The 62,188-nt window shown below is 54.4% G+C and overlaps 2 protein-coding genes and 2 pseudogenes across 5 annotated transcripts; 2 read left to right on the top strand and 2 right to left on the bottom strand.

Annotated features, from left to right (window-relative positions):
- Positions 1–4,538: 4,538 nt before the first annotated feature.
- LOC119098991 (polypeptide N-acetylgalactosaminyltransferase 11-like) lies at positions 4,539–16,542 on the top strand (the record flags this gene model as incomplete). The annotated part of the gene is made up of 6 exons (XM_037222038.1): positions 4,539–4,619; positions 5,557–5,732; positions 6,174–6,374; positions 10,847–10,964; positions 15,625–15,810; positions 16,459–16,542. Coding segments are annotated over 6 exons (846 nt in total), but the record flags the coding sequence as incomplete, so codon positions are not given.
- Positions 16,543–23,459: 6,917 nt separating this feature from the next.
- On the bottom strand, positions 23,460–24,933 carry LOC119098989 (zinc transporter ZIP1-like; annotated as a pseudogene).
- A 7,401-nt stretch (positions 24,934–32,334) lies between these two features.
- On the top strand, positions 32,335–41,679 carry LOC119098986 (gamma-soluble NSF attachment protein-like; annotated as a pseudogene).
- A 3,904-nt stretch (positions 41,680–45,583) lies between these two features.
- Positions 45,584–55,818, bottom strand: LOC119098725 (solute carrier family 35 member C2). 4 transcript variants are annotated; one of them, XM_037221736.1, is made up of 7 exons: positions 55,762–55,818; positions 54,450–54,586; positions 53,407–53,694; positions 50,799–50,917; positions 48,086–48,219; positions 47,172–47,347; positions 45,584–46,391 (listed from the first exon to the last, which is right to left on the bottom strand). In XM_037221736.1, the coding sequence occupies exons 2-7, from the start codon at positions 54,567–54,569 to the stop codon at positions 46,152–46,154; spliced, it is 1,077 nt and encodes a 358-aa protein (XP_037077631.1). In that variant the 5' UTR covers positions 54,570–54,586; positions 55,762–55,818; the 3' UTR covers positions 45,584–46,151. The 4 variants fall into 4 exon arrangements, with proteins under 4 accessions (XP_037077631.1, XP_037077630.1, XP_037077632.1 ...); XM_037221735.1 differs by having other exon boundaries at positions 55,756–55,817; XM_037221737.1 differs by lacking the exon at positions 55,762–55,818 and adding an exon at positions 55,405–55,443.
- Positions 55,819–62,188: the final 6,370 nt, after the last annotated feature.

The raw sequence follows: 62,188 nt of genomic DNA, 5'->3' as shown, positions 1-62,188 counted from the left end.
CATTCAATATTTTTATCCCTTCTCGTTGGCTCTTCACTTTCACTGGCAACTGTCTTGGTGGCCTGAAAATCCAAGATGTCCAATTTTGTTGCGTTTTGTGTTTACGAAGATGCATCTGTTTTGGTCGACTATGGGGCCCTTCGAGGTTCAAGGGGGGGGGGGACGTGGCCCCGTGGCCACCCCTCTGGATCCGTCCGTGCTGCAGGCTAGAGTACGTGGGGATAAATCATTGGTGAGTGGGGTACACCATCTTTCTGCCGGGGATGCTGCAGGATGCAAGCCCATTCCAGCAATAATCTTGTAGCTCTGGTGCAAACCAACGCCAGTTACCTGTTAAAATGCTTTATTGAATGTGGTAGGCCGAAGAAATCTGGTTTATGGTGATATTTATGTTTAAACCAGACAGCAAAGGGTAACGTTGTCACGTCGCCGGAACGCTGGTGCCATCTGATTTAGTCCCATGTTGACGTCACAGTGCCGCTACACGGTAATGTGGGCAGAAGCAAGGCTACGGCAAAAGTAACGGCAGCGCGGCACCCGGCGCGGTGTGAGTTGCGTTGGCGGCGAAAGCCCGATGAATAAAGTTGGGGAAGGTTGGTTGCAATGTGGGTTGCGTAAAATATTGGTTGCAATCATTAAGGGCTTTTGTTGTTATGAAGAACATATTCCTGGTTTGAACATTGTACACATTGGTGTGACAGCAAATGATTTGTCATTGTTGTGACATAACCAAAGCTATGTAATAATTGTAACCCAGTAACTGAACTAAACTCAGTATTGACGACATTACATCGGGTAGAACAACTGGCCAGCATAGAAGTGTCAGTTTTTTATGGTCTTAGAAGGTCTTGGTCATTATGGTCTTAGAAGGGTTCTCCCAGTGTTGGTTTGGTAACTTATAGTGGGGCATTTATGGAGGGAAGGGAATTCTTAAGTCACCTCTTGGCCTCAACAATATTCACTTGGATTGCTTCCCTGGGCCAGTATATCATTGATGTCTAAGACTCAAGGCAAAAAGAAATTGTGTGGTTGTTCATTCTTTCCCTGTGTTGGTATTATGTCTAGTATGAAACATACCTCTCCAGCTTGTTTTTCGAGATTGGGTGCAAAATAGCTGAGCAGTTGATGTGCGTGAACCTATATCAACCACAGTTGTTTGAGAAATACAACCTTTTAATTTTACTCTTAGTCAAACCTAATGGCCTTGATAATTGCATTGGTTTTCCTCATCTTTTTTATACTTTCATGCTCATGCTTTCAAGTTCTTTGGATTGTCTTAAATATATATAAACTCTTCTCCTTAAAAGCTTAACTTGTCTCCTCCTTTTGTTTCACTGTTGATCTGAGTTCACATGCAGGGAGCATAAGCAGTAATCTTTGCAGAACCTTGCCAACAATTAAGATGGCTAGGAAAGATGCAGTGAAAACCATTACCATGAGCAATAAAACTAAGAAAGTTTTTGGCAAAATGATGTGAAGGCAAGGAAAAAGAAATGGAACAGCTTAACCATTTACCTCATTTTTATCCATGCAACATCCAAGCATTCCAAAGATGGTGCAAGGGGAACTGGCAGGTTCCATCTGGAAGCTGTTTCCAAGCTTTTGATGGACTGGTCTCAGTTGTGCTTGCATTCTGGCACTTGAAACTTTATTTGAGCATCACAAAGCTCAGAAAAGTAATACTGTGTTGACAACTTTTGGACAGAGTTAAGAGGCAAAATTATGTTACAAGTCACCATGTTTGTCATGCCCACAGATGCCAGGAAAATCAAGATGTGGGACCAAGTCTAAAAGTAAGCATTCACCCCATTGTTTATGGGTTGTTCTGCAGGTTCAGGTCTCAGCAAACAGATGGAGGAATCCCAGAATACAGGCTGCCATGGATGCATCATCTGTCTGCTGCATAACAAGCTCTTGGAATTTAAGAAGACAGAACACATTATTGCCATCAGCTTACTGAATGCATGATAAAAACGATTACAGGGTGCAGAAACACCCTCAAGACAGGCACACCCTAAACAACTGCCATTGCCTAGGATGTGTCTGCGCCTGTCCCATTTGTTTTGCATTGCCCAGGGTCCAAACGGCGGGTCATTAAACAGTGAAATTTGAACATGACGCACGGGCGCACAAGACCGTTTTCCACGGGTAGATCGCCAGCCGCTGCGAACCGGGATCGGGCATAGATGTGGCGACAAGACCGGTGCAGGCCCGCTGGTCTTGCACCGGCCGCCCGGAATGTGACGGACGACAAAGCCGACGAGCAGCCGTTCGAAACTGTGTAGGTAGATCATTGGACGAGAGCATCGAGCGGTGTGAGACGTGCTGTCACTTGTCAGGTGCACAGAAGCGGCCAAGATGAAGTTGGCTTGTTTTGATGGTTTTCACGTTGTATACCTCAGCTCGGCAGCCAGAGCGGTCAGAAACGCAAATACAGTTCAAAACGTCGGCCAACGGACCAGCTGCAATTCACGTGCCTAATACGAGTTTGTTGGACGCACGGCTATGCCAGTATTCGTTGGGCGAACAGGGGGTGTCGACATTTTTAAAAAACGGTGCCGAATACGGCACGCTGTTAAATCACCGCGTGCATCAATTCATTGTCTGTACTGATTGTGCCATGCCGCCGATCGATTGCCCCGTCTCCGGCGCCGGCGGCGGCCAAAACGACGAGAGAACCCATGCGCGGATGCTGCAGGCGCTCGCCAACCGCCATTCTTTCCTGCATTAATTCACTTTTTGTGGCGAGAGAGGTGAGCCATAGTGACGATCAAATGCATTGCCAGAATGCCTTGCTTTGAGAAATGCTAGAGAAGCCACACGTATCGAGTAAATAATAATTGACACGGGTACGATAAAGGGCCCACGAAATGCATATATTTTCACGTAAACTCACGGCTACGGCCAAACGGCACTCCCACTGGCCTCTGGGGGTGTTTTTGGGGTAGTAAAGTGTCTGACAACACAGAAACACTGCAGCTGCATCGACACAGTGGCAGGGGCGAAATTAGGGAGATCTGGCATTTGCAGTGGTAGCAAGTGGATTTTCTCGCACTTTGGAGTGCACGTCAACGCTCCAACCGCAGTGGAAATCTGGAGACCAGGGTTTGAACGTCCCTGACAGCCAACACATCACACCAGGTGCCCGTCAGGCGTCCCAGCAGTCAGAGTTCGGGTCGGCCAGGGAATCCCATGAGCGGTGTTGCAATAATGCAAACGCAAATCGTCCATAGACGCTCCGTCGCTTAGCCAAGCAAGCCTGCAAGCTCGTTTTGTTCTAAGTGTAGTAAGTTGGCAGTTGTGTTTTTTGTTGTCTAAATTCCAGAATAGCTTGCTATGTCACAGACTATGCATCCGAGGTAATATGTGTCCTGGGATTCCTCCACCTGTTTGGCGGGACATTTAAATGCTTATGGTGGTTCCATGATATGCAATGATTGTAAGTCATGCTAAGTCCAAAATGAGAGTTAACCATTGCTTCCATTTGTACAACCCTTCTGTTGCTTCTATCATATTACTACGATCATATCACTATACTGATTAACGACTTCTGAGAAGTTCTTTTCGTACGTCATGGCCAACTCACAGTTTTCCATGGTCACACAGTTGTTACTCACGATGAACTTTTATCTATGAATGACACATGGGTCACCTATAATGACGCATGTAACAGCCACCTCCTTTTCTTGGTGCCAGGCAGATGTGGATTATACTTGTCTTCACATTCTCGCCGATGTGGAGGTATTCGACAAATCTATTGAAAAACTCACTGATCCGAACTTTCAAATTCATCGTAAATCCACCCAAGCCATGCCTTCGCACGTATTTCAAAATGCTCTTGTGTGCCACGATCAACTAACTGCTGCAGAGGTCCGGTCCAGCTGGCCTTGGCGACGGCCTTTCCTGCTGGCTGCGGCCGCCGCCGCCGCCGCAGCCGTGCTGTACGCGCTGCTGCGGCGGCCGGCCGACCTGACTTCCCGCAGCTGGCGCTGATCGAGCCGGGCGCCGGCGACGCCGGCCGGCCCGTGCTGCTCTCGGCCGACGAGCAGCGCCGCGCCGACCGGCTCTTCCAGCAAGAGGGCTTCAACGTGGTGGCCAGCGACAAGGTGCCGTACGTGCGGCGCCTGCCCGACGTTCGGCCCGCTCTGTGAGTGCTCAGCCGACCGCCAGGTGGTGTCCGCTCGCCAGGGGTCTGTGTGTGGGTCCCTCGCGGGTTTGGCCTGAGTTCTCCGTGTTTCACGGGACATCTCTCGCCGCAGAACGCTCCCACGCAGTATGCAAGCATTTGGTCCAAACATGTCAATAAGAAGACTTAGCATGATGTAGAAGTGTTGACAGACCATGTTTTCTTCACATTCTTCGGCTAAGCGGGTTAACTATACCCGTGCGACATGCGTCCTATGGCCCGTGTCCTGGCGTGACATCTGGTGACCCCGCGATCCTGCCGCCGGCCCGCCGGGACCAGGTGCCGTAATCGAGCGTTCGACACTGACCTGCCCAACGCCAGCGTCGTCATCACTTCCACAACGAGGCGTGGTCGGCTCTGCCTGCGCACCGTCCACTCGGTGCTGGCCCGCACGCCCGAGCACCTGATGCACGAGGTTCTCCTGGTGGACGACGCCAGCACTAAAGGTTGGACTGCGTGCCGTGAATGGTGGCGCCGTGGCGGCGGAGACGGCGGGCGATCAACGGTTATGCGTGTTTACTTGTGGCTTGGGAAGAAGTCTAGCTTTTGGCTTCGTACTCTGAGGTTTGCAGTGTGAGGAAGGTGGTTGTTTTGCATCTGGGTCTATGGGGTGGTATCCTCAATGCTGTTTTCCTATTCCAATTCCATGTTTGTTTCAGTCGAGGCCTGCCCTGTCATGAAGTCTGCACTGCCCAGCCACCCCAATTTGTATTTATAATATTTGCGATGCCTTCTGGAGGAACCCTTTGCATCTGACGTCATTTTGGGATCCTGTAAGGGATATGTGCGATAATATGGCAGCAAGCCGGGATTCTCTCATCATGGGGCGAAGGCTGATGCTGGATCCCAGCTATATTTTCTAGAATGACGGAAACCCCCAGTGAATAACGTCGCGAAATTGAACATGTATTTTTTTTGCTGTTTTCTTTTTGTGCCACCTTGAAATGATCATTGGCTGTGGAAAGGGAAAAGAGGTCATTGGCCTAGCCTCCCATGGGCTTGCATTACACCAGATTGATAATTTTGATACTTTTTCACTGAACCACTCAAAACACAAAATTGACATGTGGTGCTTTACAGCAATGGCTATTGCTAATGCTATTATGCCTATTGCAGCATGTAGCAGTATTGGTGTGACAATGCATGTTGTGCCTCTTTGGACTGAAAAGGGCTGTGATCTGCTTTGCGAACTCGTAAGTTTTGTATCATTGATTTGTTATCGCCACAGTTGATCTGACACCAGGTTGTCCACTGTCTGTTTTGTTTCATTGCCACCCGGCTCCATTTGGAGCCGGGTGGCAGAGCTAGGGTAGATGACTCACCTGCAGGCACGCACCCGTAACCCTCGCTCGCGCCGCGCCTGCCGACAGCGGAGCTGGGCGTCCAGCTGGAACGCTACGTGGCACAGCGGCTTGCCAACCAAGGTGCGGCTTCTGCGCCTGCACGAGCGTCAGGGCCTGATCAAGGGCCGCCACTGGGGCGCCGAGCGCGCCGGCGGCCAGGTGCTCATCTTCCTGGACTCGCATGTGGAGCCCGGCCAGCAATGGTGAGCCGCCGCCGACGCTGGCCAGCGGCCGTCTCGGAGCGGTCCTGAGTAAGCGCGCCGGCAGACGGTGACGTTTGTGGTGTTGCCGTAAACGGAGAACTTGTTTTCTGATGGCTGTGCTGCATTTGTATGCTAGGTTTACTGGTAGCTATAAACCCAATTATGGTGTATGCAAGGTGTGTTTGTTGATATTGTTTGTATCCGCTTTTTGCGTTTCCTGTTCAACTGAGCTGTGAACGGGCAGCGTTACTGTGCGGCAGTTGCTCTCTAGCAAGTGGGTTTACTGTCGCAGCATGTGTTTGCACGTGCCGCATTGCCTACTCATGTCATGAGATCAGGGGATGATGGCCAAGGCGTGATGACCAACACCCCTTGCGAGCCCCGCGCTGCTGGACGACAGTGGGCCGCCACTGCTCTGACGACGCCGGTCCCCGCCGCCAGGGTGGAGCCGCTGCTGCAGCGCATCAAGGAGGAGCCGCGCGCGCTCGTGTGCCCGGCGATCGACAACATCCGGGACAAGGACTTGGCGTACGAGAGGGCGGAGCGCGTGGCCGGCGGGTTCGCCTGGTCCGGCCACTTCGAATGGATCGACGCAGGCGACGCCGACGGCCGGCCGCCAGCTGACGAGGCGGCGCCGGTCAGGTCAGAGCCGGGGGCGCCGGGGGCGAACAGGACACTGCCAGGGGACAGAGGGGTGGCAAGGTCGTGCGTACTGATGAGAGGGTACATAACGGCCAGAGCGTACGATGGGAGGTCAGGTCGTGAAAAAGGGACGCACTGGTGGGTCAAGTTACGGTGGCTGGACGACAGATTATGGTGACATTTAAACGTTGGATATACAGATAGGGTAGAGGTGATTTAGGCCGCAGTTCTGGTAAAACAAAAGCAACAAAACTATCTGGTTGTCGTGTGGAATTCCGACATTTTCGGACTGCAGATCCCTAGTTGGACGCTGTTCTCGTACGAAAATGAGTCGTGGTGAACTCTTGCTGTGGTGACACGAAAGGAGACCGGACGGCCGCAGGACGAGTCTTCATCCCTGCCCTGCTGGGCGGGAAGGAGTGAACAATTCAGGATAGTTCATTGCGCGCCAGTGATCAGTACTTAGCGCGAGGTTTGGTGTTCTTTGTTCGAAATCCCGTTCCACGCGTCTGTCGGAGGAGTCGATCATGCAATAACTTTGCTGCCATCTACGACCTGGTAGTTTTGGCATGTTTTTTTTCTTTTATTTTGCTCCGAATGGCGTGGAGCGATGTACCATAAACGCATGTCGATCTTTCTAAAAATATCGTGTGTAACTATCATAACGTCGCAGGGGGGCCAGTATGCAGTCGCCCCGGCGGTTGTTGACCTGAACGTTTCCGGCGCGGTGAGATTTCACGCGTCAGGTGGTCGCCGAACCCCGGCCGACGCTGACACGCAGAACCGCCATCGTGCACAGCTGCAGCTGCTCCCGACGGCGACCTTTGTCGCCGGGGCGCTCCTCACTCTCCTAAGGCTATTGTCTCGTCTAGTTCGCGGTCCCGCGCAGATGGCCGCGGAAAGTGCGGCACGTCGCCACTGGGTCCTGTCGGCCTCCGGGCTCCCAGTCTCGGCCCGCGCTGCTCGTGTCCCTGCTTCTCTCGGCTCCGAGCTCCAGTCTCGGCCCGCGCTGCTCGTGTCCCTGCTTCTCTCGGCTCCGAGCTCCCGGCTTCCAAGTGTCGTCCCGCGCTGCTCGCGTCCCTCCTCCTCTCGGCTCCGAGCTCCCGGCTTCCAAGTGTCGGCCCGCGCTGCTCGTGGCCCCCCTCCTCTCGGCTCCGAGCTCCCGGCTTCTCAGTGTCGGCCCGCGCTGCTCGCGCCCCTCCTCTCGGCTCCGAGCTCCCGGCTTCTCAGTGTCGGCCGGCGCTGCTCGCGCCCCTCCTACTCTCGGCTCCGGGCTCCCGTCGCAGGCTGACCTTCCCGTCGGCCGGCGCGGGCGCCGGGCGCGCCGTCACGTGACCTTCTGCCGCCGCTGACGAGCGCCGCTGACATTCGGCTGACGGACACGCCCCCGGCCGAAGCTGTCGACGACGCGCAGCGGCGGACCGGTCGACTGCTGCCGCGGGCGGCGCTGGTGCTTGGCCGCTCCGCCCTGCGCTAGCTCGGCTCAGCTCAGCTGTCTGTCAGCTCGGCGGTTGGCTGGAGCGGATCGGACTCACGCGCTGTGTGGAACGGATCCCGGGTCTTCTGCTGCCAGCAGTGGGCGCAGTTCTCACCCACCGCGTGCGCTGGTGCCGAGCCGGAGTAGACAGGACTCTTGCCGCTGCTGGGAATGGATCGGGCGCGCTGTCTTTAGTGACGCTGGTCGGCTGCTCCACTGGGTGTGTGCCTGCCCGTGACCGTGACCAGGGCTCGCGAGGTGCGGACTGCTCTGAGCGGGTTTCATCTGCCGGTCCTCTCCGCTGCCGCCTGACGGGCGTGCGTCTCCGTGCCCCACAATGGGCCTCCTCTCGGCTAAGGTGGGCGCCTTTCTTGTGCTGCTGCTGTCCTCGCTGCTGATGGCCTGATCCCGTTCAAGCTGGCCTCCTGCCTGAAGCGCAGATCGGGTGGCAAGAACCCGCGCTTCGCTGGCGCTATCGTGCCCTGCAGTGTCTCGGAGGCGGCGTTTCTGCTGGCCACCGTGTTCGCGCACATGCTGCCCGAGGGTCGGGAGGCCGTGGGAGAAGGCGCTGGGCAAGCTGGAGTTCCCGCTGGCCGAGGTGCTCGTATGTTGCGGCCTGTTCAGTATCTACCTGCTGGAGGAGCTGGGTATGCTGTGCGCGCGCCGTGATCCGTCGGCTGAGTACAGCACGATGGACGGTGCTGAGGAGGAGGAGGAGGAGACGGCTGAAGACGAGGAGCGGGGTGACCGGGTGCTGTACGACGCGCGCCAGGGCAGCGCCCTGCTGGAGAAGCCGAGCGCGAGTACGGCGCTGTGACGGGGTCGCGCCGCCGTCGCCGACGCTGCCCGCCGCCGCCCGAGTCGCCGCCCAACCTCGGCAGCTTCCGCGTGCTGATCGTGGCCGTGGCGCTGTCGGTGCACTCTGTGTTCGAGGGCATGGCCATCGGGCTCGAGGCCACGGAGGCCAGCACCTGGCTGCTCACCGCCGCCATCGCCACCCACAAGTCCATCATCGCCTTCTGCCTGGGCGAGCAGCTGGCCGCGTCCGTGTCGAGCACGCAGCGGGCGCTGGCCACACTGGCGGCTTTCGTGCTGGCCTCGCCCACGGGGATCGTGCTGGGCACGCTGGTGACCTCTTCCAGCGGCGGCCACATGGCGCTGACGGCTGTGCTGCAGGCGCTGGCCGCCGGCACCATCCTCTACGTGGTCATCTTCGAAATCATTGGTGGCGAACGCGCCAAACCGGGTAGCGGACTAGCCAAGTTGGCCGCTATCCTGGCGGGCTTCAGCTTCATGTTGCTGATGGTGACTGTGGTGCAGGAGCCGGAGGAGGCGCCCATGGCGGACCCGCAGCGCTAGGGGGCGTCGCGCGCGCGTGGAGGAGGGAGATACGGCGGTGGTCTCCGCGCTGACGGCGGCGCGTTGCGTCTCGATGGCCGCCGGGGATACGTCAAGGCGGCGCACGAAACTGCTGCAGCTTGAACATTCGCGTACTGCGGTATAGCAATATGCGATGTCTGGGTATCCCGCTAAAGCGTGACATTTGGGTGGGAGTGAAGTTGGCCGGCGAGTCTCGTCTCGCTTTAGTTTGTGAATCTGGTAATCCGGCCGGGTGTTATAGTATCGCAGTTGTGATGTTGGACTGGTGAAACGCGCGTTGTACACCCAGGTGGATCTTATTTTACCAGTCGTGTCGTGTCCCGGCGTCCGAGTTGAACCGTCGCTGAAGTAAGCACCGGTAAACTTAGGAAACGAATCCCGTGTCGAAATATGGGGAGTTGGCCTCAGTCGACTTCTGATTGTTAGGGCACTTGGTTTGGGGTGACGGCTAGATGAGTGGGTGAGGTTGCCAACTTCGATGGAATGGTTGTCTTAATTGCTGTGTGCCAATGCAAAATACATTGAGGGCACAGTCCATTCACGGACCATCTTCATCATCCTTGCATTATTCAGCCGTGGCTCACCCTGAGCACACCTATCACGAAGTTCGCAGTCAAAACAGGCTGGGGCAGCGTTGCCGAGGAGATCGGGTGACCGGCCCCACTGCCCCCGTCCCGGCTGGCGCTCGTGACGCTCAGTGCTGGCCGCGAGCGGCTGGCCCGGTGAAAGAGTGGGGCCGCTCGCAGGTGGGAGCCCGGTACCAAAGGTCACCGGCTGCATGTCGGGCGAGTGGGGGCCACAAAAGTGACGTGTCGCGTGACGGGCTAGGGGAGGTGCTGTCGTCTGAACACGCCTAATGTCCGCGCGTGTGGATATTCGAAGCGAACTGAGAGCAGTTGCTCCTTTACTACACTTGAGTGTTGCTACACACTTTACTTTACTACACTGTGGGTGGTTTTCCTTTGGCAGTTGGGTGGGGTGGGGAGGGGGAGGGGGCTCCAGCCCTATCTGAGAGGAAAATGGGTCGGGGAGGTTGGCATATTTGGGGGAAAGGTTTGGCCTTCCTCCTAACTCACCCTCCACCTCCCAGCTTTCTGTGGAAGTTTACTCCTTGTGCTAGCGTATCAGGGCTCGCCAGTCCCTAATGGTATGAACGTTGGATAGGGGCTCGATGTTCATTCAGCAATGGTGGCTGTTCATGTCGCATTAGGGTCTTTTTTTCTTTTGCATGGCACAAAACGATTTATATCGACGGGATATTCGTCTGGAACTGCGTGATGGCTTGCATTGCATTGTCTTGCAACCGCAAACATCCTTGATTCCCACCAGACCCTTAACGTTTGAGTGAAAACCGCCTGAAAGAAACCCCTGCTGCTGCTGCGGTGTTTGTCATAGTATCACTGCGTTTTTTCGAGTGTCTTGTACGGAACCTAGTTGTTTAGCTGCGCAGATCTCCGGCGCACGCTGTGCGAGCGCGGCCCTGCTCTCGTGTCCGTGCCGCGCGGCCGGCTGGTGCCGGCGCGGCGAGCGTGACAACCATCACATGGCGTGCGGTGCGTGGCTAGTCGTTGCCGGCGCCCGCCACGCCCCTGACGCGGCGCGCCGTGCCCCGCAGGTCGCCAGTGATGTCCGGATGCCTGTACGCCATGAGCCGCCAGTACTTCTGGCAGCTGGGCGGCTACGACACCGGCATGGACGTTTACGGCGGCGAGAACCTCGAGCTCTCGTTCAGGGTCAGTACGGCGCGGCGGCAGGGTGTTCGGGCGCGCTCACGCCGGCGGCTGCAACTGTGCCATTATTGTTGCAACCGCTGGTCGTGACTTGTTTCCAGCGTTGCCGAAGACTGACGAGTGTTTGCTTATCATCTCAAGATGCCGAGAATCTGAATTCAAGAATTTGATGACCTCAAATTGAAAACCGATGCTGAGAGCCTGAAACCCCTCATGTGGCTAATAATAAGTGCCCCCTGCAAATGAAAAGATAGATAACTAAGTTGTTCAGTGCATTAGCGAGGAACATAATTCACATAAATAAGACAGTAGTATTATCATTATTCCTCAGACAAAAACCAGGGCACACATACACGCACGGCACGCGCACGCATACACGCACGCATACAGGCACACACACAGGCACACACACAGGCACACACACAGGCACACACACAGGCACACACACAGGCACACACCACACACACACAGCACACACAGCACACACAACACACACACCACACACACACACACAACACACACACACACACACACACACACACACACACACACACACCACACACACACACACACACACACACACACACACACACACACACACACACACACCACACCACACACACACACACACACACACACACACACCACACAACACACACACACACACAACACACACACACACCACACACACACACACACACACACCACACCACACACACAACACACACACACACACACACACACACACACACACACCCACACACACACCACACACACACACCACACCACACACACACACACACACACACACACCACACACACACACACACACACACACCACATGCACGCACCGCGTGGGGCTCCGGGACAAGGCTTCCTAATGGGCTTCCCGGTTGTAGGGCCGGGGGAGGACAGATGAACCCGCTCAGTAGCCTATTGCGACTCGTAAAACTACTTGTACTGTCTCCCAGTCTTGAAGAAAATAAAACCCGATTTTTTCACAGTGATTTTGGGGTCTTGGTGAGCTAAAGACAATCCCATTTTTCGTGCTACGGACGACACTTGGGGTCACACCACGTTGACCAGCATTTGGCATATGATGCTCGCTGACTATTTTAAGCGTTTCCTTGTAAGGCAGGCATTTTTGTTGATGAGGCAGATTTTAGTCATTAAAAGCAGCACAGTCGCTGTTACAATTTGTCCCGTTTGTTACTAGTTACCACTACCCAGACGTCTGATAATTATGGGTATCTATTTATTAAAAATTCGTTGAGTGGTTTTTTCATGGGCTCTGTAGGCAGCCCACATCAGAAACATTAGTTTATCAGTCTTCATCTCCATCAGTCTTTTAAGCAGGGGCTTAAATGTTGGGCCAAAAGGTCCACACCGGCCCCGTCCCTTGACACGCGGGTCGGTTGGGGGGGGGGGGGGGGCAGTTCACCAGGTTGATTTTCCAGGTTGATCACCAGGTTTTCCAGGATGATTGCCGAGCCGCGCGGCATGGCGGCACCAATCGTTACATAACTGTTGGCACTTTGAGAGTGATTCTTGCGTATCAAAGAAGTAGATGTACCTGGTAAGGTCCTTGGCTTGTGGCAGGTCAAACTCAGCCCACTACTGCCAGCGAAGACAATTTGTAGGGAATCGTGCAATCTGATACGACAACGAGTGTCGGAGGAAGCCACGCATTTTTGAGATTGAAACAACAATTGCATGCAGGATTACAAAAAAAATCACTGACCTGTGGCCAGGTATGAAGGCCAGACCGAGGTCAGAACTGGTTTTTTGTTACTCGATAGTGTGCTGGGTAGGGTAGTCCCTGGTGCTTATTTTGAACTGAATGTGACAGGGACCGCGTCGAACGTCTTACATGTACTTATTTAAGGTCAGAAAAGGTCACTGATATAAATTGGACCCAGGTCAACATTTTTTTCGGCGGGTACATTGTGCGGCGCAACCCTTTGAAGCTCATTTCAATGCCAAAATTAAAACACTGGTGAACTTGCTTGGTCACCAACGTTAAATAAACACCAGTGACCTTTTGCTTAGAATATTTGTCTTTGTTCACGGTGGTTGCACGAGGAGGTTTGGGGGCATTTTGGACACCGATATCTGGAATTTGACCCGAAGGTCACGACCTAAGAACCTTAATTTCGATCCATTTAAATTCACATGCAGGTTACCCCACCCTGGGACATGTGTTTCTAGCCCTCTTGTAGTGTTGAGATCACAAATGAGCGTTGAATTCACCCTATCCATGCGCGATGCGGTAACTGGCTGGACAGCGCAACGGCGGCTGAATCGGAAGGGACCAGTGACGTCATTGGCCTTTTCTGAGATGCACAGATTCCTCTAGTAGGTTCGTGACAACGCCGAACTCCCCCACGTCAAATTTGCCCCAGTTACTGTCCCGTAGGCCACATTTGTTTTCCACTGTCATGGTGTATGGTGATCATCTAGGGGCTCAGAAGTGGCATATCTCCTGTTCACCAAGAGGTTGCCGTGAGGTTAATCATGTGATCATTACCTCCATTCTTCATCGCCCTGTCGTAGTCAAAAGTAACCTCTACTAGATGATAAGTGATTCCGGGGGTCTTTGGTTATCAAGTCAATGTTTATTGTCGACGGAATTCCTAGTTTCATGATCTGAATGTCTATTGCTCGCGCACGAAACAAGGTGTCGTCGCCGTTTGGATATGCATTTCAGTACACACCGTGCGCCATAATATGCCGCAGGGAAAAAGTGACCTGCTTTGCGCATTTGTTTTTACCATGCAGATAAAAAAACAACATGGACCGTACTGTGTTGTAGCCACCTATTGGTTTCTTAGTGTACTAATAGTTCTGTTAATGCAGTAGTGCCACCTAGTGGTGGCTTATGTAACCTGAAGCGTTGGGTGGGAGATCACGTACGCTATGTTGAGCTGGGGCTTTAATGGACGGTGAAGGCAATGTGGTTTACCATCGGAAAGCCAGATGCATGTCATAAGTATGCCAGACATGTGACTGGTGTGTGACGTGCACTGTCAAGGGACGCCGTGACGTGTTTATAATTCTTGCAAGCCGGAGAACCGGGTGTGGTCAGTTTGGCGACTTCCTTCCCATGCAGCATCTGGCTCCTCATTTGTGATATCTCGGTGACGCACCAGTGTTGAACGTCTGATGAAATGTGATAAATGCAACGTTGCGTTATTGATGTTGCGCAAAACGAGCAAAAGCTGCTAGTCAGTACTCAACGTGGCTGTTTTCATTGATCCACTCGGTGAGCAAATGAGGACGAAGATAGTCGGCGCTGCCGCGCATGCCCTGCAGTCAACTTGGCTATATTGGACCTGTTGCATCTCTCCCTGCATGTGATCAGGGTGACGGATGCCGGGCAGGTGGTCATGGGAGCCAAAAGCTTAAAAGAAACCAAAAACATTCCATTTCGCGACCATTTCGCCAACGCACACTATACGGAAGTCGTCCGCGCAAACTCGCTCAGAATATACGTGCCGCAGATATGTGAAATTATTGCTGAATTGAAAATCGCAGAATCACATGAGAAATGGGAAACCGATACTGAACACCACGACTTCCTCCCTGAGCCCTTTGAAGGCTCTCCCATATGACACCGTCTGGTAATGTAATTCGTCTCCAATTAAGTTGCTCGATGTAAATGCCCTAAGAACAGTGTGTAATACGTTAAAAAGAATATGCTGCACGACGTTTGTGATTTCGACCGAATGTTTACTTTATGTGGGCGTACTGATGGAAGCCCACGGCTGTAATATATGTGCGTTTTTTCTGGATCAATACAATGTGTTATGGACAAGTTATTATTAAAATTATTATTGTTCCCCTCCACACATCAACGTGTTGTTCATCTAATTAGCATTGCCTTATATTTATTGCCGGGCAGAACGAAGCACAGTGCATAGACTGAAGTTTTAAGTTAAAAATGTATTAAATGCACCATGCAATCAAATTCTTAGTTTGCTTTAAACATTTGGCAGCCAGTAATTGAACTTAGCGTGGCGTTGATGCTACGATGGCAAACACGCTTCGATTTTTGAATGATTAGGACATCCGACCCTCTTATCGTCTCTCCTTGCTTTATCCTAAATCATCGCGACGCCCCGTCCATCCGCCAATACGGGGCAGGCTGCACTCGTCGGCCAAGCGTGGGCCAAGGGGCCCCCTACCGCGCGCCCAGCGCACGCTCTGAAGTGTCCCTGCGTGTACTAAAGCTCGGCAGTTGCCCCCCCCCCCCTCCCCCCAAAGCTATGCAGTCCTGCCCCACCGTTATCCAGTCTCCTTAATCCTATAGCCCTGAAGTGATTATTTCTGGCCGAAATGGCTCTAAGCCAAGCAGCTGAATGATGAGAAACAAATGAGGATTAGGCGGTCAAAGTGGGATCTGGTGAAACAGCCTTACCTGTAAGTGACGTTTGGAATGTACAACGTGCAGTCTATGGGGAACGTTTGAGGGAACAAAAATAATTTTGGGAAATTGTGCCGATATGTCCCCCACCCCTCGTGGGTATGTCAGGTGGAGTAGTATTGTACGACGCCATGTTGGCACCTGTGCTGCGCCCACCGATCGGACGCGGCGAACATGTGCGGACTGGCGGTAGGGCGGAATGTGGTGTGTTGACAGTCTGCGCTCCGCTGTCGCCGACAGACGTGGCAGTGCGGCGGTGTGGTGGAGACGCTGCCGTGCTCGCGCGTCGGCCACATCTTCCGTGACTTCCATCCGTACACGTTCCCCTGGAGCGCCAACCCGCTGGCGGCCAACATGGCGCGGATCGCGGCCGTCTGGATGGACGAGTACAGCCGCTACTTCCACCTCCACTACCGGCACACGCACGTGAGGCACCGGGCTCGTTGCCAGTGGGATCGGTAGCGGCCGCGGTAATGGTGTGAGGGTGATTGGCTTGGTGGCTCAGTGAGACTGCATGCGGTGGAAACTGTGCCTGCCCGAAAGTGCTGGTCTGCGTCGACCTGTATGGGTTTTGACGCACGATGATTTGGCTTGGCATGCCTGTAATGTTGAAGTCTTCGTTGTGTGCGCTGGCATTGCTCCGCGCTGACATGTTCGCCGCGGGCCGTTTTCTCCTGCGCCGTGGTTCGCTGACCTGCCGTGACCTCTGTTGACCGGTGACAGCCTCCGGAGGCCGTGTTCTCCCTGCGCCGCGCTTCGCTGACCTGCCGTGAGCTCTGTTGACCGGTGACAGCCCCCGGAAACCGTGTCTCCCTGCGCCGCGGCTCGCTGACCTGCCGTGACCTCTGTTGACCGGTTGCAGCCCCTGGAGGCCGTGTTCTCTTTGCGCCGCGGTTCGCTGACCTGCCGTGACCTCTGTTGACTGGTGGCAGCCTCTGGAGGCCGTGTTCTCCCTGCGCCGCGGCTCGCTGACCTGCCGTGACCTCTGTTGACCGGTGGTAGCCTCCGGAGGCCGTGTTCTCCCCCGCGCCGCGGTTTGCTGACCTGCCGTGACCTCTGTTGACTTTTTGGCAGCCCCCGGAGGCCGGTGACGTCACGTCACGTCTCGAGCTGCGGCGTCGGCTCGGCTGCCGCTCGTTCCGTTGGTACCTGGACAACCGTCTACCCCAACAAGATGCGCCTGGACGAGGACGTGCTCGCCAGCGGCCAGCTACGCTCGCGCGACCGTGCTGAGCTCTGCGTCGACACCCTGGTCATTGAGGACCTGGTGTACCTGGGGCTCAACACCTGCACCGAGCCGCCAGTCTCCGGCCAGGTGCGGCTCCGGCGCCTGGGGGCAGCTATGAAAATGTTCCGTACTAGCCATTGTTATCTGTCTCTGCTGTACCATGTATTTTCGGTTTGATGTCATGTGTCGAGAAAGTTAGACCCGTGCGCCATTGCGCCGCCCTCATCGGGCCTCGGCGGTGCCGCGCCGCAGTACCTGGCGCACAGCTGGGGAGGGGGGGGGGGGGCGAGGTTCGCCGCGAGGACCTGTGCGCCGCCCTCACCGGGCCTCGGCGGTGCCGCGCCGCAGTACCTGGCGCAACAGCTTGGGGAGGGGGGGGGGGCGAGGTTCGCCGCGAGGACCTGTGCGCCGCCCTCATCGGGCCTCGGCGGTGCCGCGCCGCAGTACCTGGCGCACAGCTGGGGAGGGGGGGGGGGGGCGAGGGTTCGCCGCGAGGACCTGTGCGCCGCCCTCACCGGGCCTCGCCGTGCCCTGCTGCAGTACCTGCGCACAGCTGGGGAGGGGGGGGGGCGGAGGTTCGCCGCGAGGACCTGTGCGCCGCCCTCACCGGGCCTCGGCCGTGCCCTGCTGCAGTACCTGGCGCACAGCTGGGGAGGGGGGGGGGCGAGGTTCGCCGCGAGGACCTGGTGCGCCGCCCTCACCGGGCCTCGGCCGTGCCCTGCTGCAGTACCTGGCGCACAGCTGGGGAGGGGGGGGGGGGCGAGGTTCGCCGCGAGGACCTGTGCGCCGCCCTCACCGGGCCTCGGCCGTGCCCTGCTGCAGTACCTGGCGCACAGCTGGGGAGGGGGGGGGGGGGGCGAGGTTCGCCGCGAGGACCTGTGCGCCGCCCTCACCGGGGCCTCGGCCGTGCCCTGCTGCAGTACCTGGCGCACAGCTGGGGAGGGGGGGGGGGGGGGCGAGGTTCGCCGCGAGGACCTGTGCGCCGCCCTCACCGGGCCTCGGCCGTGCCCTGCTGCAGTACCTGGCGCACAGCTGGGGAGGGGGGGGGGGGGGCGAGGTTCGCCGCGAGGACCTGTGCGCCGCCCTCACCGGGCCTCGGCCGTGCCCTGCTGCAGTACCTGGCGCACAGCTGGGGAGGGGGGGGGGGGCGAGGTTCGCCGCGAGGACCTGTGTGCCGCCCTCACCGGGCCTCTGGCCGTGCCGTGCCGCAGTACCTGGCGCACAGCTGGGGAGGGGGGGGGGGGGCGAGGTTCGCCGCGAGGACCTGTGCGCCGCCCTCACCGGGCCTCGGCCGTGCCCTGCTGCAGTACCTGGCGCACAGCTGGGGAGGGGGGGGGGGGGGCGAGGTTCGCCGCGAGGACCTGTGCGCCGCCCTCACCGGGCCTCGGCCGTGCCCTGCTGCAGTACCTGGCGCACAGCTGGGGAGGGGGGGGGGGGCGAGGTTCGCCGCGAGGACCTGTGCGCCGCCCTCACCGGGCCTCGGCCGTGCCGTGCCGCAGTACCTGGCGCACAGCTGGGGAGGGGGGGGGGGCGAGGTTCGCCGCGAGGACCTGTGCGCCGCCCTCACCGGGCCTCGGCCGTGCCCTGCTGCAGTACCTGGCGCACAGCTGGGGAGGGGGGGGGGGGCGAGGTTCGCCGCGAGGACCTGTGCGCCGCCCTCACCGGGCCTCGGCCGTGCCCTGCTGCAGGTACCTGGCGCACAGCTGGGGAGGGGGGGGGGGGGGGGGCGAGGTTCGCCGCGAGGACCTGTGCGCCGCCCTCACCGGGCCTCGGCTGTGTCGTGCCACAGTACCTGGCGCACAGCCGGCGAGACGAGGTCCGCCCGCGAGGACCTGTGCGCCACCGTCTCCGAGCCCGCGCCCGACCAGCCGCGCCACGCGCCCATGGCACCCTGCAAGGTCCACGGGCTCGACGAACACCGCTGGAGCTACACGGCGCAGGTGAGCGCCTGGAGCGGGCGACCGTGCAGCTGCGCCGCCGCCGAGCGCGGCGTGGCGGCGGCGCTGCACTGCTGAAGTAAGACGGTGCTCTCACTCTGACGACAGTTCGCTGCTGTCCGGTCAAAGCCGACGCTTGAGATCTACTTCTGTAAGTTTCTTATCCCGTATTGACTGTTACACTTTCCGCCGCTCTTGGTAGGTTCAGGTGTTTCTGTGAGCGCGTCGGTGGGTATTGACCTCGGACCTCGGACTGTCTCCGCAGTTCACGGGGTGCCCTCGTGTTACCATATAGCTGCTCGGGGCACGTTATCATCAGACCAACTTTATCGTGCCTGAACATGACGAGAACTGCGTTTGGCCTATTAACATGTGGGCTTTGGTAACATTAATGGTCCTAATTTGCTGCGGAAACTTAAATGGCATGATGTTCACACTTGTGCTGAAGTGATGCGTTAATAAGGCGCACTTGGGCTCGTTGATGGCCGTTTTCAAGGCTGCTCGATGTGCGTCGGTTCACAGCCTGCTAAGAGATCGTTGGCATCTGTGGTGGTCACATCACATATTGTCCATATACACCGGAACAGCTAAAAAATCACTCCGTTGAAAAACGTGTGAGCGACGGTGGGTTCCAATACGCTAAACTATTATAAGACTTTTGATGGCCTGTATTCGAAAGTTGAAACACCTGCGAAGCGCAAGTGGCTGAGCTGGTCATGTTGGTATGAATGGGCGTTAGCGATTGAAACGTTGTTGAAAAACGATGCTAACATCGCATTGGATCCGCACAGCCTTCTAAGCGGTTTGAATAATGCGATGCAGTTGTATTGCCACCGGCCGGTTTAAGTATCGATGTCAAGTGGGTCCTCGAATCCGACCACAAGCCGGATTTTACATCGCCTGTGCAAGCTTGCTGTACTTATTTGCTCATATCGTACATCAAGTTTTTTCAACACAATTTCGTTTACGGTTTCGAGCATAGTGAAATCAGATGCTGTAAGGATCACACGATAGTTCACCACGGCACCATTTCCGGGGGTAGGTTACGTTCTTTGGGCGGTGCTCGACGCTCTAGAGGAGGTCAATAAGGTGGTCACCCTCCGACGTATGAGTGTAGCAGCTCGCTTGACTGTCCTTTGCCCCAGGCCAGTGACATGTCACATAAGAAGCCAAAGGTGTTTGAAAGGAAGCGAAAGGGAAAGAAAAAGCGAAAATAATGCAAAGGAAAGCGAAAATAATATATATAATATATGAATGTATATAGGTATATATATATATATATATATATATATATATATATATATGTGTGTGTGTGTGTGTGTGTGTGTGTGTGTGTGTGTGTGTGTGTGTGTCCGTGTCCGTGTCCGTGTCCGTGTCCGTGTCCGTGTCCGTGTCCGTGTCCGTGGTCCGTGGTCCGTGTGTGTTCGATAAAAAATGAACCCCGACTCAGCGTTGACGAGCTTTTTAAACATCACTCAAGTTTCCGGTCGTTTGCCTTAGCATTATCGATTATATTTGAGATGGTTCGTGCGAAATCATTCATATTCATTATATTCGCCAATCTTTGTATTTTTACGTTTCGAGATTTTGTCTCATCGTCGGAGAAGGCTGAATGGTACACAAAATAAGTTTTTAGTTTCAAAGAATGAAAGTTGGCCAACTGAAAGGCATGGCCAATGGAAGTAAAGCATCAGTAGAACTCGCCGCCCATCACCTATCAACTCAAGGCTTGTGCAAGAGTGTGTTTGTCTGCTAAGGGCTGGAGAGGGTTCGTTGATGGGTTTCCCAAATTCAGCCGTCTTCTGTCGTTGCATGCCTGAAGAATGTCACTGGTGTCTGTCAGTTGTTGTGTCAATGTCCTGACATGTTCCTGTCGCGTGTGGTCCAGAGGTGCCCCGTCGCGCAAGGGCACTGTCAGGCGTCGTGAGTGTCGTGGTCACGCCAATGTAGTGTATAGAACCAAGTTCGCGGCCTTCGATATTGCGTTGGGATCGATGCACTACATTGGTGCATTTTTGGTTTCCTTGGTTCGTCCTGGGCTGTTTCTCATAAGGAAGTTAGATATTTTCCTATTGCGATGAAATTCATGGACGCGATGGAAATGACAGGACGTTAACGCAACAACTGACAGGCAACACTTGCATTATGCAGGCGTGCGACGACAGGAAACGCCTTTAAATGTGGGGAAAGTATTCTTGTTAACAAACTATCCAGCCCATAACAGACCAACACATTTTTGGACAACACTTGAGTTATTAGGTGGTGAGCGGTGAGTGTTATTGATGTCATTGTGATAATGTGTTCGTGTCTTCGTAGTGCTTCCATTATGAGTGTATTTTATAAGTGTGAAAGTAATGAAAGGATTTTGTCTTACTTCAGTTAGCCATATTTCCTTTGTCTTCTCTGTACCAAAAGTTGTTTTCAATAGTAATGCACAATTTTGGTCCCTTAAAACTCAAACTTACCTCTTGTGCCATTCAGACTTCTCCGACGATGATACAAGATGTCGAAGCGTAAGAATGCAAAGATGGACGAATATTGAATGGTTTTGCACGAACCACCTCTAATCTAAACTTCAATGCTAAGCCAGAAACCCTGAAACTCGAACGATGCATAAAAAAGCTTCTCAATGCTGAGTCAACGGTCATTTTAAATCGAACATGCAAAAAAGGAAGGAATCTGCCAGTATATATATATATTATATATATATATATATATATCGTGTGTGTGTGTGTTATGTAGATATACATGTATCTAATACAATTCCCGTATGTCCGGTCACATTGATTACATAACGGCCAGCGTCGTATGATACGTTCCAATGTCCTTGTCCATCCTTACTGTCGTCACCAGCCCAACCATCAGTGGGCGCTTGGGTTCTAGATTTATAGGTTTGATAGCCTGAGTTTCAGATGGAGATAGGGCCGTGGCAACGATCTTTCACGGTATATCTAATGTTGTATACTAAAAGATCCGCAATTTCCATTGTCTACAGTTACATTAAGTTTGGCAAGGCTTTGCCGCACCGTTCGGAAATTGTTCTGTGTAAATCTTGACGGGCTCATATTCCCCCCCCCCCCCCCCCCCCACCCCGACCCGAGCGCTTGCTGTGGGAAATGTTCATATTTGAAGGTATTGAAGCAAACATCATGTATGATAAAACAAGCCCACTTATCACTATTGGTATGTGTTTTAGGTGGAAAAGGCTGCTCTAGACAGCACGATTCTCTGCTTAGTAAACACGCTTCTCAATGCGTCGTGGGTTGATTACATCATCGTATCTTGCACAACATTGGTCGAAAGCCAGTTGACGGCCATCATACATGGAAATTGCGCTCACAAACCCAGATATGAACGCCTCGATGATGATGATTGGGGTTTTAGGGCGCGTCGACTTCTAGGGCCATTTTGCGCCCATGAACGCCTCGATAATTACATTTATCTTGGCCTTGATCGCCGCATGGCATGTGGAATGGGAGATTTGAATGACGTTATTATGGCGTCATGAATGCCAAGGTAATTTTGAAAAACTCTCCCCGATAAATCTGACCATATTTTCGCGGCCGTATATCTCAGAAACTAGAAGGGCGTAGGTCTTGAGAAAGGTTGGGATTGTGGACAGCGCCGAAAGGTCTTCAAGAAGGCTATTTCAGCTCAAACCCCATATAAACGTGGAACATTTCCTTTAAAGGTCGAATGTTGTGTTGGACCGCAGGGCTCCATCCTTCGAGTGACTATTTGTATAAAGTTAGGCAGCCATGATGTCTCGGAGCACTAGCGTGTCCGCCTCCGCGTGGACGTCATATTGATAATGCAGTGCAACACACCAGCTGTACCAGTGCACCGGCCCAGGTGTCCTTGCCGAGCACACCAGCTGTACCAGTGCACCGGCCCAGGTGCCCTTGCCCAACACACCAGCTGTACCAGTGCACCGGCCGAGGTGTCCTTGCCCAGCACACCAGCTGTACCAGTATAACGACCCAGATGTCGGCTTTGTACCCGGCGGCAACTCTGTCATAGACAGTCCGTGAGTGTGTAGCTGGGAATCATGGTAAACAAGCTTGCGTTCGGCGAAGCACGTGTTGCCCAACATCTGCTGGCGTCCGGCTTGGGCACCGCTCTGACGGACGCTGCCTGACCTTTAATGCCCAGATGGCGGCCCTCATTGCAGTTCTGCCAACGCACCCGCGGTGGTGCAGTGTAGGGTAAATGCTAATGCCATCAGCTATCGTCTTATTCGGTGTGGCCAGTGCCCAGGCTGCCACCATCATCGCAGTTCAGTGTCCGTTATGTACTTGGTGTGATCTAAAAGGTACAAGATTGTATTGCTGTGCAAGCGCTCGTGTAACGCGTCTCTCCAACTTTGCAAACAAAGGTCGCCAGCTTACTGTGTTAGGCAAATGTGCGGAATTGCTGACGTTGAGAGACGGCCTGACAAGGCAACCTCATGGTATGCCCATACCTACCTGCGTGTTTTGTCACGGTTTCCATTAAAACAACCGCACGCCGCGCTGTTACTGTCCATCGGGTTTTATTGCTTCGGTTCGCATGAGTCTGGATATCCAATCATAGACATGTTGAACGCAAGCTCGCTTAAGTTGGGGACCGCTGGCGATCGTATTGTCGATCTAACTAAAATGGTAGCGTTTCGATGCAAACAAATGGCCGGAGCGCGCACTGCAGCCGGAGTAAAACGGCGGTGTAAAATCAAAGCAACCTAACCTTCATTCTTAACAGTCGTAGTAAAATATAGTCGCTTCATTCTGCAATGACATCAGATCAACGTTAGTCTAATGCAGTCGCTTCATTTTCATCAAATCAACGTTAGTCAAATGCACTGGCTTCATTCTACAGTGGCATCAGATCAGCGTTAGTCAAGAGTAGTCGCTTAACTCTACAATCAAACCACCTTCCATCGTGCATCGCGATGTTATCCGTTCAAACAGAGCACACTTGAGCCAGCAGTTGTGTACATGGCTCAAAATAGACGCCGTTCGCTGAAAAAATATAGTGGCGACATCGTTTGCGACGTGCTGCCTCTAGCGTCATTGTCAACTTTGGGGGTAGGAAATCGTACAATCGAGGCTTCACTCCCGTATGAGTGAATGCTATTCGGATTAAGAGTCAGCTTCATAGACTAGACTCGGCGGGCAAGAGAACCTTAGCTGTACGGCCGGAATTGGTTCACAGAACTTGTCTGAGAAAGGCTGTCTGGAATGATGGCAGTCAAACGCGCAAGGCGACTGTTCTGTGATGAAGTCTTACGTAACAAGATGGGGTGGTAGAGTGACGGGAAGTGGTCATCCTCCTCGAACTCTGTCAAAGCGAGCAAAACTTAGAGGGTGTGAAGGCTCGCTAATAATCCGTGCGCACGGCGCAACCATCGACGGCATGCCCTACACGGCACCATTTGCGGCCTTGCGGCGCTAGACCGCGGTCCGAGGAGTAGCCGACGTGACGGCCGTGCCGTCCGACTCTGGCTCCGGCTCCTTGACCAGGTTCGTCACCAGCAGCATGAAGCCGAAGCCGACTAGGATGGCCGACAGCTTCACGAGTCCGTTGCCGGGCTTGGCGCGCTCGCCGCTGATGATCTCGAAGAGGACGACGTACAGAATGGTGCCGGCGGCCAGCGCCTGCAGCACGTCCGTCATGAGCGTCTGCGAGGCGACAATCGCCACCGGAGGACGAGGCTAGCATACCGATCAGGATGCCAGCCGGCGAGGCGAGCACGAACACCAGCAGGGTGATGATGGCCGTGCGCAGTGGCTGCGGCGATGTGGCCAGCTGCTCGCCCAGGCAGAAGGCGATGATGGACTTGTGGGTGGCGATGGCGGCGGTGAGCAGCCAGGCGCTGGTCTCCGTGGCCTCGAGCCCGATCGCCATACCTTCGAACACAGAGTGCACCGACAGCGCCACGGCCACGATCAGCACGCGGAAGCTGCCGAGGTTGGCCGGCGGTGCCATGTGTGAGTGCGAGTGGCCGTGTCCGCTGCTGCCGCCGCCGGCCGAGTCGACCACGGCGCCGTAGTCGGGCCGCGACGCAGCAGCCGGTGGCCCGGCGCCGCCATCCCCGCCGCCAGACGCCGTCTTCAGAATGGGCGCCTCCGCGTTGCTGCTGGCCGCCTCCGCCGCCGCCGCCGCCGCTGCTGCGGCGGACGCCGATCGTCACTAGTTCCTCGATAGCGTAGATGGTGAACATACCGACGCAGAGCAGCACCTCGGCCAGCGGGAAGTCGGCGCCGGGCCCCAGTTCTGACAGACTCTGGCGGAACTCGGGCAGCATGTGTGCGAACACAGTGGCCAGCAGGATGCCGCCACCGAAGCACTGTAGACAGGAGAGCGCCATGTTGACACGGCCGTGCTGCGTGCCGGCGCGCCGCAGCAGCAGCGGGGGTCAGCTTGAACGGCAGCAGGCCCAGCACCAACGAGGTCAGCAGCAGCACGGCGAAGCCGCCCAGCTTGGCGGCCGACCACGCTCATGGCGGTAGTGTTCGCCGCGCACCGGTTCGCAGTCAAGCGCGGTCACTGCGCCGCCTAGGCGCCGCTTGCAGGCCCCGCGGCCGGGCCGGTGCAGGTCACAGCCCCAGTCGACACGCGCGGCGGTCGACAACCGGGGCGGGGGCGGCGCGCGTGCGCGTTCTCCCGACTCCGCGATCGCTGGCGGTCGCTGTACCGTGCGCAGCGAGACGAGCAGACGTGCCGTGTGCAACTGCGGCCGTCGTCGCGGGCGGGCCCCTTCGCCGTCCGGACGGTCGGGCGAGAGCAGAGGCGCGCTCAGGGACCGGACGGGGGAGGCCGGAGGTGGCCGTGTCCGGGGGCAATGCGCGGCGCCGCGAACCAGCCTGGCGGTGCGCTCGGAGTCGGATGCTGGGTGGCGGACAGGTGGCTACAGGCTAGTTTTGGACATTGACGAGATCGCGTTAGTAGCGCTCTGCACTGCCACGCTCGCCCCAGAGCCGGTGCACGCCGACACCGCCTCTGGGCGTGTCTGAGTGTCGGGTGAACCTCGGCCAACGACCTTGGGCTTTGGAGCGATAAAAAGCCGGCTGCCGGGCTGGAGCTCAGAGGGAACTGGTGGGAGGGGGCGCGCGGGTGTGCTGCCCACTGCGCTTCGCTACACGGGCTTGGGAATTTCGTCACTCACTGAGAGTGTTTGCATGACCGCGCTGACTCCAAAGTAGTGCAGAGCTATCCTGCAGTGATGCCTAGATCAAACATGGCTGCAGCGGCTGCTGCTGAGACTTCTGCCCCTGCGGTTTGCTCTGCGATGGAGGGCTTTTGCAAAGTCGACGTATGGAGTCTTGCTTGAAAACGAGAATATGGGACGGTTACGTAACCTCGGGTCCTGCTGAGGCATGGACGTCCTTTGGGCCGCATTTGATCTGTCGTCAGCACCTTTGTCAGCACCAGTCATGACGCAGTATCCTCCCTACGTCACGTCATGTGAACACAGTCACGTGGCCTGTCAGGTCACGCTCCGGCTGGCGCCGCTACCAGGATTTTTGTCAGTCCGTCAGCATGGAGATTGGGTGTAGAATTACATAGCGCTACCAGATTAGATAAAGCGCTCTTACAGGAAAACGCGAGTTTTTCTGGTAGGTCATGCGTTTGCGAGTTCGTTAGGTGGGGTCAGGGCACTTGTCTCTATTTGGGGGATGCGACTTAAGATAGATAAAAAAGGAAATTGGGCTGTCAAGACCAGCCATGACAAAGTGATTGACGGTGATTTGTTTGGTGTGTAACTGTGTTCCCCAGAAAATGAACAGCGTTAGAGTAACCGTAAAAGTAACGCGTCTGCGTTAACCACTGCGCGTCTGAGAAGCCAGAGGTGCGGGGTTCGATTCCCCGCGTTGCCCGCCCTTCCCGCCAGGGTGAGAGGCAGGCGACGCCATATATAGCCTCAGCAGCTGAGTGTGTCGTAAAGCCCCAATGACAATGACAATGACAGTAACCGTAAAAGATCGTTCGAAAAAGAGGACGAAAAAGAGAACAGGAACGAAGCGCCCCGTGTCTCGAACATGGGCTTTGCTATTACAAGTGTCAAGTCAGTACAAGTTCAGTTAGAGAATTGGCTCCATGTCAGTACAATTAGCAGTGAAGGATCGTTAGTCCTTTCCTACAAAAAAGCGCGAACGTGTCAAATGGGAAGGGAAGAAATTTGAATGAGACGGGACTGGGAAGAAACACTCAGCTCACGGATGGGATAGATGGGGGTGATACTGGAGCGTAAGCCACATCTCGATACGCCATTTTAAAGGCAGTGTGGCGTGGTTGGCGACAAGCCAGAGTAAGTGTGAGGTTTGGAGTAATTAAAGGTTAAAGAAAAAGGGAAGGTTAAGTTAAAAAAACTTCCGTCAGCCCTCATACCGGGCACTCCGTCAGCATGCATTACGTGGCGCGTTCCAGCTAACAGTGGTGCAGACGGCAGATCGAACGGGCCCTGATGCGGTGCCTACCTGTTAAAGCTGCCAATTATTTTGATTTGGAATGCCTGCATCCGCCCCGTACCCAAATTTAAAAGCCCCCACCCGCCCCGCAAGATAAGTGTCCCCCCCCCGCCCGAAAGTCCGCATGGGCCCGCCAACTTTATCTTTCATTCTAGGTACTCATACCCAACCCTGAAATTTGGTTAGTGCCAAAAGAACAAGGTGTAAGAAACCTGATATCACATCCATCCCTTCTGTATTATGTTTGGTCATAACTAACATAAAAAGGCATTGCATCGGTTCCAAGGTGCTCACACTGAGCCTCATAATATGAAGGTTACCACAATAATCTCCAAGTCTGCAAACAGTTATTTCTGCACGTGTTTTTATAAACTAACCTTAAGTGAAACTGTTGAATTTTATTCATTTCAAGATCTGGGACTTTGACCCATTTTGAAGAGGGCTGCTGAACTACCAACGGATGCAATTCCCTTGGCTCTTGGTTCTGGTGAACGTCTCTTTAACTCAAACGAGGGCCACACTTCCAACTCTTTTCAACAAGAAATAAGCTCCCTGTATGATCCTAGGTGACTTAAACGCTCATCACTAAGCCTGGAGATGCACTAGCACGAATCCCCGCGAACACCTCATCGGCTCGCTTTTAACTGCACACGGTCTTGTCTTTCTCAGTGATCAAACACTAACACAACGCACGCCAACATCACCTTTCCTGCTCTCGATCTTTGACTTTCGTCAGCTCTCATCGTTCCCCCACCATACTTAAATACGCTTGGATTATCTAGTCCTCATTTCAACCCCCGCTGGAGCGTCAACAAAGCGGAGCTTTCCAAGCCTGAAGGGAATGCCCCACAGTTGGCGCATATTTCAAGAACAAAATCTGGTGAAACGTCGTGACCAGTTACGTCTGACGTGGCACTGGGTAGCGCGACTACAGCGCCGTCTACACATAACAAGGATATCAATCTTGCTTATTTTATTGTCGCATATACACATTTTCTCTCGCAGAAGCGGCATTGGTTGAAAATGAGAGAACAAGAAATGCATTGGTTGAAATTTGAACCAACGGAGTACTGTGGACCATGTGATACCCCCATTCCCAAAGGCAAAGTGGGCCTCGAAGAGAGTCGCGGTGGTAAACGCCACGGGGAGAAGCCAAAGACGTAGTAAAACGTTTTGTTGCATTCGCGAGAAAAAGCTTCATGTTCGCATACCTTTATGTAAACAGAATGTTTTAAGCTTTCGTAGCATTTGTCACACCAATATTTTGACGAATTAGCGCGTTACAAACATTACCGAACACTCACGTGGAAAAAGCATGGCAAATGAAATGCATTACTTTCATAGTGGTGGGCAGGAAGTGCAATTATATTTTCCCCGCAGGAGCGGCTACTTTAAAGTGCAGGTTCGAAATGTTCTATAGGATTTCGACAAAACCGGTTATTTTATTAAACCGTGTGCGTTTGATCGTACAATAAGTGAAAAGTACAAACAAGTTGGCACACTCTTGAAGTTGATGCTTATTATTTTGAACGTCTCGATCAGCCTTACCACGATAAATGATTGTTATATATCATATTCATAACTACTGACGGTTGGATGACAGAAATTGTTTCAAATTTGTGTGGAGTTTTCAACGGGAATGGCTGTTTTGAAGATCACTCAGCGCACTTCAAAGCCGTGGCCTTTTTAAGATTTGAAATCATCTGGTTTCTGAGCTAGACGCTCTTAACCTGTGCGGACTATTTCAATGCCACCCAGGCATGCATTATCCCTTAGGAACGTCACGCGAATGCTTCCGCCCCATTGGCCATGTGGCACTCAAGGTCAAAGCCCGCACAGAGACTCCTCTGTGCGGCGCGTGCCTGGCGTACGTACGAGGTCCCCATTAGGAAGCCTCTTGGCTTACTCGTTCCGGGCGCATGCAACCTGTCCTGGACAAACGGGGGTCGCGAGGATAAGGGTTGAGACGAGAGGTAGGATGAGAGGGGCGGATGATTCGAACACGGCTCTCACTTTGTATCGAATGATACAGGAAGTTAAATATTGGTACGAGCTTTTACAGAAATTTGACAGGCAATCGAACGACCAAAGAATAGCACCTTAATCGATGATGTGAGTATAAGTTAACAGTGTAAAATCACGTACAAATATGTGAGAACATCACGAGAAAGGGACAAAACAGGACCATACGGCGATATTTGGTCCAGTAACGCCTTCAGCATCGCCACGTGCTAGAGATCACCTTCCTGGAGATTGAAGTGCTACATGTGAGTCGGCCCGCCTGTTACAGTGGCAATTCTGACACGGTCAGTCTGGCGGCGACATGACGTCATAAGGATGTTCCACTACGTGATGAAACGTTGATGCATCGAGTGTTGCATGAACTAAATAGGACAATTATATTGTCTTGAACGGTCTCTGACACTTGAGAGCACACCAATAGTTCTTATAATCTTATTTCCCCATGTCTGATGCTTGCTCCAATACATTCAAATGTGAAACATTACCCTTAACCACTATCGCCATTTCGGCATGTTTGTTTGACACTGGATTGGCACGTTTTCGTTTGAAGTCCTTCACCAAAGTATAGCTTTGCTGTGTATTCCAATGACACTGAAGTTTTGAACGAGATGTCACAGTCGCCGGTCTGCCCACAAAGTTGCCGGACACCGCGGCTTTTCCTGACCTCGCCCGGCCCTCCCTCGGTCCACAGCGCGGCCAGGCACCATGGTCTTCGTTAACCCCGCCCGGCCCTCCTTCGGTCCACAGAGCGGCCAGGCACCACAGTCTTCGCTAACCCCGCCGGCCCTCCTTCGGTCCACAGAGCGGCCAGGCACCACGGTCTTCGCTAACCCTGCCCGGCCCTCTCTCGGTCCACAGAGCGGCCAGGCACCACGGTCTTCGTTAACCCCGCCGGCCCTCTCTCGGTCCACGGAGCGGCCAGGCACTACGGTCTTCGCTAACCCTGCCCGGCCTCTCTCTCGGTCCACAGAGCGGCCAGGCACTACGGTCTTCGTTAACCCCGCCGGCCCTCCTTCGGTCCACAGAGCGGCCAGACGCCACGGTCTTCGCTACCCCGCCCGGCTCTCCCTCTGTGGACAGAGCGGCCAAACACCGCGGCGTTCGCTAACCCCGTCCAACCCGCCGTCTGTCGACAGAGCGGGCAGCTGCAACACCCTCTCGTCCAACCTCTGTCTGGACGGGGACGGCATAGAGGCGATGCACCTGCTGGCGGTGGTCCCCTGCTCGGGCGCGCCTTCGCAGCAGTTCGACTTCGTTCACACCGGAGCTGTGATGACGGGACTGAGGCGGCGCCGGCGACGCTGGCGGCGCGGCTGGTGAAGACGGTGCCGGGTTTTGAAGGCTGGCTGCAATACTTGGCGGCCGCCTGGGCCTGGTGAAGTCGGTGCCGGGGTTTGAAGGCTGGCTGCCATACTCGGCGGCCACCTGGGCCTGGTGAAGTCGGTGCCGGGGTTTGAAGGCTGGCTGCCATACTCGGCGGCCACCTGGGCCTGGTGAAGTCGGTGCCGGGGTTTGAAGGCTGGCTGCCATACTCGGCGGCCACCTGGGCCTGGTGAAGTTGGTGATGGTGTCGCGAGCTGTCCGTCCTACACGCATTGATCGTGACGGTCCGTGCTCTCCTTGAGTTCGGGATCCTTGTAATGAAGTGACTTCAGTTGTCTGTGATCATGCGGTGGTTTCAGCCGACCTTTGGTGTGGCCTTATTGTGTTCGGTTCGTGGCTTGTAATGCAGCCATGGGCACATGTTCATAGCAGTGCCTTTGTTATATTTTTGGCATGTGAACTGGTAGCACTTTTGCTGGTATGCATCGTCTGAGTTTGTTCCCGATAATGCTCTCTAGATCTGCGCTGAAGACCGTGAGTCCGTGTAGGTTCCAGGACAGAATGCCGCATAAACGCTTATGAAGTAGCAAAGGGCGTCAATACTAAAACAGGCGGCATTGTAAAGTGTTTTACTCTGAAATGTCGTTGAACGTAAATGCTGTGTTGCGAACGGGTCGCGAGGCAACGGATAAAGGTACGGACCATTCCACATCATATCAGCTGTGTCCTATCGCAGACTGTGTTTCCATTCCATGTTCTCCCATTTTCTGGGTTTGGTGATATTTTCTGATCGCAGCATAAAATTATGGCTTTGTTGTGCTACCAGGCCTTGTGATCGGACACTGGTGTAACTGGTGTCGCACTACCACTTTTGTCCATGTGTTGGTTTGTTGGCCATGCTCGTATATATTCGTAATGTGACTTGTTAAAATATCCGCCCAAGTTCATATCCCTCAGCGTTTTCAATCACACGCAAACTGCCTGTAAATTTATCGCAAACCGCTCCTCGGTGGCTATAGTTATATTATCGTGCGTTTGCGTTCATAATGTCAACTTTTGTGCTACACAAATGTTTTGCCTTTGTTATTTTGTACCAGTTCTCGTTTGTGCTGCTGCGTACGAATCTCTTGAAATTGTGTCTATTTTGGGTTGGAGTGGCTTGGGACCAAGCGCGTTCATGTTGTGCAGATGTTGTATGCGATGAGCCATCCATGACTGCCGTTGTGTAGGATTATCATATCGGTGGAACCCCAACTCTGCCCCTCTGTCTTACATCGAGAGACTCTCAACCAGGCGCGTTGATCTCTGAAGGAGACGTAGGAGCTCAATCTGATCGCAGTGGAGGTCTGTTATGAGACTAAATTTTGGTCTTCGTGGTCGGTCCAAGCAATCAATGTGATTTCATCATGAGAGGGGTCAGGTGAAGATCACCTGATCTGCCCTGGCGTCGGCTTGTTGTTACTTCCCCGGGATCTCTGGCCACTGGGTCACCGCTGTTCGTCGGGGTTCCGCCGGTCGTGTGATCGCGCGCGCTACACCATTCCACAAGCCAACCCAGAACGACTGCCAACGAGGGTCATTGTTTTTTCGTATCAGTTAATGAGACATTGTTACATGTGCACTGAATAAAGGCAGTACTACCTTAGCTATGCTCGTGTGCCCGTGGGAAGATGATCAGTAATGTCGCCGAAGGCACAGGGCCAATGCAAGCAATTCGCGGTATGTGCATGCAGATTCCCACCTTGAAGATTCACCTTGAGAGTTCGAGCATTTATGACGGACGCTAGTTAATACGTTTTTATCGCCTTTTGCCAACGCATTGTCGTCCGGCGTCCCTGTGCCTCTCTTCAGTCGCTCTTCGCATATTTTCTGTATGCAGCCATATCATGTGCCCAAAATCTTCGGTCTGGTAGCAGTATTGTATGCTTTTCAAAACTGCGCATACTCGACAAAATACGGCAGAATGGTATCAGATCGCCCACAGTCAGGCCAGCTGTCAGCACTTGATCAATAAAACTGAGTCTTAGGCGAGGCAGGTTAATTGCGGGACCTGTCTGTCAGACCCATGAGCGCATTGCGTTTCGGTTAGGGATCAGCTAGCTTCTCATCGAGAGCGTTTTGACTTGTAAGTTTGCATTGAATGGGGTTTGCTGGAATTTTTGGGTGAGATGTAACGTGCGAGGTGAATATTTGTCAGTAGTTTCCTGCTCGGTGAAAGATGCATCTCCCTAAATAAACGAAGTGCGTGGTATCGAGCTTGTTTCTTCACCTTATTATATTGAAGGAACATCAAAACTCTTGGATCTGGGCAGCTATCCTTGGGAACATGAAGGAGTGGCCAATGGCCATATAAAATGACAAGTATAGCTTGCTTGGCTAGTTGAGCATGAGCAGCACAAGGCGCTTCAAGCTTCAATGCCTCCATCCCTACAGTGCTATGACACTGAGCTATATTTGTTGCATGACATATAAATTAAAGGTACCCACTCTCAAAATTATTTAGACTGCAAAGACAGGTTATTCTGAACATGTATGGTACAGCAGAGACATCAAGATGTTGAATGGGCATAGCAGAGATGTCATCGCAAGGTGTATATGCACACCCTTATTTGCTTGCATTTGATGCACAGTTCTGCCAATTTTAGTGCATAGAAAGCCAATTTTTCAAGCAATTATTATGCTGAGAATGAGATTTTACAGAAATGTAATGCCAATTTCTTGTGCTGAGGTAACCAAAAAAAAAAATCAGTGGGATGCATCCTGGCTTGAGTTTTGCACATTTGAACTCAAGGTTCAGGGCTTTAAGACATGTAGGCATCTGGCACAGCAGATTATTTTTTGTAGGATGGCTCAAAGGTGCCTGGGCAGTCAGTGAGGTCTGAAACCACAATGATCCTTATTTTCATTTGCACTATGATTGAAGTAGTGGTGTTTGAGGATCCAGCTTCATTTAGTGGGTGTTGCATGAAGGTGATACCTATTTGGCAGCTGTGAATATTTGTTTGGTAAACTGAAGGTGAGCTCAATAACTATGCTGATTGATATGGATGGTTGATAGTACTGAACATTCACAGGCAGCCATAGCTTGCTTCTGTTAAAACATTAGGTGCTTCATAATCATTATGGGCAAATGTTGCATGGCCCTAGTACATCCTAATCAAATGGATGTGATGTGTTTTTGGAGCCCTCAAGCATGACTGCAGTTACATTTAACATGAGCAGAACAGCCTCAAGCCCACACACATTGTGGTGTTTTCGAACAGCCCATGTAATGTTGCATCAGTATTGCTAGCATTCTAATTAGATGTGTTTTGTGCTTCTTAAAGCAATATTGCTATCATATAGTATTACTTCTCCTGTTACATAGCTGTTACCAATACTGGCACAATAATGAACTGCATGACTATTAGTTAAGCATGTTTATTTGAACTTTATTCTGCTTTCTTGAGCATTCCATGTACTGTGCTCTCTATACTATGAAAACCCCTTGTGCATGCTGCACCTTGTGCTGCAGCATTGATGGGGTGTTGTCAAAATGATATCATATTGGAAGAGCTTGGCTGCTCTCCTTGGCCATTGGGATGTGCTGTTGAGTCAACTAATTTTTTTGGTCCTTTCCAGCATTGAATCATGTCAAGTAAGAAAGAAGAAGCCTTGGCACACATAAAGGAAGCTGAAAAATAGTAAGCAGTCTAGCTAATAATGTAAAGCACATCCAGGGTTACTAGATGTGTTTCATTGATAACTGTAATGTGAGGGGTGTGTTTGCTTGAATGTCTATTTGTCACGCATCATGGCTATAACTTGCATCACACAATAACATTTGATGAGTGTATGTATATAGCAGTTGCTTATTCAAAGTATTTTTAATAAACCTTTATTTGGTCTACCATTAGCATTGTGGTGTATTTATTCATGTCACAGCTTAGGAACTTTTTACTGTGCATATTATTTATTTCATCTTAATGTGTAGGTTGTGCTTGTTTTGTAATGCATATGCTTTGTTTTCAGCCTGAAAACATCATTTTTTAAATGGAAGCCAGATTTAGACTCAGCTGCAGATGAATACAACAAAGCAGGTGAGTATATATTATATGTTCCACACAAAAAACATCTGTGAACTTACCTACCTGCTTACACTAGTTGTTGACTAAGAAACATGTGCATGACCATATGTTGTCTGATTTGCAACCTTTCTTAATAATTTGATTTTGCATATTTAGATGGGTCTTCCATTGCAGACAATCTGTCAAACCAGATAACAAAAACAAAACAGGACTCACTCTAGTATGTTATTGGCCCTGCTGCCATTGTTTCCAAACCTGATATTTATTGTGAGTTTGTGAACTCCTCAGCCATCATTGGCTGGCTCTACCTGCTGTTCCACATATATGTGACTAATTTGTTAGGCAGTTTTATTTATGCCTCAACTCCAGTCATGAAATATGAATAGCTGTGTGCAATGCAGTCATCTGACACAGAATTGAATAGAGAAGCATGACAACCATAAACCAAGTATCTGTTGTGCATATCCTTTGCATTGCTGCCATGTGCAGATCACACTAAGCTGTCCTGCCATTGTGACAGCTCACAGCTCAATCTGTTGATTTTGGATTGCTTCTTTTGTGATGAAGGCTTTGTTGCATCATCTGTTCATGTGTATGTTGAATTAGAGTCTGCTGCCATCACTGAAAGTTGCACCATTCAAAATGGTATGGAAATTGACAAACATCTTGAGTTTCAACCACCTCTTGACAATCTTTTTCCAGTGTCAATAGACACCTGCAGGTGCCACATGACCTAGGTGGTCAACAAGCCTTTATCATTATCACCATCATCATCATCATCATCAGTAGGTGCCTGCTTGGCCATGCATCATGTGAAGTGCATGCTTTAAAAAGACCCATTACTTCGGAGCTCTGTGCGAGAGCTATATCGCCGATCAATGTGTCACATTGTTACTCATGGGTTTACCCAATCATGCACAAAAACCCATAATGATGTTCGCGAATGGTGAACGGAATGTGAAAGCATAGCCATGCATCTGATTTTGTTCAAGAGCCTGGATGTCGTTTTACTGATAAGTTGATCAGTTACCGCCAGGTCGTATTCCTGGGAAAGGCTCCTTGGAAAGGCTCTGGCCCTGTCAAATTCGCGATGTTTAGTCGTGCTGATCACTGGCTTGAAGTGCGGCATTCCACCCAGTGAAGGTGGCCTCGTACTGCGAACAACTCCGATGCCCGCTGGCTTACCTATATTGCGTCAGACTGTTTTCATTGATCACCACCCGACGTACATATGTAAGCGCGACGTACGTTAATAGCTCCAAGCACCAGCTAATGACGCCGCTCCTGACTTGTTTCTTGAATACATGCGCTTAGATCTGCTGCTGTGCTGCTGTCGGCTCCGCCCGGCTGATGACTGGACTGTTGGGTGCTGTGCTTAGTGCAGCGCCCCTTTGCACCAGACGGTGTACTACTTAAAAACGGCACGCTCATCGTGGGCAGTTACAAAACATGTAGCCATCACTATGAATCTGCAGCCGGTGTGTGTCTCCGACTGGATGCCCGAGAGTGGGGCGTCCCGAGCTGACGCGCCGTCAGCTGGCCGGTTGGCACCTGGGCGGGCGGCGTCACGTGGGTCTGACCTGTTGCCCGCGGCAGCCACCTGCTACAAGACGGTGCGCGCCCACGCCGAGTGCCGCGACTTGCCTCGCAAAGGCCGCCAACTGCCACGAGCAGAACGGGTCGCTGTTCGCTGCGGCCAAGTGCTACGAGCAGGGCGTGCTGATGAGCAAGGAGCTGGCCGACCTGCCCACCGTCATCACGCTCTGCGAGCGCGCCGCCAAACTCTTCCAGGTGGGAAACGCGACCACGCGGTGAGGTGCACACGATCCATTGGGCGGTGCTGGGTTCGGGTGCGTGTTCCGGTGGGCGGTGCTGGGTTCGGGTGCGGTGTTCCGGTGGGCGGTGCTGGGTTCTGGTGCGGTGATCCGGTTGGCGGTGCAGGTTTTGGGTGCGGTGTTCCGATGGGCGGTGCTGGGTTCGGGTGCGGTGTTCGGGTGGGCGGTGGTTGGTTCGGGTGCGGTGATTCGGTGGGCGGTGCTGGGTTCGGGTGCGGTGTTCCGGTGGGCGGTGCTGGGTTCGGGTGCGGTGTTCCGGCGGGCGGTGCTGGGGTTCGGGTGCGGTGTTCCGGTGGGCGGTGCTGGGTTGGGGTGCGGTGTTCCGGTTGGCGGTGCGGAGTTCGGGTGCGGTGAGATGCGAGCCTGCGGTCTGCGCCGGCCGTCCTGAGCACACATATTCAGACGGTCGGAGTATGCTATGCGCGCAGAAGACGCAGTCTCCGTGCTGGGCTGGGTGACAATCGATGCGGATTTGCTGATTGTTGTCCGCGGCGGGCCGTCCTCACGTTTACCCGTTCCGGACGTGGCTGAGCCGCGCGGGCCCTCCTCACAGTTGCCCGTGCGGACGTGTCTGAAGCCGCGCGGCCTCCTCATCGTTACCCTTCGGACGTGTCTGAGCCGCGCAGCCTCCTCACGTTACCCCGATCCGGACGTGTTCTGAAGCCGCGCAAGCCCTCCTCACGTTACCCGTGCGGACGTGTCTGAGCTACGCGCGGCCTCCTCACTTGACCCGTCCGGACGTGTCTGAGCCGCGCGGCCTCCTCACGTGACCCGTCCGGACGTGTCTGAGCCGCGCGGCCTCCTCACGTGACCCGTCCGACGTCGTCTGAGCCGCGCGGCCTCCTCACGTGACCCGTCCGGACGTGTCTGAGCCGCGCGGCCTCCTCACGTGGACCCGTCCGGACGTGTGTCTGAGCCGCGCGGCCTCCTCACGTGACCCGTCCGGACGTGTCTGAGCCGCGCGGCCTCCTCACGGTGACCCGTCCGGACGTGTCTGAGCCGCGCGGCCTCCTCACGTTACCCGTGCGGACGGTGTCTGAGCCGCGCGGCCTCCTCAACGTGACCCCGTCCGGACGTGTCTGAGCCGCGCGGCCTCCTCACGTTGACCCGTCCGGACGTGTCTGAGCCGCGCGGCCTCCTCACGTTGACCCGTTCGGACTTGTCTGAGCTGCGCGGGCGCAGTCCCGCGCGCGCTGACGGCGGGCGCCGTTCCAGCAACACGGCAGTCCGGAGTCGGCGGCGCAATGTCTGGAGAAGTCGGCCAAGATTCTGGAGACGTCGAGGCCGGCCGATGCTGTGCCGCTGTACCAGCGCGCCACCGATGTGGTCATGCTGGAGGACCGGCCGCGCACCGCCGGTGGGTTCGATTGCCCCCCCCCCCCCTCCCCCCCCCCTCTCCCGGACGGTGCAGTGATGGTGCCTCCAACTGTTCTTTGCGCAGCAAGGTAGCGCCAGGGTCTATCCTTCTCGGCCATGTTGGGCGGATGGGCCCAACTGTCCTTCCCTGTTTCGCTGGTAGGCCAAACTCTCCCCTCCTGACGGTGCAATGCTGGGGACCCAACTGTGCTCCCCTGGCTGTGCCGTTCCACTGAGTCTAACTGCCCTCCAGTGACGTTATGCCACTAGTCCTAATTATCCTTTCATTGGATGGTTCCGCCGGTGAAGTCATTTTTCCCGGCAGTGGTGTCAGTGCACCCTCCTTTCCCGCCTGTGATGTACAGCAGGTCAGTGCCCTCTTGGCATGGTGTGATGTTGCTACACCATCGCCATTCAGAAGTGTCCTGTGGTCGTCCTGACCCTTCCGATTGGGTGCACTGGTTGATATAACCCGGCGTTCATGGTTTTACCTCACTGACTCGCTGCCGGGTGGCTCTGGTCAGCGGATTTTTTCCTTCATGTCCTCGTGTGCAGTATTATCCTACCTATATGCGACTTCTAATGCGATTCCATAACAAAGTGTCACAACAGAAACTGCTTCTGCGACATGGTGTTATAACATCACTTTCACTGTCAATATTGATACTCAACATTGCTGCTATGCGACAAAAACTTATGCTGCACAAATGTATACTCGTCATGTTTTCTACTGCGAACGCTTATACATTCAGAAATTATGCACGACATTATTTTTACTGCAAAAACTTGTACGCAAGATCAATGCTATACGACGACACTTATACTTTCAATACTCATATCCATCATTATACCCACTGCAAGGACTTGCACAACCATTGCTTATTTACGGCATTTATTCTACCGTAAAGACGTCCACACGGTTTGAGTACCACACGACAAAAGATAGGCTTCACAGATGTGTAATCGTCATTACCTTTACTGCAAAGACTTAAACGCAATATAAGTGCTACGCGACAAAACGTGCGCTTGCAAATCTATAATTGTCATTACGTTTATTGCAAGAACTCGTATAATATTAAGGGTGTGCGTAGCACTACTTCTTCTACTGATGCTCGCCGTGAAGCACAGCATGCGTGGGACATCTAACAGCGGTTTTTGTAGGAACAATTCACAGGTTAGGAAGGAACCTCAACTGGACAATACTGCAACTAAAATGTATGTTATGTCAATACGAAAAGCTGTTTATTTATACAGATAAGCGTTAGTTACGATAATCGAAAAGCTGTTTCTTATTATGCCACCTTATTTTGTATTTACCACGTTTTTTGCACAAATTTCACATAACTATGGGCCAAAGAAGAAGTAAAATCGCTGACAAGTCAAGACTACATAGTTTTTACAGTAGACAGATGGACATATACTTTTTTAAATAAAATATTTTATAACTTCAAGTTTTGTTGTGTACCACTAATATCATCTGCTATAGCTCGTTGCAGTGTAAGTAATGTCGCATATAAGCAATGGCCGGATAGGTCTTTGCTGTGTCAGTAATGCCGGGTATATTTTTTACGGCAGAAGTGTTGTGGTGTAGCACTCACGTCATGTGTGTCTTTGCAGTGGAGGTGATTGTCGCGCACAAGTAAAGGCTGCATAATCTTTTAGATGTAATAGCGTGTATAACTAACGTAACACATCTGTCGGCAGGAGTTTTGCCGTGGTACTTACGCCGTGATATCTTCCAACACTCTCCGTTTTCCTCCCGCTGGGTTCTCACGAAGCGAAGGAGGTTGTGGTAGACGTGACGGAAATTTGTTCGACAGCGCGTGGGCGGGGGGTTTAACCGACAGAACGGGCCTAAACGCGATAACCCTGCTCTTGCCGCCAGCCAACTACACCTCGAAGACATCCCGGCTGATGGTGGCGCCTGGTCGCTACGGATGAGGCCGTGGTGTCCGTCCGCAGGGAGATGGGGGGTACCAACAGGTGAGGGGGGGGGGGGGCTGGCAGTCGAGGCGGGGTATCAACAGGTGAGGTGGGGGCCAGTATGTGAGGCGGGGTACCAACAGGTGAGATGGGGGCCAGTATGTGTTGGTGGGGTACCAACAGGTGAGGTGGGGGCTGGTAGGTGACGTGGGGTGCCAACAGGTGAGATGGGGGTCAGTATGTGAGGCGGCGGGATACCAACAGGTGAGGCGGGGGCCAGTATGTGAGGCAGGGTACCAACAGGTGAGGGGGGCCGGTAGGTGACGCGGGGGTGAGGTGAGGGTAGGTGAAGTCCAACAGTTGAGGAGGGGGCCGGCAGATGGGGCGGGTTACCAACAGGTTAGGTGGGGACCGGCGGGTGAGATGGGGTACCAACAGGTGGGGTAGGGGCCGGCATGCGAGGTAGGGTACCGACAGATGAGGTGGGGACTGGAAGGTGAGGTGGGTACCAACAGGTGAGGTGGGGGCCAGCATATGAGGCAGGATACCGGCAGGCGAGGGTGGGGAAGGGAAGGGCTGTGTGAAAAGGCCGTGTCACCTTCGTCATTCCTTTTTCATTGCGCTCGCTTCTTCCATCGCAATCATTCTGCCGTGCGTTCCCAGGTAGTCCGTACGAAGTGCCGATGTTTATCAACAGCTTTCCGTCAAGTTATGCCGCCGACACCAGAGATTGGCTTGGACTCTGATCGGCCGCTAGGGTCGCCTGACGCAGCCTCCTGACATGGGACTGCTTCTCTGCCCCGTACCCCGCGTGGTTGTGGCCGGCCGCTGACCCCGTGCCGCCGGCCCCTCAGGAGCTCCGAGGACGCCGCGCAGCTGGGCCGCCTGACGGTGGTGCTGGTGCTGCTTCACCTCGCCAGGATGATGTGGTCGCCGCCAGGAAGGCCTTCGACGAGTGGGGCAACTACTGCGAGGCCGAGGAGGCGAGTCCACGGCGGTTGCCGCCCTGTCGCCGGCAATTGGCCTTTTTGGCATTATTGGGTGATTCATTCGTTTAACGCGAGCTCCATTTGCTTTTGCCAGTTTTCGTGATTGTCCCAGGCCTGCAATGGTATCGTGCTTTAGCCGTTCTGTATGGGATCCTGTTTTTGTATGTAAGGAAAGCTACTTTTAGTCAACACGCTGACGCCCCGCCAGTGCCTCGTAGCAGCCCATTGGGAGCGGACTCGTCCGCCGTTCCTGCTGCCGCCAGATGTCTCCACTGGGCGATGGTTGGGCTGACCGCAGATGTCACCCTGTCACAACTGACTGTCGTCCCTGGCCACATAACCAGTTGATAGCAGATGGCCATTCTGTCCCAGCTGTGACGCCCCAACCCATTATCTCGGATTGCAGGTAGCCACCCTCTCTCAGCTGAGCTGATCCTCTGACCCTGTGACTCGTGCCGCAGGTGACCACCCTCTCCCACCTGAGCTGACCCTCTGACCCCGTGACTCGTGACCACAGGTGACCACCCTCTCCCACCTGAGCTGACCCTCTGACCCCGTGACTCGTGACCACAGGTGACCACCCTCTCCCACCTGAGCTGATCCTCTGACCCCGTGACTCGTGACCACAGGTGACCACCCTTTCCCACCTGAGCTGACCCTCTGACCCCCGTGACTCGTGACCACAGGTGACCACCCTCTCCCACCTGAGCTGACCCTCTGACCCCGTCTGACCCCCTACGACTCCCGACCTCAGGTGGGCACGCTATCCCAGCTGCTGGAGGGCTATGAGGAAGAGGATCCGGAGTTGGCGCGCCGCGCCCTCGGCTCGTCGTTCATCAAACACATGGACATCGACTACGCCAAGCTGGCCGCCAGCCTGAAGCTGCCCCGAAGTCACGGTAGGGTTCCCAGATGGCTTTCTGACTGGAATATTGCGGCGATGGACGCGTCCATGGAGCTGCGTATTTATTTAAGGTGGTCTGGCCTTTCCCGGCGTTTCCTTCACCCATCGCGTCCTTTGCCTGTCCTATATATTTGCTTGCACCTGACACGTCGTCCTCATGCTAAAATGGTGTCACACTGCAAAGGGCGAGAAGCAACCGTTGGGCCGGGGGTAGACGCCCTCCCCTCCGCCCCACTCTCTGAAGATTTAGCATTGTCTGTCTGAATGTGACTGGGCAGGAATAACCAAAGATGGCTGTACTGCCCCCCCCCCCCACCCCCCCACCCCCCCCACCCCCCCACCCCCCACCCCCCACCCCTACCCCCCCACCCCCACCCCCACCCCCTCCCCCACACGCACGCACGCACGCACGCACGCACGCACGCACGCACGCACGCACGCACGCACGCACACACGCACACCACACCTGGAGAACTTCCGTTACCTCTGTTTTGCCGCCATGACTGCCAAAGGGCGCATTCAGAACGGCATTGTATCGTCCGAAAACGCCACGTTTTGCCCGACTTTGGCCATCTGGGGGAGGGCGGAACAGGGCAATGACTTGGTTGCCGGGTTGTGCCTCTGATGCCCGCGACGTTGTTACGTTTGTCCTCAGGCAAACCCGCAGGAGAAGTCACCGACGGCGGAGGCGCAGTCGACAGATGCTCTGGCGGCCAACTTCCAACAGAGCGTCTCCGTGTCGCAGGTGAGGTGGCGCTGCGGCTCCGACGCCGTCGCTGGACTCCGGCGCGGTCGCTGGACTCCGGCGCTGTCGCCGGACTCCGGCGCTGTCGCTGGACTCCGGCGCTGTTGCTAGACTCCGGCGCCGTCGCTGGACTCCCGCGCTGTCGCCGGACTCCCGCGCTGTCGCTGGACTCCCGCGCTGTCGCTGGACTCCGGCGCTGTTGCTAGACTCCGGCGCCGTCGCTGAACTCCGGCGCTGTCGCTGGACTCCGGCACTGTCGCTGGACTCCGGCGCCGTCGCTGGACTCCGGCGCCGTCGCTTGACTCCGGCGCCGTCGCTTGACTCCGGCACTGTCGCTGGACTCCGGCGCCGTCGCTGGACTCCGGCGCTGTCGCTGGACTCCGGCGCTGCCTTTGGACTCCGGCGCTGTGGCTGGACTCCGGCACTGTCGCCGGACTCCGGCACTGTCGCTGGACTCCGGCACTGTCGCTGGACTCCGGCGCTGTCGCTGTGTCGGACTGCAAATCAGCTGGGCCGCGTTCCTCATTGGCAAAGTACCTACTTGAGTTGCTACTAATGATGTCGGAAGTACTTACATCATACATAAGCGACTAACCTCCAAACCGCATGAGATGTTGTGACGCATCTACCTCTGACGTCATAGGTTGCAACGTGTGGGCAGCCGTTGGTAATGGGGAACGCGGCCCTGGTGTTTGCTTAGACGCTTAGACAGCCCAGACGATCTCCAGCCACCTGCCATTGCCCGCGGAGAGCGCGTTTCCTACGGCCGGCTGTGGACCAGACCGGCCGGCCGACGGCACGCGTTGTGCGCCACACGACGAGCTGTGCGCCGCTGTGCCTGTGTCTGCTCCTCGCGGGCCTGTGTCTGCTCCTCTGCTCCCAGTCACCTCTCTCTTTCAGAGCACGTTATTTCAGGCAAGGGGGATCGCAGTTGTTGGAAACGAAATAGCTGGCAGTTATCGGGCCTCAGCGGTGTCACACATCGTCCGCTGATGGGCAGGTGGGCACTTGTGCGGCCGCGTGAGCCAGAGCTCGTTACGCTGGTCGCAGCTGTGTCGGCCCGACCTGACGCCTCCCCCCGCCCGTACCCGTCTGCCCACAGGGAGCGACGGGTGCCGCCGCGGACGTCGTTCACCACGACGACGAAGATGATGAGTACGCCGGCGGACTGTGCTAGGTCCGCGGCTACGGACAGAGCCGGACGGGGCGCGGTGCGGTTGCCGGTGTTGCGGCGGCTACGGTCAATGTTGCAGTGGTTGCGCTCGCTTCACGCCGCTGGGCTGGTCCTCGTTGCCGTATGGGTTGACGACGGCTGCCACGGCCGCTGAGCAGTCTCTGTGTGACATCGGGCGGTCGCCGCGGCCCCGGGCGGGTCCGCGGCCGACACCACGGCCGCGGGGGTCAGCGCCACTTGATCCGAGCACGCGCGCGCCGCCAGCTGGTGGGGCGCGCCGAGCCGTCATGGCGCGGAGCCGCCGCCCGGCCGACGTAGGCTGCCCTCGCGCCACCGCCGCCGCTGCTGCCTGCCAGACCGTGGCCCAGGTAGCTGGGCGACACCGGCCCGCATGACTGGGCCCCTGGGCGCGTCGAGCTCGTGATGGGCGCGCTTGTTGGGTTAGGCTTGGCTCTCAGGAGGCCGATAGATACTGAAGGTTTTTCAAGTCTATCTCGAGAAACGTTTAGACGGTCTATTAACGCATTCGGTACTGACCGGCGTATCATCAAGTTCGATGTTTGGGATTGCCAGGTCCCAAACAAAATGTAAATACCTTTGTTGGCCAAGCTGGAGTGCGTTAAGCGTTGATCAGTGATAGCATGTGTCCCGCCAAACTGGTCGGAGTCGCGCCTCCTACATTAGACGCCGGTGTGTGCGCCGCTTGTCTGTGATGACCAGCTCTCGCTGGCAGATTCCGCTTGATTCAGTGACAGCTTTCGACGGTCGGGTGCGTGCGTCTGTTGGTCCCAGCAGTGGCGGACGGGCGGCAAGCACCCATTGAGCTTGTTAGCGTTTCTCCCGTCGCGGTGTCGTTCAGTTGAACCGTCCGCCCTCGCGACGCAGTTAGAAGAGCCTGCGAAGGCAGTGACCGCCACGAAGGCGGCCGTGAAAGACACGCTATTTCTGCCTTGTGAGACTCCGAAGCGGATTTCTGTGCTCCCTAGTGCGCTCTGTGCGAGTTGACTAGCTGCCGGCCGCCTCGCTGATGCGTGTTTTAGTTCACGCTCTTGAACTTGGGGGCCACCGACGCGCCGGTCACCTCCGGTCACGCGTGCTGTGGGAGCGGTGTAGAGTTCGGCCCCCGATCGGTCGCCGAGCTTAGCGGACGGGCGGCGTGCGGCGGCGCGTCACGCGTCACGCGTCCACGCCGCTGCACTTCATTCCAGTAGTTTGGTCGATGTCGTGCTTGTTCGTGTCGCGTCTCTCTCCGGCCGCAGTGTGCGTTACGCAGGCGTGTGGTGGGCAATCATTACTGATGGACAGTGGCTGGGCCACCGTTTTTCGTGAACGATACGCCACTGGTGAAGGAAACGAAGAAGCAGCTCTACTAGTGTGTGCAGTTGTATTATGCCACGAACACTCCGCTGAAACATTACATTTGTCGCGTTCTCGGCAAGTACACCGGACTGAAAGCCAAATCATGCCAATGTCGAGCATCGTGCCCTGTCGACTGTCACCTTGTCAGCACACATCCCATTCGGTCATATTCAATATGGGGTGTTATTTGCCCCTGAGCACTCTGTTCAGATTCGATAATTAATGCGGGAGAGCCACCCGGTGATATCGATATATGCTCGAGCCTCGCGACCGCCGAGGGTAACGGTCCGATACTCCCGGGCTAGTCCCAACGAGCTGTCAGGGGATCGCACGGCTTAAAGCGCCATGGCAGGTTTTTTGCACGCGCCATAATGACCCTTTACGCATCTGTGTTCTGTCCCATTGGATGATATCACTAAACATTAGTGGTGCCAGATGAGTATGCTGTACCAGGGGTGAGCAATGTGCTCAGATAGACGAGGTAGATGCGTGGAAAGATCGACGCATTTAAATTCCCCCCCCCCCCCCCAATGCTCTACCCCCAAATCATCTTGCGTTTTGTGCGGATGTTCTTCGGAACGAGAGCACTTCTAAGAAACCTTTGGAGACCCTGACCCGACCACATGGAACAGAAATGTTGGTTTGCCGAACAGTTGCCTTTGACATGCACGGTTGCGTGCACTCAGCTGGTTGGGGACGTCCGCAGTAGTAGCTGGGTCCCGCACCGCGGAGGGTGTTACGGCTAGTGTGCTGACGGTTGGGGCGGTGGTATGCTGCGGTGGCAGCCCTGACAGCCGAGTGGGCGATCCTCGCCCCGATATTCTCTACTTCCGGGACCTGGTCGTGAAGGGAAGATTGAGGTGCCATGGCACGTCGCGAGGCCAGCAGACTGCTGAGAACAAACATATCGGTGTATTTTAACCCTCCCAACGACATAAACTCTGATAACGTGGGTGTCGCCAACAGCAACCAGCTCGCCTGAGAACGCTAGCCCCTAACAACAGGTCCAAAACACCGGCGCCAAAACGGCGCGATCGCCGAGGGCCGGGCGCCGACGGCGGAGCTCGTTCCACCACGCTGAATGTCACACTACCACACCTGAATCCCACATCACACCAAAGGCGGGAAGGCGCGCACCCACACGCAAACGCCACGGAACAATCTCACACCCAAGGAATGATGGCGACCTAGTTATCACAGGTTGCTGGCGGCGCCACGCCGCCGCCTTTGTCTCCGAGCCGCGCCGGTATCCCGTCGCCTTCGTCGCAAGCTCCAGCCGGCCAGCGTTGTCGCGAAAGCGGCGCTCGCTGGTGTTGAGATCCCGAGCCGAGCGCTCGCCGCCTCCCCTGAGCCGCGGCGCTCGAGCCCTGGCTCTCCGCCGTTCGCGGAGACAGATACCCCTCCGCCGGTGACGTCAGAGCGACTCGTGACGTCACGACCCGCCGGCGCTTCGCGTCGCTATCGGTTCTCGAAGAGCACGTCCTCGTCGTCGTCGTCGTCGTCGTGTTCGCCGAGCAGCGGCAGCTCGGTGCCAAGGTGGCGCGGCCGGACGTCGACCGGCCGGGCGGTGGCCAGGTGGCGCGCCTTGATGCCGGCGTGCAGCGCGATCCCGCCCACGCACGTGACCAGGCCGACCGCCTTCAGGCCGCTCAGCTCGTCGCCGTTCACCAGGATGGCCAGCAGCAGGGTACACACCTCCTGTGGCGGCCCGCGGACTGTCACACGCCAGCCTGCAACTCGGAGGACAGCCAGCGGCGGGGCGCGCACCTCGTGTGGCGGCACGCGGAGAGCAGACCGCGGAACCCACCGCAGACAGACACGCGAGATTGGGCGGGGCGGCTTATTGCCACAGTGGTGGCAGGAGGTGGCGCGAATGTTATTAAAACATTAAACACGATATAAAAGAAGCTGATAGTGTTATGATGGTTCTTGTTTGCATCTTTGACACCGGGACCGGGTCGAGCGTATTCAAGGGGATACTGGTGTCTGTTGAGCTATCGGCTTCAGACATAAAGCTTTATTACCCTACTACCCAAATGTAGGCTTCATCAGCAATGCAGTATCTGTTTTTAACTGCGCTGACGTAAACAACTACGAAAGCTGCATGGATCATTACGAGTGACCATCCGTTTATTCTCCACTAACGTATCTGATATCACTGACCGGCCGTATGAGAGGCAGATATTGGTCTGAGCCGTCTTATGGGCCGTCTAAGATGATTGCCGCTCTGACCAAAACGTGTTCTTTTAGGAAAACGCATAAGAGTACGTTAAATTTCATGTCTGTTTACCAGTTCCAGTTCCAACTCCAGTTCCACATGTTTCTAAGTGACGAGACGCACAGCCCCCGTCGCGTCACCAACCCGAGCTTCCAACGCTCCCATCGCGTAGTCAGCATCGCATAGAGCGAATGAGTGCGCCGTCTCCAGCACCACGCCCGCGCAGCACACCTCTGCAGAGGTCGGCGGAGGTGACGTACCTTGAACACGCTGGCCACGCAGAGCGTGACGCTGGAGGTGACACGCAGCGCCAGGAACTCGGAGAGGTCCATCATGAAGGCCAGCACGCAGCCGAGCAGCACGCGGCCGGCCGAGTCGGCCAGCTGGTGCGGCTCCGAGTAGAGGAACAGGTCGCGCGACGTGGCCACGGCCGCACCTGGCGCCCACGCCGGCCGGGCCCGTCAGAGGGGAGTGACCGCGCTCCGCCTGGAGTCGGGGCCGGGGCCGTGGCAGCAGCGGGCTGGGGCTTGGCAGGGCTGGGGCTGGGGCAGGGTGACAGGGCAGGGCAGGGGAGGACACGGTACGGCCGCAGAGCTTGGAACGCTTCTGGGTGGGGCTGGGTGGTACGAACGGCATCAACACAACAAGGTGCAGATGTTCGTCTGAACCGTAGATTCGTCAACAGCTCAGACGAGTCACACGGTGTCACAGTCTCGTAAAGGCTGCCTATTCGAAGCGGTGATGAAACGTGCAGTGGTCACAAATCGAACATAGCTGCGGAAGAAAACTTCACTGCTCCACCCACAATAACACTACGAACCTGTGTTACTTTAGCCAGTGTGTTCTGACGAGCACACTAATCGCAGTATGTGACGCCTGCAGTCCCGGTATTCAACGCCCATCACATGGCCATACATCCCGACACAAGAGCAAAAACGTGGCGGCCGTGACGCGCCTTCAATGGTACCACGCCTCAATATGTCGGCTGGCTTGGGCTCCACCCGCCGAGTATGTCATCATCGGGAGCACAAGGAACGTGGAAAGGCCGTACTTCAGTAGTGGCCGAGCACTGTTCTACCAGCTAGCTATACGGAGGACGCGGGCGGTCGAAGGGCCCGCAGGAGGCTGGTCACAGGCGCGTGAAAGGAGGCCCGCGCTCGCCAAGATGGCTCACCTTCAAAGAAGACGGCAAACGGCATTAAACTGACGATCATCCACGGCTGAATGTGGTAGATCATGTCGATGGGGTTGGAGAGGCCCAGCTCCTTCTTTTGCATCAGAATCTGTGACAGCGTCCACCGCAGCCCACTGCCGGCACGGGTGTAATGCCAGCCGCGCGCCGCACGGCTCCGCTGTGCGGTGACCTCCGTTGGGAGCAGCCAAGCGCACCAGTGGCGATGTCCGAGCATCGCATAAATAGCGGGGTAGGTAACGGTTATACTCGGCTTTCCACGCCGAGAGAACTGCTTATGGCAGCAGCGGTACAAATTACAAAACAGCATATTTCTAATTGTATCAGTGTCATAAACGCGATAATAAATTCACCATAGTATTCATAACTCGTAAGACATTGTATGGTAAATGATGTTACAGCAGAACCAAAGCGCCACTAACTACAATATTTGGAGGCACAAAATCAATTGTGGCAAACATTAAAATATAGCAGTTTCCAGAAAAGCAAATGAATGAAGCTAGTGACACCATATCTGAACAAGGAGGCGCGCTCCAGGTCATACGCTGGCCAACTGAGACGAACAGTGTACGAAGGGCCACGCATCGCATCACCGAACAAAGGGTGTGGCTGGCAGCTGCGAGGAAGCGGATGTGGATGTGGCCACTCTTCATGACGATGGCACGTAAAGGAGTTTCCTGTTGCTCGGTAAACCCAAACATCATTTTCTGTTGGGATGTGCGGCAGCAACGACCAGCTTTTGGAGCGTGACAGTTTGGGCTGTAGGCGGCCACCAGAAATAGCTGGTTCAGTCGATATGGACGCATTCGTTAGAACGAAGACACAGTCAGGCCAATATCGCGATTAACACGCGCCCGGTTGGTCAGCTGGATACCCTTCTAACACTCCGTTGTTGCATCAAATTGAACGATTCCCTAAAATTGACTTCGCTGAAACCATGGTCTGACTTTGACCTGCCATGGGTCAGCGGCCTTACAAGGTACGTTTAAATTTTTGATGCCCAACGACCCGTTATTCAATTGCCTACAGCTATGCACAATTTGGCGCGGCTACGCCGCGTCGTTTGGAAACCGTTCCGGAAAACCTTCGGAGGGTCACTTTGACCCCCACCCCCACCCGAGCGCGTGTTAACACACACTTATGGCTCTCACTGACATTTTGGAAACGATTCTAATACGAAAGCGCCAAATCACATCCAGCGCCCCACCATTACGTTCCATCTACGCGCCTTATTACAATACACCACTATTCGGAACACTCGCCATCGCCTAACATGGTTTTTCCGCACCGGCTGACACCTGGATGCCCATCGGAAACCATCCCAAAATTTTCAGGGCCAGTTTGTCCCGTCCCCAGCGCAGTAAGCACCGTGTCCGTTACTCGCTCCCTGCAGACCCTACCACTTCACTCGGGAAGCTGCAGATATGAGAGATGCAATGGCAATAGCGGCGCTTCGTTACAGGCCAGTGTGCACGCCACAGGCATAGTCAAGTCCCTCACAGCTCCTGCATATCCTAAGCGGAACGATACCAACTAACTCACTGGCGGTATCAAGTAGTGACCAAGTAATGAAAGGCAGCTCATTCGGTTGAGCGTTGGATGCATATACTGTAACTCACGACGCAGCGACGGTTTCATGCCACTGCATGACAGGAGATCAGATCCTGGCCTATATGCAGAACGAACAGCTCATTCATCTTCTCGTGAATATAATACTGATAGAAGTGGCGTTTAAACCGACCACCGAAGACAGAGAGAGTGTTGGCCGGAGTTTGCCGGCAGCTTAGAGGGATACGACGGATGCAACAAGGCTGCGGCAGGTGGGAGAGGAAGCGGAGGCTCAGGCGGCGGACAGATTGGGAGGGCTAGCGAGGCGCCAAGACGGCGGAGACGGACGGCTGTGGGGCTACGGTCGGAGGACAAAAGGGCTAACGAGGCGCCGAGGCGGCGGAGATGGACGACTGCCGAGCTATGGTCGGAAGACACGAGGGAGGCGCGGTGGAGAGACGAGGAAGGGGTGACCGGGGAGGGGTCGGTAGTAAATGATGAGGATGTCTGGTACTATGGAGCGTGCCGGCTTCTTAGGCTATTTTGTGCTCTTGTTACGTTTCAACTACACGACGAGTTAATGTTCTAATGAGGTGAGCATATCAGGTGGATTCCAACAGCGGTTAAAAACAGTACGTCACGTAGGCCGATCTCTGGATATTCACCTATACGTGAAACCAGGGTGACTGCGTCCAAAGAAATGCTATTCTGTCCAGACTTGCGACGAAAGGACGACCAGTGCCCCAACCTACGTTTAATGGCTTTTGATTTTGTCATGGCTGCTCTCAGACCCGACATCGTCTGCCACTGTGTTGCCACGTAGTTTGATTGACGCCTATAGGTCGCTCGCAGGACCCCGCATGGTACCGCCAGGGAGAAGCAGAGGCCGCCTTCGCAACCCGGTCAGCCAGCTCGTGTCCCCCCCCCCCCCCAATCGGCCGAGCAGGCTGCAAAGCCAGGTTGGTAGTCGATCAGGGCTAGGAAGGGCTCATCAAGAATCATTATCGGGAAGGGCTCCTGATAACAATTGCAGTAATTGACGGCGGGCGACCGGCCAATGGGGGCTGACACATGGCAGGGGCCTGTGGATGGTCTGGCCTTGCGGCGAGCCTCAGCGGAGGCGCGTGCACCCAGGTCAGCTGCTCACCTGCTCAGCGCGGCAGCCAGCGCCATCAGGAAGCCCAGCAGGTGAAATGTGGTCGACTCGTACGTGAAAATCACCAGGCCTCCTGAGATGAGCGTCACTACCAGCGCCATAGACCATTGCTGAAAGCACACCACGTCATAAGCAAACCACGTCACAAGCACACCACGTCACAAGCACACCACGTCACAAGCACGCCACGTCACAAGCACACCACGTGACGGCGACGAATGGAATCACGTACAGCATGCCTATGCAGTGGTCCAGGCAGGGAGGCACAGGGGGACATGGGGAAACAAATTACATCAAAAGGTTTAAACCTGCGCACCCGCCATCTCGGAAGCACGGACAACGACGGCCGGTATGCAGCTTGCGTAAAACCGAACAGCGTTGGCCACTGTATGTAACACCAGGTTGCGGGCGCCGTGCGCGCGAGAACAACCGTCGTAAAAGCAGGCTTACGGAGAGCCTCAAAGTTAGTTCGCGCCGTTCAAAGATAAGTATGTGAGCATTTTTTTTACAGCTCATCCTTAACCTTATATTTTGGACAGGTCAACAGTGACAACAATACGAGAAGTAGATATTCCTCCGCTTCTGTTTCCGTCCCACCATCAGATCCTAGCGCCACTTCGCAGCGCTGTAAAGCCACTCCGGTCGTATCATCAACCTAAAAATGGCACAGTTGAAGTATATGCCCGGACTAGATTATGCAAGTATGATTTTGTCCCCTAAAGCGTTTAAACGTACCCCATTCAGATGTGTCATCACTTTTGTCTGTTGACCCTAGCTTGGTATTAACCGTGGGTGTGACGCCACGTGGCCTGCGAAGACTGCAACGCCTGGCGTCGAGGCCTTTGTTGCTATGATTCGCGAGTGCGCATGTTCTACACTACGCTACGAAATTTACGTCACGGTCGATTCTGACACAATGTTGAACCTTTCCACAGAAGCATGGCTTGGTCATGTTTACACAAATTGCTGACCCACTTGCATCTACTATCTATATTCGCGGGGGCCATAATACTCCTGTATAACTCAGATAAAAATTCTGGCAAAACTTCGGAGCTCTGTTGGTTTAAAAATAGCCCCCGGATAATTGTAAATTGAACAGTACCGGGGATTTATTTTCTGCAGCTGTTTAGCACGTGCCCGGGTGGCATGTTTAATGCCCTCTGTTCGGGTGAGGGTCAATTTGCCTTCCTTGAGATCTCAGAAACTAAGTGAGCTAGAAAGCCAAAACCCACAGGGCGCGTTGGTTGGCCTGTATGTGAACTAGCTTGTATCAAAATTTAAGGTTCCAGGAGCATGACCTCCGGATCAAATAACGTCAAACGAGGGAGAATTCCAGACTGGTGTCCAAGGGTCCCCGAACTTAGGTATTTGCTTTAACAGGTCATCGGTGCCAATTTAAGGTCAGCGACCTTTTTTGACTTTTCGTATGCCGTGGTGACCCAAATCCCACAAGAGTTCTTTGAGTTTGGCATTTGAAGAAGCACCAAAGATTACGCACGGCAGAATGTTCCTAAAAACAAAATGTTGATCCGGGTAATTGTAGGCCAGTGACCTATCCTGACCCTTCAGAAGTCCATGAGGGATGTATACTGCAGTTCCTGTTATCGAAAAATTTGAAATGAGCACCAGAAAATACTCCGTACAGCAAGATCTAGAGCAATAAAACAGGTTAGTTTTGGCCTTGGTCTGATCTTTATACCTGACCCTACGTCAACTAAATGTTTTTATCCAATTATTGTATTGCCTGAGAAACTCTCCCAGATGTATGGCGTCGTCTAACACTCCACTGTTGCATCATATTGAACGATTCCCCAGACATCGTCTTCGCTGAATCCATGACCTGACTTTGACCTGCCGTAGGACAGCGACCTTACAGGTTATATCTAAATGTAAATGTAAATAAATGTTTCGATACCGAGTGATCCAATATTCAGTTGTCTACAGCTACACAGAATTTGGCGCGGCCACGCCGCGCCGTTCGGAAACAATTTCGGAAAACCTCCGTGGGGGTCAAATTGCCCCCTCCCCAACCGAGTGCAAATTAACGCATGATTTCTTCCGTTTATTGGCTATAAATTTAAGACGGAATTGATGTTGCGGTAGCTTTTGGCTTCCATTCCAGTACGAGAAGATAAAAATGAAAAAGCATGCTTCAAAAAGGGCTATATCCGCCAAATTTTTAAAGGGCGTGCCACTATCAGGGGCCCCTTGTCAAACGTATGCCCCCCTAGCCAGGACACTGGCCGCCCTTGTGTCCATGCACTTGCAGACAGGCGCCACTGCCCCCGGCGGATGTGTCACAGGTTTTACTGCATTTGTACAAGTGTTGCCGCCCTGGGTGCGAATACCTGACCCTACGTCCTGTAGCGCGAACGGGAAATAAAAACATTGAGTTGGGGGCGTGACACACCTGCCCCAACTAACCGAGCGCGCTCGTTACAGCGCAGTTTACATGCTGGCGACCACGGAAACAACTAACTGGAGTCCATCAGTACCCCTTCGCATCCTACAGCTTGCAGCACGCACCCAAGGCCCACCGACAGCGCCCGAGGCTCAGACGCTCGCGGCCCGCCAACGCTCCGGAGTGCAGTGTGCTCACCAGCTGCTCGATGCGTAGGAAGAGGGCGCACACGTAAATAAAGATGACGGACGTGGACTTCGTCATGGTGTAGAGCGTCACAGTGATGAACTCAAAGCTCCACTGCGAGAGGCCAATATCCAGCGCGCTCAGCACGCCCGGCGCCGACATCTTGCGCCAGAACTGTCGCCATGAGAGCGTGGTGCGCTGCGTGTTGTAGGTACACTCGAGATAGTTGCGCACGGTGGCCGCCAGGAGAAACTTGACGGTCAGGTGGGCGAGTACGATCGAGAGCGGAAAGCGCAGCTCCTGTCAGAAGAATGGCATGTGCACATCACACTGTTGCAGGTCACACCAGTATGAAGTGTCATACAACACACAGGGTTAATTTTGTAACTTGTTTATCATTTGTAGCATGCAGCCTACAAAAATCATATATTAGTGTCTCAAAACTTGTGCTTTTTGACTGGTTAGTGGCATGAACTTATGCATTTCATGCAGTCACAAGCAAAAATACATGCATACCAACACACTGATCTTGCAACAGTTTTTCTTCCCAATCTGATCCACAACATGCCTAACATTTGAATCAACATTACAGCTGTTGCATTAAAGGGAGTTTGTCCAGTAAAATCCTAAAATCAAACTTTGTGCATACACTTGAAGAAATTTTTGATTTTTAAGACACATTATCAGTTGAAAGGCATTGAGGTGGTCACCCTCAAAAACTACTAGCTTGCAAACAGTGCAGACCTTGTTCATCCGCCACTGAAAACAATAGCATATTTTGACACCAAAAAGACTGTGTTCTACTCTAAAGATTGCAGGAATAATTGTTGCACCATAAATCTCATTCAAGAAGGTAACCCATGTTACTATATTGCTCAAGTTTCAACAGTGACATAACTGTTGTTCAAAGCATATAATATAGTTTGAGTGCAATCTGTAATTGCCTTATTGCACAATTAAGTTGGCATACACTTTGACAAATGATAACACCATATTTTGAGTTAATATTCATGCCTGATCATTAGCCTGAATATCATGTCATGCCAGCAACTGACCTGCAGAAGAGATTTCTGATAAAATGTAAGTGATATGGAGAAAAAGAAATATGTCAGAAGACAACCAATGCTCTTGAATGCATACTTCATAAGTTCAAAATCCATGATGTTCTTCACCATTCATTGTTTGATGTGATCTGAAAACATTTCAAGGCACACATATTTCAGAATTGTCCACAACCAGAACATATCTGTCCTCCTATGCAAAAAAGGCCTTATAACTTAGTTAACATAGCACTTAGGCCCTTTTGCCTTTGGATCACAGATATCATGAGATATCCCATAATTACCAAACATTTCATGATCATAAGGTAGTGGTAAATGGGCACACTGTGCCCACAAGCTCAAAGAATCTAAGTGCATAGTTTAAACTTCTGCATAACCACCTACCAGTAAATTATATCACTCTTTTTATGATTATGAGAAAACAAGGCTGTAATTACCACAGTAACATGACCTAATGCATTAGATCTGATCAAATGGATGGCTATGGTTTGATTGCTGTTCAGTTTTTGACAGCATGTTGCAGACTGCAATAGGCAATCACAGACACAGACAGACTCAGACAAATGCAGACATGCACAGACACATGCTTGGTACATTGACTTACTAAGTTGTCTGTCAAACCATTACAAACTTCGGTAAACATGATTGAGACAAGAAAAGGACAGTTGCCACAGCTCATAGACTACAGTTCACCAAGGAAACCTGATGCAGTAAACATGGAGAAATGGAGGAAGTTTATACTTCTTTGGATACCATTTATCTCAAATCTGGCATGCTTACTTTTCTCTACTATCACATTGGGCAGGAAATCCTATTTTAACTCAGGGGATCTTTTATCTCAAATGTAAGATATAAATCCAGCAACTTGAACGTGGATAGCAAGGTATTATCATCAGATACCATAAGCTCCATTGTAAGCATGTATAGAAATTAGCAACAAACTGTGTACCTGGGAAATGCACCACAAAAGTGCCCATGCCCTTGATTGGGACAGCCTGTGATCTATGGCAACATCCACACTCATGGTTACATCCAAGAGGGAAGGGAAGACCATGGAAAGCATTGTGTTGGTTTGATTTTTTCACCATTTTTTCTGTGGACCTGGAAATGAACGTTAAGATGGTGGGGATCAGGACTCTCACAGCAAACACTGCTTAGCATGGACTTTGCTCCCAGAAATTCACCAATTCAAAAAAGATGGAATTAGTATTTTTAAGCGTGTGTGTACTCAAGGAAAGCTAGTCTATTTTGTTGCGGACAGCAGAAAGTCACTGCAGCTAATGTGCTTATCGTGACACACTTTCACCGTATTTCCAGGTCCCCTCCTCGTTCCAAGCACCACCAGGTCCTCACTGATCTCGGCGACTGACAACAGGGCAGATTAAATGCATCAAGTGCGTCATTTACGCTCTTGTTTTGAGAAACACTTGATTCGTATAACGCTACTAAATAGAAGAAGACGTTTCTCAAGCTGGCACCAATTCATGGCTTGGGGCGCAGCGCGACGGCCGTAGGTCAGTTTTTGGCTAGCCTGTTCGGGAGTGCTGCGGCTGAATAGACGGTCGAGCGACGGCAAGGCTTTTCTCCTGAAAGCGAAGCCAAAGTCATAAATGCAACCCACGCTAACATTCTAGGGGGTCGTCCTGGATATGCTGGGTGAAGTTTGCTGTTATTCAACAAGACGTATTTTTGTTGATACCATCTGGAGTGTAGGCTGCATCGTCGGAACAAGCTTCGCAGTGGCCACTGACGTGATTGTCTGCCTGCATCCTCGGCGTGGGTCAGCCCGCGTCATCGACGTCTGTCTGCTTGCGTCATCGACGTCTGTCTGAGTCGCCAACGTTTGTCTGCCGTAGAGCAACCAGGGGGCACAGGGGGAACGTACCCCTCCCCCTGAGGTTCCGAGGGGACCTTCGGGCCCCTCGGAACCTACAATTAATGGCCCGATTTGAGGGCCCGAAAGACTGGAGAGGCTGGCCGGAGGTCCCATTGCGGGGGCTTCGGCCCGCAGGGCTGGGCACTCCAATGTCAGCCAGAGGGCCTTGAGTGCTGATCATGGGCCCACTGAGTCAATAATGGCCTATGTTTCGGTCAGACACCACCACTAACGCCCAGCCGGCTCCGTGGCGGAATAGGCCTAAGGGCACATTTCCTAAGCACGGACAAAGCAGGAGTCAGCGATTGACATTGCTCGAGGCCCCACAGCACCTAGCAGGGTCCCCGGTGTCGTCAAAGGACCCAGAGTTGGCTAGAGGCAGTGTTCGAGGAGGTCCGAAAAGCCTGGAGGGCCCACTCGTTCCTACAATCAAGGGCGCGATTGTAGGAATGGCATAAAGGGCTGGTCGGAGTCTTATTTAGAGGCTCCGGTCTGCAAAGGCTGACAGTCAAATACCGGTCAGGGGACCCTTTGCGCTCATCGGAGAGCCCCTGAGTCAACACAGGCTTATATGCCGGTCAGCTACCACCAGTACCACACAGTTGGTTCCGTGACGGTATAGGTTCTGAGGGCTCACTTCCCAAGCAGTTAAAAGTCGCGGCCAGATATTTACACTTGCCAGGGGCCTTGTATCTGCCAGGGGCCCACGGCGCCTAACAGAGGGTCCTGTGCCCGCGCAAGCCCCGAGCTGACCAGGGGAAGTATTCGATGAGACCTGAAAAGGGGCCCGACGGCACCCCGGAACCGATGATCAAAGGCCCGGCCGGAGGGCATAAGGGCCCAAAGGCCTGGCTGTGGGTCACATAAAAATCGCGGCCGTAGGGTGATAACCTGACATATCAGTCAGAGGTCCTCTTGCACCGGTTCAGAGATCACTGAAACAATGCGGATGTCTTAGTTGGTCAGAGACCACGAACACCGACAAGTCGGCTTCATGTTCTTCCGAGCCCTTGAGCCCCATTTCCCAGGCAGAAACGAGGCCGGGGTTTGCGATTTGCAATGTTCGGAGTGTCTCGCACGGGTCCTGTGGCGGCAAGTGGCCCCGAGTCGAAGCGGTGGTTGAGGGGGCCCGAAAAGGGAACCAAAGGGTCTCTCGAGACCAAAGATCAAGAGCTCAATGGGAAAGCTAAGGGGTCCGAAGGGCTGTCTGTAGGTCACATTAAGAGGGCCATATTCTCAAATGTCAATAAAATGATCTCTTACACCGATAGGGACTCGTGAGACTGACTGCTCCTCTATTTCGGCCAGAGATCACGAACAACGAACAGCCAGCTCCATGTTGGTCTGAGCTCTGTAGGTCCATTTCCCAAGGAGGGACAAGGGCAGGCCCACGATTTACATTGGCCGGGCTCCTGTATGGTTCAGGGGCTTGCAGTTCCGAACAGGGCATTCTGTGTCAACAAGGGGCCTCGAATCGGTCAGTCCGAACTGCGCAGTACGGCAAAACATCTTGACCAGCCAGGTGCTCGCCATGTAAGACCCGTCCCTGCCGACCCGAGTCACTACCGACGCCAGTGACGTCGGGCTTGGCGCAGCGCTGTCCCAGCCGCATCCGGAGGGGAAGAGGGGTGGTGAGCTTCGCCTCCTCCAGTCTCAACCCAGCACAGCGACAGTACAGTGTGACGGAGCGGGAGGTACTCGCGTGCGTCCTGAGTGGTGGAGAAGTGGAGAGAAAATACTTGTGGAGACGGTCTTTCTGCCGCCGAGTGGATCATGCTGCGCTCTGCACCCTGATGACGTCACCAGGTGTGGGTCGAGCCGGCCTATGGATCACCAGCTGGGCGTCACGTCTCATGGCGAGCCACTTCACGGTCGAGCACGTCCAGGGATCGGAGAACCCAGCGAATGACCTATCAAAACTTCCAGGCCGGACTGAGGACGCTCAAAGAAGACGACGTCGTGGCGGTGGCAGCGGTGACGTCGTGGCGGCCCAGCCCCAGGCCATGCAGCGGGACGAGCTGGCCAGGGTAACGCGGGAGGACCCGGTGCCACGCCAGCTCATGGAGCATATTCCGGGGCGGTGGCCGCGGCGATGCAGAGACTGTCCAGAGGAGCTCCAACCGTTTCTAACCGTTGTCGAGATGAGCTCAGCTGGTGGGGCGACCTGTGCTACCACCTGCGACCTGGTGGGCGACCTGGTGCTACGGGTGGTCGTCAGCAGGCGGTCGTCTCGGCGAGACTGCGGCTCCAGACGGTGGAACTGGCTCACGAGGGCCACCAGGGGATTGTAAGATCCAACAGCGAGCCAGAGAAGTCTATGGGTGGCCGAGAATGGACACCGCGGTGAAGGCTACCGTCAGAGCTTGTGACGTTTGCTCAGCGCTAGACAAGACAGCCAGGATACGCAGCGCGCCGATGCAGTCCGTACCTTTGCCACGGGGCGTCACGGGACAAGGTCAGGGTGGGACCACGCCGGTCCTATGAAGGCACCCAAGAACCAACGGTTCGCGACAGTTTTGGTGAACTACTACTCCAAGTGGATCAAGGTGGGGTTTTGTGCAGAGGCGAAGCTCAGAAGCCCCTATCCAGTTCGTGGAGGTGATTGCTCCGCGAGAAGGCTACCCGAAAGAGTTTGTCTCCGACAACGGGACGCACTTCACGTCCGGAGCCTTCACTGAGTACCTACAGAATGTAGGGACTCGTCAGATTCGTGTGACTCCGTACCACCGGGCGGGGTCGGGTGCAGGGGAGCGGGCCAACCGCACTGTGAAGTCAGCACTGCAGGCAGCGGACCAGAGTGGCGAGGACCGCGTCCGGTACCGGCAGAAGTTTCCCACAGCAGTACCGGAGCACCCCACTACCGGAGGGCCATCCCATCTGAGCTGCTGCACGGCAGACGGCTGAGGACCAAGCTACACGCGGCGGCCACTGCGTCGCCCTCACAGTAAGACGAAGATGCAAGCAAGTAGTACAAAGACGAGTGTTTACGATAATTTCGACCTAAGCCATCGCCAGCCTTATTCCCCGAGACCACAGGCGTGTCATTGGGGGCTTTTATGACGCAACTCAGCTACATGGCGTCGCCAGCCTCTCAACCTGGTGGGAAGGGCGGGGACCCGCGGGGAATCGAACCCCATGCGTATGGTTTCCCAGACGCGCAGTGGTTGACGCAGGCGGCGTTAACCACTGCACTATCGTCATCCGGCGCGCAGGCTCAAACGCTTTGGAGACTATTTGTTCCACTAGTCAATTCTGCAAATAATGAACGTTTCGGGGGAAACATGGGATGAACTTGTGTTTTTTTAAACTCAATTTGAAACCACTCCATTCAACACTAATGAAGCATCTTATTTCTGTCCGGTAAAGAGGCCCTATTGAGTACAGCACTATCGGACACGTTGCTCACGGTCAAGTGTTGAAGGGCCATCCCGTCCCACCGCGGTGCGCTTTCCGGTCGTCACTCTGGCGGCTCGGGGTGGCAGCCCTAACCGATCCGGAGGCCCTTAGAGGGATACATGGCATCACATTGGTCTGCTTCCTGTCGCGAAAGGCCTTCTGACCCGCGCAGTTGCCCCGGATCGACATATGGACCGTCATCAATACAACAACATTCCTGCTCGCCTCAGGTGGTTAAATATTGGGACATAGACTCCGTTTGGGATTAACGGGCCTATGGTGTGGAATAACAGTTGGAGGGCCCACCTTTCGGTGCTGAGGAACCTGGCTGGCGCCGAACTTTTTATGACTTCAGTGTGAGCAAACATCATAAGCTCTGGTCTCCTTCAATTGCCAGAGAGCCCCGACCAACACAAGAAACGCTCCTTCATTGGGGCTGCCGTCCCCGTCCCTGTTGAGCAAGTGTTTCCTGCAAAGTTCCCTTCGCTAACACAGGTTTTATTACTTTATACGTAAATGAAAACAATTACCTGCAATAATGTCAGCCCAGAAGCTCAGCGCACAGCCCGCAACAGCCACACAGTCACTCGCGCCGAACCATACAGGACACCAACACGCAGTATGTCTTCGCCCCACAAGCAGACTCTACAGCGGTGACATGACCAAACCCAGGTTCCTGTAACTTCCGCCAGGCGTCGAACAACTACGGTTTCACGACAACTACGAAAACAAACTCTCAAAACGCCTGAACACTACATTCTCCCCTCCCCCCTACGAAAACCCGCACCGCTCGGGAGCACGCACCCTCCGTTCCAAACGCCTCAGACCGTCACGCCCGTGACCATTACCGTCGCGCACCTGGTCCAGCTGATTGCCAGCGCCGCCCGTTACCACCAGCTCCGCTCCCGCGGTCGCCCCCGCAGCCGGCCGCTCCTCATTGTCTCCTGTTGTCTCTGCATCCGGCGGAGGCGATGTTGAGCCGGCCCGACCTGGGAAAACCCCGGCTCCACCTGCACAGCTCCCACCAGCCGATGCGGGTAGCGTAGTCACAGCTTCGTCATCCGCGACCTCCGCACGCCGACACGGCGTGACCAGGCGCTACCGCCGGCTCCACTGCCGGCGCGGCGCGACCAGGCGCGACCACCGTCGTCGCCTCCGCCGGCATACGCGGTGCAACTTGCTGAGGCAACCGGGATGCACTCTCTCGGCTCCGCTGGTGCTCCGACTGCTGTCCCACAACTCAGCAGGCTGCTCCGCCGGCTGATGATCAGGTGCAGCCATCCGGCGAGTGAGATGCTCGGCGTGAACCCTGGTATCACAGCCCAGCTCGTAACTAGATGCCCCTCTGCGAGCCACGATCTGCCCCGGCTCGGAGAATCGATGGCACCGCTCCCTCTGCCGGGACACCGGGCGGTACCTGACACTGTCCCCGACGTCGTGCGAGGGTAGCCTGGCGATCCTCGCGCGGTCAGAGTACTTCCGCTGATACTCATGCCGGCTCCGCACTCGTATTCGTACTGCCTACTGCATCTCGTCTCGCTGTGAGGCAAGCCAGCGACTGCCGCGTGTAGCTTGGTCCTCAGTCGTCTGCCGTGCAACAGTTCACATAGGATGACTCCGGTGGTGGCTTGAGGCGTGCTCCGGTACTGCTGTAGGAACTTCTGCCGGTACCGGACGCGGTCCTCGCCACTCTGGTCCGCCGCCTGCAGTGCTGACTTCACAGTGCGGTTGGCCCGCTCCCCTGCACCCGACCCCGCCCGGTGGTACGGAGTCACACGAATCTGACGAGTCCCTACATTCTGTAGGTACTCAGTGAAGGCTCCGGACGTGAAGTGCGTCCCGTTGTCGGAGACAAACTCTTTCGGGTAGCTTTCTCGCGGAGCAATCACCTCCACGAACTGGATAGGGGCTTCTGAGTTCGCCTCTGCACAAAACCCTACCTAACCACTTGGAGCAGTAGTTCACCAAAAACTGTCGCGAACCGTTGGTTCTTGGGTGCCTCCATAGGACCGGCGTGGTCCACCCTGACCTTGTCCCGTGACGCTTGTGGCAAAGGTACGGGCTGCATCGGCGCGCTGCGTATCCTGGCTGTCTTGTCTAGCGCTGAGCAAACGTCGCAAGCTCTGACGGTAGTCTTCACCGCGGTGTCCATTTCCGGCCACCAATAGACTTCTCTGGCTCGCTGTTTGAATCTTATAATCCCCTGGTAGCCCTCGTGAGCCAGTTCCACCGTCCTGGAGCGCAGTCTCGCTTTGTCAAGCGCCTTGTGGTGTTTTAGTGACGGGACTGGGCACAGGACGTGCTCAGTTGTTCCGTTCTGCTGTTTGTCTTTACAAACCTTCTTTTTAAACTATTTTTCATACGCAAGACGCAGTTTTCATGTATTCAGAATTTGTGTTGCTCATGCTGCAGCTGCTGCCCTGAGATGTACGGAGTAGCCTTAATCGCCGGTAATGAGTGA

The sequence above is a fragment of the Pollicipes pollicipes genome, unplaced genomic scaffold (assembly GCF_011947565.3).
Source record: "Pollicipes pollicipes isolate AB1234 unplaced genomic scaffold, Ppol_2.1 Scaffold_4740;HRSCAF=5597_pilon_pilon_pilon, whole genome shotgun sequence".
NCBI classification, from domain to species: domain Eukaryota; kingdom Metazoa; phylum Arthropoda; class Thecostraca; order Pollicipedomorpha; family Pollicipedidae; genus Pollicipes; species Pollicipes pollicipes.
Note: the sequence above shows the minus strand (reverse complement) of the source record. Positions and strands in the feature narration are given on the sequence as shown.

Excerpts from the sequence above, each read along its gene's own strand:
- LOC119098725 (XM_037221736.1), bottom strand. The coding sequence starts at position 54,569 with ATGGTGAAGAACATCATGGATTTTGAACTTATGAAGTATGCATTCAAG. Across the intron at positions 50,918-53,406 it reads TCCTACGCATCGAGCAGCTG|CAATGGTCTATGGCGCTGGT; the intron begins GTGAGCACACTG and ends GTGTGCTTTCAG. Across the intron at positions 46,392-47,171 it reads GCGTGGCCAGCGTGTTCAAG|GAGGTGTGTACCCTGCTGCT; the intron begins GTACGTCACCTC and ends GGGCCGCCACAG.